The sequence below is a fragment of the Rhipicephalus microplus genome, chromosome 1, assembly GCF_043290135.1.
Source record: "Rhipicephalus microplus isolate Deutch F79 chromosome 1, USDA_Rmic, whole genome shotgun sequence".
Lineage (NCBI taxonomy): Eukaryota > Metazoa > Arthropoda > Arachnida > Ixodida > Ixodidae > Rhipicephalus > Rhipicephalus microplus.
Genome location: NC_134700.1, coordinates 157,263,153 through 157,335,241, shown reverse-complemented (window position 1 = coordinate 157,335,241; position 72,089 = coordinate 157,263,153). Strand labels below are relative to the sequence as shown.

At 44.6% G+C, this 72,089-nt stretch overlaps 1 protein-coding gene and 1 long non-coding RNA gene across 2 annotated transcripts in view; both read right to left on the bottom strand.

Annotated features, from left to right (window-relative positions):
- LOC142768894 (membrane metallo-endopeptidase-like 1) overlaps nucleotides 1-14,473 on the bottom strand; it is a 20,043-nt gene extending 5,570 nt beyond the window's left edge. Inside the window, exons 1-5 of the mRNA XM_075871395.1 lie at nucleotides 14,342-14,473; nucleotides 12,679-12,737; nucleotides 6,003-6,054; nucleotides 1,128-1,192; nucleotides 6-109 (exon numbers count right to left, since the gene is read on the bottom strand). Coding sequence (XP_075727510.1) covers nucleotides 6-109; nucleotides 1,128-1,192; nucleotides 6,003-6,040 — 207 coding nt within the window. The 5' untranslated portion in view covers nucleotides 6,041-6,054; nucleotides 12,679-12,737; nucleotides 14,342-14,473. The remainder of the gene's footprint in view (nucleotides 1-5; nucleotides 110-1,127; nucleotides 1,193-6,002; nucleotides 6,055-12,678; nucleotides 12,738-14,341) is intronic.
- A 26,792-nt stretch (nucleotides 14,474-41,265) lies between these two features.
- Nucleotides 41,266-60,945, bottom strand: LOC142768893 (uncharacterized). The gene is made up of 3 exons (XR_012885524.1): nucleotides 60,791-60,945; nucleotides 57,404-57,541; nucleotides 41,266-41,602 (listed from the first exon to the last, which is right to left on the bottom strand). It is a non-coding gene; the product is annotated as an uncharacterized LOC142768893 (long non-coding RNA).
- Nucleotides 60,946-72,089: the final 11,144 nt, after the last annotated feature.

Sequence of the window (72,089 nt, the reverse complement as noted above, 5' to 3'; positions counted from 1 at the left end):
CGTACCTGGCCTTTATTCTTGTAATGTGGGGTCAGACAATTCAGGGTGTTATTGACGTGCTTCGAGGTATGTTCCATCGGGAATATATCAGTGTGTCTGTAAAAGTTATCTGAAAATAAAGCACAGAACATGTCGATCAATCAAGTGATACCCGCAAGTATTAGTCGATATGGTATTTGTTTATACTGCGTAAATTGTTTCAATATTTTTCCTAATATTAAACTCCTATTTATGGCTGAGCATTTCCACTATATTTGTAGCTGCGTCCTGTGATGAGCTATAGAAGTTAAAAAATAACAGCACGAACAAAGAACATGAAGACTTCAGGACAAACATAAAGCTTTCTCAATTTTATTTTTTTTAAAGTCTGACATTCAAGATTCCTACTGAGCCATTAGTCGAAATGTGTCTGGAAACAAAAAAGGTTGGATGGGAAGTAGTCTTTATTAAAATTTGTTCTGTCGCTTAAAATTCGTTCTTTTTTGCGTTATTGCTTCGTGTCATAGCTTAATCACTATAGAATTATTATTGTATAATTTTCGTCCTTATACTTCTATGATAAATAATTATTTGGTTATTTTTGTTCTTTAGGGAGCTGCTTAAAAACAATATTGTTCTGTCTATACTATACTTCATATCTCCTTCAGGCGCGAACTTTTCCCCTAGGCCGAGGCAATGGCAAGAACAAGTGGCGTTCACACCTGTGGACGCCAGGCCTCAAGGGGATAAGGCATACACGTATTACGGGTGTTGAGTAGAAATTCGCTCGCAAGTGGACTCGTAAAGTCCCACTACTCATTCGGTCTCAAACAGATGCACGAGTCTGAATGAAACCGGCGAGATAAGCTCGATTGAATGCGTGTGACTACTAAACGTGGTTGTTTGACACTTTGGATGAGTTTAAAAGTCCCAGTTTGAAGAGAAAGGCACAGCATGTGAGAGTCTGAGTGAGTGTCGCCTCTTACGCCAGCCGAGGATGTGACACTTTGACGCGTACTTCCCTCTCTTCATCTCCCTCCCTACTGAAGCACGTGCCAATAAATATTCATCCCTCCCCCCACCCCTTGACAGAAAAAAAGAGAAACTAACACGCCCGGTGATTGTCAGCAATACAATGAAGCTCTCACCTGAAAATGTCGCCCTAAAGAGACAGGCGGAAATCCGAGTGCCGATTCTGGGTATCTGAAACATCCTGTAAAATAGTAGCAAAAAATAGTTGCAAAAAATAGTTGCATATGGTACAATGAAAAATAATACAATACCAGTGTTTGTAGATCTCGTAAAAGAAGCATGAAAAACAATGTGCCTGTGTAACGATGACAATGGAGGAGATCACACGAAGACAGGCATAAGATACAAGAAATGAAACCTGACCGCCCAGGTCCACTCTATTGTAAGAGCAAATGTGTAGATCCTCTCGGCGCTTGTCTTGTCATCGCTGCCGTCGCCATCTGGAGGTTGCGGATACTATTTCGGAAGCGTCGTATGCTGTATGTCCGAGCGAAAGTAGTAAGGGCAGCCAAACAGAATGGAAACACGCCTAGCCATCTTTCATCACGCGAAAGGCTCGCAGGTTGAAGCGGTGACTGCGTCGCCTCGGCGTACCCCGAACTTTGCTTGATCGGGCTCGATCGCGCGAGCTCTATCGTTACAGCAATCAGCAGATGGCTCATACCTTCCGACGTTCTGCTTTCTACACTTGGTTTGCGATGAGGTAAAAGAGAGCATGAAGGTCGATTCACTTACTCCAGTGGCCGCGTTTCCATAAGCCAACATTTTGTTGAAAATTGTGTCCAGAAGAAAGCTAAGTTTCATCACGGGAGTGTTATCTGCTAGCCTTGCATCTTATAAAACATCAATTTCGTGCCGTTTTTCTCACTGCAGCGTGCTTTTGACAAAGATTGCTTTTTTGTAAGGAAATGAGACGATCGCCGAATATAATTGGCTTTCTGCGCGGACCCATAATAATTACGCTGTTATCAGGCTCATGACATACGTCAATGAAATACCTTATGTTTATATACAAAATTAACAAGTTTCAGGAGGAGACTCTCGAGAAAATTCTTCTGTGTGGTAGAAAATATTGTGAAAACTTTGTCCACGTGTTTAGTTCCCACGCTAAATTGAAATGAGGCGCGGGGGGGGGGGGGGTTCTTGAACAAATACACTGTTTCTTATAGATCAGTAATAAACATAGGGAGTATGGTGGGTTCTGCTTCTGTTATGAGGCAACGTTATCATGATCATCATCACCCTGACTACGCCCATTGCAGGGCAAACACCTATCACATGTCCCGCCAATCAACCCGGTCACATGCTTCTTGCATCCACCTTAAACCTTCAAACATATCAATATCACATGCCCACCTCATTTTCTGTCGCGCTCTTACGCGCTATGAGTAACAAATACCTAATAAAGGCTGTAGCTCGTTCAGCTGACATGGTTTGGCACTTTGACGTTGCCAGTACGTTATCATCGACATCATGACCATTTTTCTAACATGATCGCTCGTTGGGGACGCATGTTGAGAGTGATGGGTGCCTTGATTCTACGTCCACTCGCCATTCATTCTGTCATTAATGGAGACTGCATTAACCTCTGCATATAGTGCTATACCCAAGTAAACAACATATGAATAGTTACGTTGCTGTTCTAATGATCAATTTGATGATTTCATTGTTTCGGCACCTGGTGAAGTGAACATAACAGTGGCTCCTAAATCCTGCGAAATGAACTCATATCTGCATAGACATTACCATAAGGGACAATGTTGTATATTGACAATGCTGACCATAGTCGTTGAAAAACTCTACAAAGCTTGTGTTACAAGCCATCTATATAGAAGGTAACAAGTAACCTTCAATCATAAGTACTAGCTCTGCACGCAGGTAACTCTGAAGACGAGCATAAGTAGAAGCTGACAGGTACCCCATCTAATTAGGTCCTATTTCCATCTTGATTCTACTTAGGCATTCATTTATAAAGAATGGGAAAGCCCTACGTGTCATAAATACTGCCGTAATGGCATATGACTCTCTCCGTAATTGTCCGCGAAAGACAAATAAGACGCATTGCGTTTACGAGCGTATGGCGAGAATAGATGTCACCGTAAGCGAGAAGGCAAACAGTCATTGCGCAAACGACCATAGATAAAGCCTCAAAAAATATTTACAGAAGAAGCTCACAAGAAAGGTCAGTTTCAGGAAAAGTGAGCACGTGGTATTCTTTTAACAGTTTGAGGCCGATGCCGAAGACTGCGCAACGTGACGAGGGCGATAGCCTGCTGTGTATAAAAGGCGCACTTGAGGTTTCTTTTAGGGCGGTCGGCAAGACCTAAGAATAGTCTTCTGAAAATGTGAAAAAGTGGTACAAATGTTTTTTTCTCTTTGGTTTCAAGAATCAGCCAATCATGGGGTGGGCTGCAAAATTCAACCGTAATCAATTATTTTTGAGGAAGGAACGACAGAGACTGATACGCAAGAAGCCAATCAATGAGCTAGCACTGAGAGGGAAAGTAGAGGAATTCAGAGTCTCGCTTCAGAACAGGTACTCGGCTCTTATTGAGGAAACCAACCTTAGCATAGATACAATGAATGATAATCTGGCGAGTATCATTACGGAGTGTGCAGTGGAAGTTGGAGGCAGGGTAGTTATGCAGAACACTGACAAGCTTTCCCAGGAAACGAAGAATCTCATTAAGAAGCGTCAAATCATGAAAGTCTCAAGTACAACAGACAAAATAGAACTGGCAGAGCTTTCGAAGTTGATTAACAGGCGTAAGGTATCCACTGTAAGAAGGTATAACATGGAGAGAATCGAACACGCTCTGAAAAACGGAGGAAGTGTCAAAGCAGTGAAGAGGAAACTTGGGATAGGCAAAAATAGGATGTATGCACTAAGGGACAAAGAAGGCAAAATAACTACCAATATGGATAGGATAGTTCAAATAGCGGAGGAGTTTTACAGAGATCTGTACAGTAGCCGAGACAACCATGACCTTAATACTATAAGAACTAGCAGTAACCCAGATGACACCCCACCAGTAATGATAGAAGAAGTCAGAAAAGCTTTGGAGAGCATGTAAAGAGCGAAAGCTGCTGGTGAGGATCAGGTAACATCAGATCTGCTGAAATATGGAGGACAGATTGTGTTAGAAAAACTAGCCACTCTGTTTACGAAGTGTCTCCTGACGGGAAGAGTACCAGAGTCTTGGAAGAACGCTAACATCATCTTAATACATAAGAAAGGAGATGACAAGGACTAGAAGAATTGCAGGCCGATTAGCTTGCTCTCTGTAGTATACAAGCTATTTACAAAGGTAATTGCTAGCAGAGTAAAGAAAACATTAGAATTCAATCAACCAAAGGAACAAGCAGGATTTCGAACAGGCTACTCAACAATCGACCTCATTCATACTATCAATCAGGTAATAGAGAAATGCTCAGAGTATAACCAACCACTATACATAGCCTTCATAGATTACGAGAAGGCGTTTGATTCAGTAAAAATATCAGCCGTCATACAGACACTGCGGAATCAGGGCGCCGATAAAGCATATATAAACAACCTGGAAGAAATCTACAGGGGATCAACTGCTACCATAGTGCTTCATAAAGAAAGCAACAGAATACCAATCAAGAAGGGTGTAAGGCAAGGGGACACAATCTCCCCACTGCTATTTACCACGTGCTTACAGGAGGTTTTCAGAAGCCTAGAATGGGAACAGTTGGGGATAAGAGTTAATGGAGAGTACCTTAGTAACCTGCGCTTCGCCGATGACATTGCATTGCTGAGTAACTCAGGGGATGAATAGCAACTCATGATTACGGAGTTAGACAAGGAGAGCAGAAAGGTGGGTCTTAAAATGAATCTGCAGAAAACGAAGTAATGTACAACAACCTCGGAAAAGAGCAGCGCTTTGAGATAGGTAATAGTGCACTTCAAGTTGTAAAAGACTATGTCTACTTAGGGCAGGTAATAACTGTGGAGCCGAACCACGAGATTGAAGTGACTAGAATAATAAGAATGGGGTGGAGCACATTTGCCAAGCACACTCAAATAATGACAGGTAGATTGCCACTATCCCTCAAGAGGAAGGTATATAACAGCTGTATCTTGCCGGTACTTAGCTACGGAGCAGAAACCTGGAGACTTACAAAGAAGGTTCAGCTTAAATTGAGGACGACGCAGCGAGCAATGGAAAGAAAAATGGTAGGTGTAACCTTAAGAGACAAGAAGAGAGCAGAGTGGATTAGGGAACAAACGGGGGTTAAGGATATCATAGCTGAAATCAAGAAGAAGAAATGGACATGGGCCGGGCATGTAGCGCGTAGACAGGATAACCGCTGGTCGTTAAGGGTAACTGACTGGATTCCCAGAGAAGGCAAGCGGGTTAGGGGGAGACAGAAGGTTAGATGGGCCAATGAGATTAAGAAGTTTGCGGGTATAAATTGGCAGCAGCAGGCACAGGACCGGGTTAACTGGCGGAACATGGGAGAGGCCTTTGTCCTGCAGTGGACGTAGTCAGGCTGATGATGATGATGATGATGATGATTTTGATGATGAATTAATTATTTTTATGTGTGGCATGGACATGACAAGGCTGAGAAACCGAAGTGCAGCAAAAATGATGGTGCCACGCCTAAGAAATTCAAAACCGCACTAAATGACGAAAACATCATGGCGCATATATTATCACATCAAATATGCAGCACGAAAAGAACAACCAAGCGCACACACAGAGAGAAAGTGAGCTGTCCTGCGTTAGACTGCTGCTGTTTCTGCGCCATAACAATGTCTATGATTATAATCGAAGCAAATAAGGCAAGAACTGAGTTAAGTAACCAAGTTTAATGAGTGAACGTTATGTAGGGAAGCTTGCAGCTCGATATAAAATGCGCGCTAAAACAGCCACGTCGGTGGGCTTTCGCCCTTCAAATGTCTTAGAAGAATGAGCAATAGCCCCTGTGAGTTTTTCTTCATAGAAGAAATTCCATCTTACCTCTCTCTCGCTGATGTTGGCATGGAGAGGTTGAACATGGCTAGCGGAACCACTGCCCGATCGTTACATGAAAATATTAAGAGTGACAAAGAAATCAGGTACATGGATATGTTCAATTACTGAAGAGTTGCGTTTTTATAATTAATTAACTATGCAAACAGTGAGGAAAGATAGTGCACTAGCAAACGCATGTTTCAGAAGACAGTGTACAACGAAAAAAAAACGGGAGTCGGACAGCTCTAAAAAGGCAGCGCTAAAATTAAAAGCGCTATAAAGAGGAAAGCAAGAAAAAATATCACAGCAGCTCTGTCAGCTCTTACTGAAAGTTTATTTGAAACATGACAGGACTGTACAGTGGTTAAAACATGGAGGTTTGCCTGGTCATTGGAGAAATCATGATTTGCACTTCGTCGTTTTACCAGAAATTGACCTTGTGAAAAACCATAGCGTGGGGCTGCATAAAAACCCCAACTCTTTCTCGGTGGGGGTTCTTATGCAGCCTGCTGAAAAAAAAATGCAGATCCCACGTACAGTGGGAATAAATGATATTCGAAGCACGAATAAGGAAGGTCGGTATGTCACTTTAAAATTAGCACAACGTTACGAGGCGGACGTAAATTATGCCATACATGACTTCCATGCCATGATTATTATGTGTAGACGTGCCATTTACCTTCGTCGTCTATTCACCTCACGTGATACCAAATTTGGTATATGGGGGAGCTAGAAAAACGGCCGTGAGCACGCTATGAGCGTAGCATGTAGTCATGTTTTGCATGACACGCATATCAAGATAATCTTGTTTGGACGTGTCATTTACCTTCGTCATCCATTCACGTCATGTAATTCCGAATTCGGTATATGTGGAGCTAGCGAAATGGCTGCGAGCCTGCTATGAGCGTAGCATGTAGTCATGTTTTACGTGACACGCATATCAAGATAATCTCGTTTGGATGTGTCATTTACCTTCGTCATCCATTCACGTCATGTAATACTGAAGTCGGTATATGTGGAGCTAGCGCAATGGCTCCGAGCACGCTATGAGCATACATATAGTCATCTTTCACATGACACCTGTATCGTTTAGCTCAGAGACAAGACGACGATGAGCACGTGGCTGGGCCTCGCCATAACAAAAGACCCCTGGCCGTTTATTTGCTGGGCTTAAGTAGCCGCGCTCACAGCGGGGAAGGGGGAAAGAAAGAAAAGGAAGGAACATAAAGCGCACGAAACGGTGGAGAGGAGGAGAAGACGATATCGCCTAGGGCGAATGCTGATAGCAGATAGTCTGTTCATGATTACAAATAAGCAGCGCACGACGTTTTACAAAAGAGAGACGATAGGGACACCGCTGCTCCTAACTCAATTCGCAGATAGTCTGGTCTGTTACATCTTCTCTTCACACATTTTCAAAACACTGATTTCTTTTGCACTCATTTACTTGATGGATGGATGGCCCGTAGTGAAGGCGCTTCGGTTCGCTGCGCTGGCGTCCTGACCTGCGCAGGCCAGCCAGTGGGCTTCCTGGAGTGTCTGGAGAAGTGGTGGCGCTATAATCTTCTTCTGGATGAGCTGGTTGCACCTGGTGACACCCCAGTGGGTTGTCCGGCGTGATGTTGCCGCGGTGTCCATCACTGAACTTCGTCGGGGGCCTCGTGTCGGGGTTCGGATTACCCTCGGGGCTGACCTTGTCGTTGAAGTTTTCGTCCGTTCGCAGCAAGTGTTGTCGGTTCCGTCTCAGGAGCCCATGGTCTTCCGTTCTTATCACGTATGATCGTGGTGCAGTCTCTCGTACCACTTTCGCTCGGCGTGACCAGCTTCCATGTTTGATCCGGACCACATTTCCGGCTTCCAAGGGTGGTAGTGGCCTGCCTCGGGAAGACTGTCGCTGTTTCCATACGGGTATGCCTCCGTCGACGTTGTATTCTGGAAGAGTGGCGTGCAGGCGACGACCTTGCAGTAGTTCTCCGGGTGAGTGACCGCTGTCAAGGGGAGAAGATCGATAAGCCAACAGACCAAGCCATACATCACCCCGAGACTCGTGGGTTTTCTTTAGAATACGCTTCACGATCTGTACCCCCTTTTCAGCTAAGCCATTTGATCGTGGGAACTCTGGACTTGAGGTGATATGCTCGAAGTCATATCGGCGCACGAAGGACGCAAACTCTCGCGATGCAAATTGAGGCCCGTTGTCGGTGCAAACTTGGTTGGGAATGCCGTATCGCGAGAAGATAGCAGATATCTTGTCGATTACTTCCGCCGCCGTGGTACCTACGAGTTTCTCGACGTCGGGAAAGTTGGAATGGGCATCAAACACAACTACGTAGTGTTCTCCAGCGAATGTAAATAGGTCTATGCTTACGCGATGCCAAGGTCGGTCGGGCGTTGGCTGAAGCAGGAGGGGTTCACTCGGTTGACTGTATGCGTACTTTCGACATACGCTGCACGTTCGCGCTCGTTGCTCAATGTCACTGCTCATTCCCGGCCAGAAAACCAGTCTACGGGCTCTAGCTTTGCACTTGTTCATACCTAAGTGGCCTTCGTGAATTCGCTCAAGAATTTCCGCACGCATTGATTTAGGCACCACAACTTTGCAACCCTTTAGCACCACTCCATTGACCACGGATAGCTCTTCCGCATACGGTTTCAGTACACCGTCTATTGCAATGCCATCTTCAATTTGTTTCATGGTGGGGCTGAGAAGCGGATCTTCGAGGGTTTCCTTCTGCAGCCGCGACATAGTCGCTTTGCTTATGATGCTGGTGACTACTTGCGTTGTGTGGACCTCCACGTCCTCGACTTGGTCACCTCCACCAGTTGGTAGTGCAGCCCGAGACAGCAGGTCTGCGAGTAACAGGTCCCTACCAGGTACAAACTGTAACAAAAAATTGTATTTCATAAGACGGACGAAAAACCGCTGTATCCTGGGTGGCATATCTGCAATGTTCTTTTCGGCAATCGCAAGTAATGGCCTGTGATCAGTTTCTATCGTAATGCTTCGTCCATACACGAACTGATGAAATTTTTCACAAGCGAAAACAATTGCCAGTGTTTCCTTTTCTATCTGGGCGTATCGCTCTTCACTCGGCGTCAGCGCTCTTGAGGCGTAGGTCACTGGGCGCCAGTCATCCCCGTGTCTTTGCAATAAGGCAGCGCCAATACCTGTTCCTGAGGCGTCCGCAGTTATCTTAGTGTTTCTTTTTTCATAAAAAAGAGCCAGCAATGGAGGATTAGCAAGCGCTGCGCAGATCTGGTCCCATTCGCGCTCATGGGCTGTTGTCCACTCAAACACCGATGCTTCTTTCACCAGGCTACGCAGCAACGCCGTTTTATCACTCAAAGCTGGCAGGTATTTCCGAAAGTAGTTCACAACCCCGAGTAGTCTGCGCACACCCTGTTTATCTTTTGGGGCTGGCATGGCACGGACGCTTTCGATTAGATCGGGGTCCGGACGAATTCCGTCTCTTCCGATAACGTCGCCAAGGAATGCAACCTGCGTGGTGCCGAACACGCATTTAGCTGGATTAAATGTCAGCCCTTCCTCTTGCGCCCGCCTTAGTACTGCGATGACGCGTTCGTCGTGTTCTTCCTTTGAGTCGCCCCATATTAAAACGTCGTCTACGTAGACGCGCACTCCCGGCAGCCCTTCGAACATCTCTGTTAGAGTCTTTTGAAACACCTCGCTGGCTGAGCAAATTCCGAAAGGCAGACGCAAAAAACGGTACCGCCCAAATGGTGTCTCAAAAGTGCATATTCGTGAAGTGGCCTCATCTAAAGGAATCTGATGAAAGCCGGCATTAGCGTCGAGCCGGGAGAAATATTGTGCTCCTGCCAGCTCGCTCTCTATGTCCTCTCTTGTAGAGATAGGATAGTGCTCCCGCTTAATGCTCCTGTTCACTGCTCTAGGGTCCATGCAAATGCGAAGGGTACCATCCTTCTTGTGCACAACTACCAGGGGGCTCACCCATTCAGTTGGTTCATCCACCTTGACGATGATCGAGGCCTTTTCCATTCGTTGCAGTTCTTGTCGCAGGCGTCCTTTCAATGCTATGAGTACTCTGGGGGCAGGCTGCACGACTGGAACGGCATCCTCTCGTAGCACCATTTTGCAGGGTCGCCTGACGCAGCCGGTGCCGCTGAAGAGGTCAGGAAATGCAAGCTGGAATTTCGTTTGCCCATCGCCTACCTTCACGGCGTCCGTCGACACCGGTACCAGACCAAACTGCTGGCATGTCTTTAAGCCAAGGCTGGCTTGGCGCCCCTTTTTCACGATAAAGAACGAGACTGAATGCTGTGCTTTGTTTATCTCGAGATCTTCGGTCGCCACGCCAACGTGTTTGATTGTACTGCCGTTGTAGGCGGAGAGGACAGCGGCGCTCTTTCGCGGAGTGCTTGCGTGGGCGATTCGGTTGAACAGGGTTAGGGGCAGCAAATTTGCCTGAGACCCGGTATCTACCTTGAATTGTATCTCCTGACCGGCTATTTTTCCGTGGACCATCCAATCCGCTCCTATATCTCCGGTGACGCCGCAAATGCTGATGCCCATGATGTCAAAATTTTCATCGCTTTCTTCGGCTTTGTGAACCTCGCTTATCCTGCGCGCATTGTTGCAGCATGCGGCGAAGTGATTTCGTTTTTTGCATGCATAACAAGTTTTTCCATACGCCGGGCACCGCTCGGGGGCATGTACCTTGTTACAATTTCGACACCGAGTTCCATTCGCAAACTTCGTGCGGTGTGTGCGGCGTGTAACGTCAACGTGCAGGCTTTCATTTGACCATGCTGCGCTCTGAATGGCAGCAATCTCAGCAGCTTTGCAAATTTCTTCTGCTTTCTGCAAGTTTAAGTCTTTGTCGCTCAGCAACTTTTCTCGAAGTTTCGCATTATTTGTCCCAAACACCACTTGATCCCTGATCATGGACTCTTCAAGCGTACCGAAGTTGCACAGCTTTGCTTGCTTTTTTAAGTCCCGTAGGAACCGCTCAAAGGGCTCGGCCTCTTCCTGCTTTCGCAATCGAAAAATGTGCCTTTCGTAGACTTCATTACCCTGGTCGACACAATATTCTTCAAATTTCCGCACTAACGTGTCATAATCTTCTTTGCTCTCACCTGCCGCAAACGAGAAGTTGTTGTAGACCTCAAGCGCCTCGTCCCCCGCGGTGCTCAGAAGAATCGCTGCTTTTACGGCCGATGGGCGGGGCTTCTCCGGTTCCGTAGCGGTGATGAACAGCTGCAGCTTCTGCTTGAATACCAGCCAGTTTTTCCTGATGTTGCCGGACAGTTGCAGCAGTTCCGGGGGCTTGACGAGGTCCATTTCGAACGTCAGTACCCCACTTCTGACACCATGTATCGTTTAGCTCAGAGACAAGACGACGATGAGCACGTGGCTGGGCCTCGCCATAACGAAAGACCCCTGGCCGTTTATTTGCTGGGCTTCAGTAGCCGCGCTCACAGCGGGGAAGGGGGAAAGAAAGAAAAGGAAGAAACGTAAAGCGCACGAAACGGTGGAGAGGAGGAGAAGACGATATCGCCTAGGGCGAATGCTGATAGCAGATAGTCCGGTCTGTTACAACACCCATCTCATGATAATCATGTTTGCAACAGTCATGTACCTTCGTCATGCGTTCACGTCCCGTAATACCTAATTTGGCATATGCGAAGCTAGCGAAACGACCGCGAGCGCACCAAGAGTGTGGCGTGAAGTCATGACCTATATGAGATGCACGTCATGATTTCCATGGTAGGGCTTGTCACTTGTGTTTGACAAGAAGTCATGTCATACCATACCAGTTTTACAACATGTCATGTGAGCGAAACTACCGCAACAGAATCGAAAACCATGAAAGGTAAATAATGACATTCATGACATACACGTCCATACACGTCACGATTTTTATGTTATGTCTAATAAGTTATGCTCGTCATACAGTTATGTTATGCCATACCAATTTGGGTATAGATCCGATCATTGAAACGGCCAGGAGACCTAAAGGTCATATGCGGATAGATAGATAGATAGATAGATAGATAGATAGATGGATGGACAGACAGACACGCTCAAAGTCACGGAAGTTCGCTGAGAAATGCTTCACATTTAATAAACCCATGCGCCGCGTAAAGCTGGTGTCTGGAAGACGCGGCTAGCAGGCTCTTTAAAAGTACGCAGGCAGCTCGCGCAGCTTTTGCTAGCGGGTAGTCATGGCTCACCGCTACGCTGACATGTTACTACTATCATCACCATTATCTGTAGTGCTTGCTGATGCGTACACCTGTTGCGCGGGCTGTAGGAAAACAAGGCAAGTCCAGGATGAACGCCCGCGACCAACCATGATAACCGCCTCCACCCAACAAGTTCATGCGAGCATTTCTTTTCTCGTCAGAGCTAGGCGTTTCTAGGCATCAAGCCATCATGAACTAGAGCCGCTATTTCGTACTTCACAATGAACGAAGATTCATGACTTCACTAAATAACCCGCGCGTTTCTAACTTTCTTGCCTAGTGTCATTAATTACGTTTTATTCAGGTAAGCTGCATACATTCTTTAGTAATCCTTTAGCACCTTGTGTCAATGGCAATATGCTAGTGAAGACATCAGTTCTACATCATGATAGATTGATGCTCATGTGATACATTTTAGTGTGTGTGGAGGAGTGTTAGAAGAGATCAGCGACCTTACCTACAACGTTCCTGTGGGGGTTGAATTGGCAGTCGGAATCGAAAAGCGAGAGCCCTCGCCTGGAATTATAATGAAAAAAAATTAAGTGCGTCTTTTGGCACACGTTCTAGGGTTCAAGTAATAACTGAGTGCCCCAAGCTCACATCCACTGATATGTAGATGGAAACAGCAGCAACAACAAAACTAGGTGCAGCAAGAGCAACAATGAAACAGAATCATCGATTTTATCACGAAGAGCAACAATAAAACTAAATCATCGATGCCATCAGGGACTAGTACAGTAAAACAAATTCATCGATGTCGACAACACAAATAAAATCATCATCATCATCATGATGATAAGTAACAGCGATGACGCCGACAGTAAAACAGACAAGACGATTTTCATCTGGACATTGTCCCTATACGTAGCTAACGAGGTGAAAAGAAATGGTGATGCTTAATCTTCGATTTTATGAGTTGAACGCAATAGTGATATCCTATCGCTAGTGCGTACTTCAAACACTTAGTGCACGAAAACTTTCGCACTTGCCATGCAACCGCTAAGTGGCCTTAAGGGAAAAGGTGCAGTGACGTGTGTGCTTTGTGTAGTAGGTTACCAGTTTTGAACCACGAAGTCATCACGATAACCGCGTGTTCTGACGTCCGATGGTAAAGTAAGCTGGTACCTCACATTACTGCTGCATTATTCGACGTTGGATTGTGAAGCATGTATAGAAGACGCATGTGTTTGTAAAGTATGGAAGTTACTTCGCCGGCATTTCGAAGCAGAGGAACTTATTTTTTTGTATTGACAGGCAGACGCGTGGGTGTTTGGTAGAACACTCGCTCGGTAGAATAAGCTACCCTGGTTCTATCCTCCCTTGAACACAATTTTTCGAAGGGCGAAGCTGGTGATTGTTTAGGGCTATCCCACGTACATCCGGCGGCGTAGCCAGCCCAGCATATCCACAGACACAGACGGAGAGACGGACGGCCACATCGCCCCACTCATCATCATTCACTCCATGAATATGCCGTGATTTTTATTATTTATTTTATTTGGATCTTTATTGATTTTTTGGTCGTGAACGAGATTTTCGCTCACAACCAATGACGCCGACGCCGACGTCAACACCGACGCCAACACCGGAGTTTTTGTGGAACGAGCTCTGTAACTCCATCGCGCTAACAGCGGCTTAATCGGGAGCATTTCAAAGAAAAAGCGCGCGTTAAGCATATCTTAAAAGCCTGATTATATCAGCACTTTTATGTCCTGCTGAAGTTATTCGTTTTTGTTGGAGATATGAGGATGACAGCACATTTGTTACCTGTGAAGGTGTCAACAGTAGTAAATATATCAGACATGCGTACGCATTAAAGCAGAAGCTTATCGGTAGTGCTTGTGTCCGCGTCTTCTTTTTGGTATTTGTGAAGGGGTTTACGCTGGTATACAATGAACGTAGCCCTATTCGCGCGAAATCACTAAACTCTTAGAAGTTGAGATTATGTCTTATTGTTTTGTTCAAATTTATTCTATCATTAGCTACAACGACGAAGTTGTCGCAAAGGGAAATGGGTTTAAACTTCGCGAATGAGAAAAACGATGTCTGCAAGTATGCCACCAAAACAAGCCATCAACAAGTGCCACATGCAGGACGTTTTCTCTCTTGCGGTCTCTCACCTTTGCTATATGAGAGGATGGCGTATTGGACTTGCCCAACCCTTCGCCATGAAGGCGCTGACATTGAGGAAGTACTCGAAAAGACTCTCCTTCTTCCACGGTATCTCATCTTGAATCTGGAAGACCCGTGAGGCATTTCTACGTCAGGGCAGCTAAATGCAGGAACATTAATCCTAGCGTTCATGATTATTGAAGCTAACTTTGAGAAGAGGGCCGTCTTTGCAATCACCATCATCATCGTTGTACACCGAGAACGATATGTTTGAAATAGGGAACGCGTTTATTAAGTTGCTTGCAGTTATGCAGACCAGTGCACACTTTTTTGTATAAGCGGACTCCGCCGAAGGAACAACAACAACAACAACAACAACAACAACAACAACAACAAATCTGCGCTACCTTCCTTTCCGTTTACATTACGCGGCAATAGCCGACCGTTCACATGACCAGAGTTCATGGCGACTGCCGGAAAACTTGGGTCAGATTTTCTGAAGATCTGTTTTCCAGATAACTTTATGAAATCGCTTTCGGTGCGCTCTCATTGGTTATTTTAATCCCAGTAATGCGAACGCGTAGGGCATGTAGCGAGAAGGCAGGATTAGCGCTCGTGATTTAAAGCAATAGACTGGATTCCAAGAAAAGGCAAGCGTGCGAGGGAGAGGGAGATTTCATGCTACAATCCATAGCGAGGCACATGCACCATATGTCCTTCTGAGTGCTGTGCTATGTACAGAGACACAGCTACGCAGAGTTATGTATTTTTGATCAGCACGACTTTTCTACCAACTGTAAATTGAGGAAGGGTAATGATAACAACTACAAAACTCTCGTTATGGATGATAGATGATAAGAGAATACACTTTATCATTGCTTTACTAAGCTTACCCGAGTGTATGTCGAAAGGATATGACACTACTTGAATATACTGCTTACCTGTGTCATGGTGTTATTAACAAACACGTTGATTGCGTACTGCGCCATGAAGAACGTGTGCACTATAATACTCTGGGCCTGCAGGTGCGAAAAAATGAAAATTGACGCTTGGATTTTACTATGTGGCCTTTAGTAGATTTTTAATGAACAGTCGTCATGCTGCAGTGATCAATAGCATTCCATCATAGAAACACCTTATTGACACTTAATTGCTTTTGTGTATGAACGCTAGATGAATGAGCACGACGGTAAAACCGATTGTTCAGCACTGGAACGATGTGCAGTAGATGTTCATAGCGTTGATGTGATCTAGAAGGCAAGCTTAGACGCTCACACTTGATATAGACTGTTTACGCTTACTTATCCTGAGGTGAGCTGAGGTGGTAGAGGAGGCCTACAGCGAGTCGAATCCTTCACCTTCTCGCAACGCATTTCCCTTCAGATGGTATAAATAAGGTTGTTTCTTTCTCTCTCTTTCTCGGAGAAGGTTTCACCAATAGCAACAAAGATTGCTTTATAGTAACTCTTACAGTTCGTCAAGCGGCAAACGAGGCATACTGAGAAAACCAGGGCAAGAACGACAGAGACACACACAGTATAGTATTTAAAGACATAGAACGAGCCCAGGCCCTTTTCCTGTATGTGTCCGTCGTTTTACGTATGCTAATTTTACTTACAGGATGAGTGAAGCAACGTAAGACGAGGTAGTGGACAGACAGGCATAATATACCGCCCGTGCGGTTCCTGAACCTAATATTTTTCGGCTCCGCTATGCAGAGCAGGAATACGTAAGAACGAATTTTCACAGGCTTTCAGCTGCCCCTCATGAAAATAATTCTAGGCGTGATAACCGGGCAGCATTGCCATTACGACTTTCTATTAAGACTAGTACGTATGTAAGAGGAATTTTAAGATAGAGGGCTTTTATTTGACTCGGGCTAGGTCACCGCAGTTAGAGAAGTTTTCGTTGAGGATAACTTATTTCATGTTGTGTTTCAATAATACATGCATGTTATTTTATTATTGTGTCATTTGTTGTCTCATAAGTGTCTCACATGCTTTGATATGTATGCATTTTTTAACCCCGTCCTTTTGTAATGGAGCTACAGTTAGGACTAAATTTATAAAAAACTAAATATGCTGCGTGGTGTCGAGGTGTAGGTCTACCGGAAGGTGCCCACATTTAGAATCTCCAGAAACAACAGCTTAATATTTATGATAAAAGAAACGTAATATATAAGGTTGAAATATTCGAAGCTTGAGATGCTGAATGACGTCATTAGATTGTTTTGCAAAATCAAGGTCATAAACTGAAGAAAAAAAAGTCGGGAGTTTATTTCTCACTTCACATTTATTTATTTTTTGTCCTCGAAAGATTTAATGGGACTTGGCTGCACTGAGTTTACATTTCTCTTTGTGCAGTTTTAAAACTAACTGCACTACAGCAGTGTAGAATAGCACGGAGTCCAACGTCATTTTATAGTTTGTAGCGAGATACTTTATCAGATGAAGAAAAAAAAACTACCGGCATAATATATATGGCAATGAACCGCGAGTGGAACTTGCTTTTGGCCTTCGCGTAGTGATCTCTACTCACCTTGACTGTCAGCATATGCTTGGTCCAACTTTCGAGGCGTTCGATTGCCACGACCTCTTCTATAAAAGAAGATCGCACTTCATCGATCATCACCTTGGCCTGCACGGGTAGAGTGGACAAATGAGAGACAGAAAGAAAACAGGAAAGTCCAAATAGCGGAGAAAAATTGCTATCTGCTGTCATTTATCACATTGCAATGAAGCAAAGAAATATTGTGTCTTGTGGCGAATTCATCTGCTCGTTGTCGAGCGCTACAGAGCGCTTTGAAGATGCTCGTCGTATACAGCATGGTCACAATCAAGCTCTCCAACACCAAGGCCGTAACCAGAAATATTTCTCGGAAAGAGGTGTGCTGAAGTTCAGCCACTCTTCATGTATGATCACGCGAAGCCTTTGTATGTCGAAGTGAAAATAGCGTAATCTCGTTCATGTGATTCTGCACAATTCGTTCCTTGGCCGATACGTTGTTGTTTTTTTATTTCCGGCTAACGTCCTTATAAAAAACAAAAAAAAATACACAGAGCTCGTGAAGTCATTACGTGACTTTTTTCTGTGTTCCTGTTATTGGTGCCATCAATAGATGCAAAACAAAGGTAAAGTTCAAGTTCGAAGGGCGCATTTTGATGCGGTAAATATGGTCGCAGTTTTTCCCATAATTGCGTAACGCGACAACGAAAGAGGATCACGACTATTATGAAAAGCTCTGCGCGTATTTTTCGGCACGTTCTCTTGTTTCTCACTCTTCAGAAGCATTTACTCCTAGATGGTGACAAGAAGAAGGTCAAGCGCGAGATCAACAGCTACCTTAATGTTGCTCAATAAAGATGAGATGCTGACAGAGCGCACATTTTACTCCTTTAAAAATATGTTTTGTTAATGAGGTTTCGCATAATACGCGACGTTTCATGGTTCTTGACGAAAATGTCTGAATGCTATTGGACTCGTTGATTAGCGAAATATAAAGTAAAAAAAAATTCGGGGGGAGGGAGGCACCTCTCTTCACGGCACTACGTCAATTCTGAACATTAATTGGTTACATCAAGCCATCTTTCACTAGTTCAGAGCGTTCTAAGACCTTCTGAGTTTCGACATCAGGGTTCCGACAGAGGTATGATAGGGTTGCCGCAGCTTAGGTTGCTGACATGACGCCCTCAGCGGTGATACCTGCGTGGGTTTCTCGGTTCCTATGCAACTTGTTTGTTTGCAAGAGGAGACACTGGAACATGTATCATTTTACGGTCTTCAATTGCTCTGGCGGGTTCGACTCTAACACGCTTACTCTTGATCCGCTGAACAGTGGGCTCCACAATGTCTCCGTCGAGTTGAAGTGCGATAGCAGGCAGCCGAGCATACCATAAGTCGGTCGAATGTACCGATAAATTTCCCTACGTTTTCTTAGTCTGAGACAGCAGTTGCAGCAGCACGAGGTGTTTTGTGATACGTGCCATGATGTCAGCGAAGAATGGCGTGCTGGCATCTACCAGCTCTATAGCAACCACAAGGGGACCGGGTAGGAGCCTGTCGACGAGTCGCAGACAGAGCCGCCACTTGGGCACTGGTTGCGGCCGCTGCGCCTTCGTGAGCATGAACATAGCGAAGCCCCAGAGATCCTCCTTGCCTTGTAGGAAGGGGGCCAGGTAGATGGTCGTGTGGAACGCCATGTACGCTAGCACCTCACGCCTAGCCATACCGAAAGGCCACATGAGAAGAGAGCAAAAGAAATGTAATGGGGCAAAATATGTCACCATCAAGAAAACAACAAGGAATCATTTTAATTTTATATATATATTATTTATATCAGCTTATGGTGTAGATGCCCCGTGTTGCTTGGGTGAAGTGTTGATTTTATGTTCTTCGTCCCATGTCAATACGCCGGAGAAGTTAGGCGACCATACCATCAACAAACAAAAACACACTACCGCATCAGAGAGCTCGGCTCTCTGATGCGGTAGTGTGTTTAATGTTGTCATAGTAGTGTGTCAATGCTGTCATAGTAATACTGTCATAGTATAATGCTGTCATAGTAGTGACGCTATAATAGTGACGATAGCTATAGTGCTGACAGGTCATTCTAATAATTTCTCGCACCACCCAGCCACAATTACAAAAAAATATTTTAAAACATTTCATTGGGGCAAGTAAGCGCGTCTCTCATAAAAAAGAAACTAGTGTGTCGCATTTTCGCACCTGGCTTTTAAGTGAGTAAAAAGTGTTTCACGCACCAGCAATCTGCAACTAGACTTTTCATGCCTTTGAAGGAAATCAAGGGTGTCTTAAGAATACAAATATTTTTAAATCATATCTTCAGATACCCGAATCATTCCATTCAGTTTCTCAGTATGGATTAGTGTGGACTCATACAATGCCACGCAGTGAGTGCGACGTCCGATAAACGCCTTGCCCTGGTTCAAAATACTGACACCACTGAGAAATATACAACGGCCGACAGTTCGCTGCTCACACATTCATATATTTGGTCGTCTCCAGTCGAACTATGTCTCCTTACCTCAGTGTTTGCCTGAAAAAAATCACACGTTCTGGACTACTTATCACTGGGCCGGAATGAGAGAAACACAATAAAAACAATTACTTAAATCACTTAAAAACAATTACATTTAGAGGCGCCACCATTCAGACAGCCTGAGGCTGCTGAGGTATTCTCCCGAAAATATCGCGTGGTTGGTCCTGTGCCAGAAGATAAACCAGGTGCATGTGAAAAACTGAAGGGTAAGTTGAATCAGTCAGCCGATCGAAATTTCCACGGCCGATTGTTTTATAAGCATGGATGCGCAGTAATATTTTCTAGGTCACCTTGCGTAGTTGTTAGTCTTTGCTTGAACAGCTGACACACAAACACACACACACACACACACACACACACACACACACATACGCACACGCACGCACGCACGCACACACACACACACACACACACACATATATATATATATATATATATATATATATATATATATATGCGATATGGCACAATGGGAGCGTTGTCATCAAGGATAAATACATTTATTTCCCAACAGTTTCGCGAGGGCGACAATCTTGCGTGGCCCAACACACGTCGAGAACTGAACAGCACGTGATAAGAACCGTATGTGGACGTACATGGACAGTTGGTTTCGTTCTCATTGTTGACAATGGTTCTTCCTCTTTTTTACTTTCTTTCTTTTCTTTCTTTTTCTTTTTTTCGTCTTTTCTTCCCCCTTTTTTAGTTCCCTCTCACTGTCGCAAACATCTTTCAAGGCGAGAGGGACGCGGCAGCAACGAAGTTTGGAAGTTCATGTCAGTATAACTCATCCCCTGATGAAGGGAGGACCCCTCCCGAAACTGTTGGAAAATAAATTTATTTATCCTTGTTGACAACGCTCCCGTTGTGCCATATCCCATACCTTCACGAAGGCTAACTGGCCCATTGAATTATTACTCCCACTATATATATATATATATATATATATATATATATATATATATATATATATATATATATATATATATATATATATATATATATATATATATATAAGGCACCGCGCGTACTCTGTTGATAGGGGTGTGAATGAGGTAGAGCGCCGAGTTTTCGGAATTACAACTGCTGTCCACCGTATTCCATAGAAGAGGTGGCTCTGAAAAGTTGGGTAAGATGAGCCATGTTCTGCTTGGAAACGTCATATTGTAGCGATGCTGAGGCAGACAGGCTAAAAAACAAGCAACTTTATTAGGGCGAACTTGTGCCCACAAGTCTAATGACTATGGTCGTCGAGTCCGAGTAGACGAGAGGCACAGATTCAACTAACTTCCTCTTCCTCGTTGTTGGAGCGCCCGAACGCGTGACGCATGCCAGCCGGGTCTTGCTGGTGCTCTTGCCATGGTGATTGCGGCGGCTACTTGGACGTGGCTAACCTGTCGCGGCATTATCCCCCTCCTCAGACGCATCGTCCCGATGCTTGAGAGAGTAAAATGATACATGCGCCCTCTCACTCGTTTTCCGACGATCTGTCATGATAGGGCTTCATGCGGACTACGTGTACCACTTCCGTGGTATTGCGGCGTCTTGAGCTCACGTGTCCCGCGGATCTGACTTCATAAGTGACGTCGCTGATACGCTTGAGTACTTCATAAGGGCCGAAGTATCGACAAAGAAGCTTTTCAGAGAGTCCGCGGCGGCGCACTGGGATCCATATCCACACTTTGTCACCGGGATGATAAAGTGCGTCACTGCGTCGCTTGTTGTACCGACTAGAGTCGACGCGCTGTTGACGGCGTATTCGGTATCTTGCCATTTGTTGTGCTTCTTCGGCTCGTTGCAAGAAGTCATCTAAGTCAGGTGGATAGCTGTTTTCGTCCTGTAGTGGTAACATGGCATCCAGTGGGGTGGTCACTCTTCGACCGAATACTAGTTCAAAAGGGGCAACGTGGGTTGTTTCTTGAACGGCGGTATTATATGCGAATGTTACGTAGGGTAATATTTCATCCCACTGTTTATGTTCAACATCGACATACATTGATAGCATGTCGGGCAGAGTTCTGTTGAGGCGTTCGGTTAAGCCATTCAACTGAGGGTAATACGCCGTTGTTCTTCTGTGATCGGTATATGTCATGCGCATCAGACATTTCATAAGGTCTGCAGTAAATGCTGTGCCCCGATCCGTAATAACGACGATGGGCGCACCATGTCTGAGCACTATGTTGTTCATAAAGAACTTGGCGACTTCGGCAGCTGTCGCACTGTACAGAGAGTAGGTCTCAGCATAACGGGTCAGATAGTCCGTAGCTACCACAATCCATTTCTTGCCTGCACATGATGTCGGGAAAGGTCCTAGGAAGTTCATGCCGACTTGTTGGAATGGGGCATCCGGAGGGTCTATTGGATGGAGAAGGCCGGCTGGTTTTACGGCTGGAGTTTTGCGCCGTTGACATTGACGACAAGTTTTCACGTAGCGCTGCACTGATGCGAGCAACTTAGGCCAATAGTACTTCAGGCGAATCCTGGCGAATGTTCGGCTCACACCAATGTGGCCGGATGTTGGCTCGTCGTGGCATGCATGCAGAATTTCCTGTCGCATGGCTGTTTGCACGACTAGTAAAAACGTTTCGCCATTAGGTTCAAAGTTCCTCCTGTAAAGGACACTTCCTCGAAGGCAGAACGTGGAGAGCCCTCTTGAGAATATGCGAGGTACTTGAACGTCGAGACCCTGCAGGTGTTGTATAAGCGCCAGCAAATCCGGGTCATCTCGTTGTTGTTGAGCGATTTCGGATGCGTCGACAACGCCTAGAAACGGGAAGTCTTCCTCTTCAGGTACACTTGGATCGACGGGAGAGCGTGACAGGCAGTCGGCATCACTGTGTTTCCTTCCAGATTTGTATACGACCGTAATGTCATACTCCTGCAGCCTAAGGCTCCATCTGGCTAGTCGACCTGACGGATCCTTGAGATTTGCTAGCCAGCATAGAGCATGGTGGTCACTGACAGCTCTGAACGGCCTACCATGAAGGTAGGGTCGAAACTTATTTATTGCCCAGATGACTGCGAGGCACTCTTTTTCAGTAGCAGAGTAGTTTGCCTCAGCTTTTGAGAGTTTGCGGCTGGCATAGGCTAACACTTTCTCTTGACCATTTTGCCATTGGACCAGGATGGCGCCGAGGCCGACATTGCTGGCATCGGTAGAGACTTCAGTGTCGGCTGTCTCATCAAAATGGGCAAGTATTGGTGAACCCTGTAGCCGTTTTCTTAATTCATCAATAGCTTTCTGTTGTTCGCTTTCCCATGTGAATGGCACGTCGTTTTTCGTTAGTTTTGTAAGAGGTTCCGCAATCGTTGAGAAGTTTTCTACAAATCGCCTATAGTAGGCACATAAACCCAAAAATCGACGCACTGACTATTTGTCTTTGGGTGTAAGGAACCTCTGAACAGCGGCTGTCTTTTCTGGATCAGGACGAACACCGTCAGAACTAATGACATGTCCAAGGAATCTCAGCTCTTCGAAGCAGAAGTGGCATTTTTCGGGTTTGATTGTCAAGTTTGCTGACCGGATGGCTTGTAATACAGTGCGCAGTCACTCTAGATATTTGTCGAACGGTGCAGAGAATACCACCACGTCATCCAAATACACTAGGCATGACTGCCATTTCAATCCCGCGAGGACAGTGTCCATCATTCGCTGGAACGTCGCTGGCGCGGAACAGAGGCCGAATGGAAGCGCTTTGAATTCGTAGAGGCCATCTGGTGTTACGAATGCCGTTTTTTCACGGTCCCGCTCGTCTACCTCTATTTGCCAATATCCGCTTTTCAGATCCAAGGAGGAGAAAAACTTTGCGGATCGCAGCCGATCTAGTGTATCGTCAATACGTGGCAAGGGGTAGACATCTAGTTTAGTTACACTGTTGAGTTTTCGGTAGTCGACACAGAATCTAAGCGTGTTGTCTTCCTTCTTAACGAGCACTACGGGGGACGCCCATGGACTATTTGAAGGCTGGATGACATCATCCGAAAGCATTTCCTCCACTTGCTTCTTAATGATTTCCCGTTCTTTCTGTGACACTCGATATGGATGCTGGCATATAGGCCTCGTGTCGTCTTGCGTTATAATTCTGTGTTTCGTAATTGACGTGCGCTGGACCTTCGAGGCAATTGAAAAGCAATCAGAGAATTCTTTTACTAAGGCGTAAATCTGTTTCTTTTGACTGTCCGGAAGGCTCTGGTTGACGGTCACGGATGTGTCGATGTTGCAGGCCACTGGTCGAGTGGTTTACGTGATTAAGCTGCATAGCTCTGTCGCCATACAGAAGTCGTGTAAATAGGCAATAGCCGTGCCTTGAGCAATGTGTTGAAGTTCATTGGAGAAATTCGTAAGTAGGACATCTGCACGGCCATTCGTCAAGTGAACAAGACCCCGAGCTACGTAGACACCTTTTTTCAAAAACAGCCCTACATTTGTATCCGCTATGCCTTCGCGGTTGTAAGATGCGTCATTCTCTACGAGCACCATTATGCTGCAGCGTGGTGGCACAGTTACGTCATCATGAACAACGCGTAGAGCAGTTAGGCGTCCCTCATATTCCTCTACAGGTATAGCTCGTTCAGTCGAAAACGACACGCTGGACCTACGCAGGTTAATTACGGCGCCATTAGCTCGCAAAAAATCCATTCCTATAATGAGGTCTCTTGAACATTCTGGTAGCACAATGAAATCGGCAACGTAAATAAAGGCCCGTATTTCAAGTCTTGCGGTGCATCTGCCAAGGGGCGTAATAATGTGACCACCTGCCGTGCGTATCTGCGCTCCACTCCACTGTGTCACAACTTTGTTTAGCTTCTTCACCATCTTGTGACTTATCACTGAATAATCAGCACCAGTGTCGACTAAGGCATTTAGCTCCCATCCTTCTATTCTCAACCGCAAATCTGAAGTAACGCTTTTGTGGTTGCACCCATTTACCGGAAATACACCGTCGTCGCCCTCAAGCCATATTGGAGGATCTTCGTAATTGTCGTTATCAGCGGCCTCACCTCCACAGGTCGCTTGCTTCAGTTTTCCGGGAGTGGACTTGGAGAGTGATGACCAGGCTGCCTTGAAGGTGCACGTGGGCTGGATGACCGGTAGCGCATAGGCCATGGTGACCGTGACCGACGTTGGCGTAGAGGTGGCGAGTTCTGGCGCATGGACAAGTACTCCTCAATCTCCGCTGGTCGTTCGCCATTTCGGGGGCACGGTGCATACGAAGGGAAGCCTCTTAATCCAGCCTGACGGTAAGGGCAGAATCTGTACAAATGACCCGCTTCGCCACAATGGAAACAAAGAGGCCTGCGCTCGTGATCACGCCAGACTTCACTTTTCCTGGGCCTAGGCTCCGCATAGCGATGCGTGCTACGTGCTCCTGGGGGCAGATAGGTAGCCGTTGGTTCCCGTGGACGAGGTACGCTGCGTGCTGTAGATGGGAGAGGAGTCGCCGCCATCGCAACTGCTGCATTGTTGTGTACTGTGGGTTGTCGGAGAACTTCAGAGTACGTTCGTATAGGTCGAACTGGCTGCAGCTCACGCTCTGGTTCTCGTATGACCTGCCTCAGTTCGTCACGAACAACGTCTGTAACAGATAGTGCAGTTGAAGTCTGGGGCATTTGCAGTCTGCTCAGTTCTTCCCGAATAACTGATCTAATGAGCTCTCGCAGGGCTTCAACGTCGTTTCGCACGCCTCCAGAGAATAGCTGTGCAGATGCGCAGTTAACATTCCGGTTGTACTGCCGAGCGCGCTGTTCTAGTGTTCTTTCGATGGCCGTCGCTTCCGAATAAAACTCAGCAACAGTGCTTGGAGGGTTGCGGACGAGAACGGCGAACAGCTCTTGCTTCACTCCGCGCATTAGATGGCGCACCTTCTTATCTTCAGCCATGTTGTAATCCGCACGCTTAAACAGACGGACCATGTCCTCAATGTACATGGCAGCACTCTCGTTTGTGAGCTGGTTCCTGGATTGAAGAGCAGCTTCCGCTTTTTCTTTTCGGTCTATGTTCGCGAACGTAGCCACCGCTTGTCGTCGAAATACCTCCCAGGTAGACAACGAGGTTTCATGGTTCTCAAACCATGTCTTTGCGAAGTCTTCCAGGGCGAAGTATACGCGATGGAGCTTCTCTCTTTCGTCCCATCCATTCAAGCGCGCCACTCTCTCGAACAGGTCCAGCCAATCTTCAACATCCTCGTACGAGTCGCCGTGGAATACTGGCGGCTGGTGCGGTTGGCCAATGAACACTTGTGCCGGTGTTACCTGGGTAGTCATAGTGGTGGCATCCATAGTTTGAATTCCCCTTGGTGTGAAGTGAGGAGGACCGAACTCAGGTGAGTCACCTCGAAGACGGCGACTTGCCCTCTGGTGTACAGGAGTCACTTCCACGGGGTTGATACGGTGGTCGTCGGGGCTACGCTGTCTTGAGCTCGCGGGGCTTCGATTCATAACCCAGCACCTCCACCAGAAATGTAGCGATGCTGAGGCAGACAGGCTAAAAACAAGCAACTTTATTAGGGCGAACTTGTGCCCACAAGTCTAATGACTATGGTCGTCGAGTCCGAGTAGACGAGAAGCACAGATTCAACTAACTTCCTCTTCCTCGTTGTTGGAGCGCCCGAACGCGTGACGCATGCCATCCGGGTCTTGCTGGTGCTCTTGCCATGATTATTGCGGCGGCTACTTGGACGTGGCTAACCTGTCGCGGCAATATATTCTCGGATGTAGTCTGCACGAGTAAGATCATGTGCTGCCAGCTTATCTGATATGCAATGCATGCAACATTACGTATTTGCTTACAGCCCAGTGCGCTTTCTAGAAAACGTATCACGCATCCCGCTCGCATGCGTAACTTGTTCGGTTCACTGCGGTGGTTAGTTCTTGAAACATGTGTTTGCTGCGGAAGATCCCAGCTAAACAAGTCTTTACTAGAGTCAGCCGGTTATATAAATAACAGTTCATTATTTCTTTTATGCACATGATGCAATTGTAACTTCCATTTTTGGCTACTGATACAAATGAACATGTTTAACTGCTTGAATTTGTCACGCATAGTTGAACAAACTAACTAAATATTTGTGTTTGGTAATGTTATCTGGCATTTCATCAAATTGCAAAACTGCCTCGCATGCCTACATATGCATGTGTATTCCTCATCGGTATTCAGTTATTCAGTTGTTTTAAATGCAACATATTTGGCTTGGTGACACAGTTTCAACATCAGTGTTAAGTTATTTAGATTATTAGAGAATAGTTATGCTGGCGCGTGTCCAGCAGTAGCGTGCGTGCAGATGATGGCATGACGTGGAAAGGGTCTACACTTACGGCTTCGACGTCAAAAGATCTCTTAAGGCGCCAACTTGCAAGATATTGTTTACGACGTACGTGGCGTCTTCACTTATGTAATCTTCTGCTCCTTTCATCTCGGACAAGAACTGCAAAAGAAAAAGAAAGCGTATAATTTATGCGGTAATGTCTAAAACAACGAATAACTCACTGCTAGAACACACTTGTCGGCTCGTTCTGCGAATCTTATGAAGCATCCGGGAGATATGACGGGTGTTACATCAGTGCAATCAGCGTCGCCTATTACTATCGACCCGAAGCTTGGCGCATGCGCAGTATGTTTGGAGACAATATTATAAAACACTCACCTAAACCACGTCATATGAGTGCACCTTCGTAGATGGCGTTCACGTATCATGTGATGTGGCCCATAGTAAAGAATTAGCGAAACCTTAAGCTTTGCCTTTAAAAGTTGAATGCGACAGCGATATCCTGTCCCTTGTGCAGAGCTACGTTCTGGTGTAGGTAGGCGTCAGTGGCGACACTATGTGACACGCGTTCCTGTGTTACCGATTGCAGCACATGATTCACGGCTATAGAATACACTCCACAGTGGCATCCCCTCCATGACAGCCGAGGGCTTTCATACGAGCAATCTGTGTCTGGCGTGCGCAAGTGCTGTTTGAAACACGGTTCTTTCGCACCTGCATCTTGTAGCACAGGTGCGATGAGCAATCTCGGTAAAAAGAATATTGGTTGATCTGTTGATCACGAAGACAGTGCCGTCTAACAAGGCATCTCCCGAAGTTGGAAAATTTCAAGAAAAATCTTCATTGCATACTACCACACATCGTTTGCGCTGATTTGTGTAGAGTATAGGGTTGTGAAAACGATGGCTAATATTGAATAACACCAAGTAATGCTGACTAAAGACGCCGGATGATTACTCATACAGGACTGTTGTAGGTTATGCGCTGTTGTAGCATCCAGCACTGTCTTCGTACAACCACGGAGCAATGATTGAGCTATATTACCAGTTTCTGGATTCTGAGTTTCCCTCGCATTACTTACATAGACACCACAGTATGTATGTGACCACGTACACTGCGGAACGCGAAGCATTTTAAAGCCTGGTGATGGTTCTAAGTGGTCAGCCTGACGTGGATTTGGATAGCAGTCCTGCATTCTGCAAGAAGCCCTAGGCAGGCCACAGTCCGTGACATGGCGACAGCTCCGTGAGTGTAGCTAAAAGTACTTTTTAGAACTTCTCCTTTAGTCTAGCTGATGACTCCTTGCAGCACAGGTCCTTTGAACAATTTGGTAAACTTAGAAAAACACGCTCACGTTCAACACAACCCACACACAGAGTTGTGTGGGGTGTTTTTCTTGAATGGATGCCTGTGTGAATGTGAGCCTGTTTTTCGAGACATGTCCTCGTTGCGCTAAGTACCGACAACATGAAATGTCTTTGTAGTTGGTACCATAAACAACAATGAGCTTATCTCTCGTTGCTTTTAAAAGTTACATCATCTCCCCTTGGGGTACGTGATGTGGGCCATCGCAGTTGTGCAGCATGAGCAGTCCGTTTTCAGGGGTGAATCTCCTTAAGGCATAGACTTGTCCACCGTAGTTGTCTGTCGTAGCCACCCTTAGTACGTGAAGTGTTCATTAGATGACGTTCGCATCGCTAGTACACGAATTCATCCCTAAAAGACGTGGAGGCGCGGGCTGCGTTTTTTAGATGGTTTGATAAGCAGGCAGGCAGGCAGGCAGGCAGGAAGGCAGGCAGGCGAAGAAAGCTTCTCGATTATCCTTCACTTCGTGGATATGCGGTTCCACTGGGCGAAATTCACGAAGGATTCACGGGTTCCGTATGTATCTCTGGAGCTTCGCCCATTCATTATCATTCACTCCGTGGAGATATGCTGTAATTTTTTCAATAAAAAAACTCGCTAGCAGATGCTGCCTGTATCGGCATTGCGAGACGCAGCATGGAGGAATGCTTAGAAGAGAGGGGAAAGTGAGAGCATAGACTTTCCTAAATATGCGCTAGAGGGAACTCTGGCGCTAGTGTCTATAGGAGCTGCAACGCACGGCACTTCAGCGAGCATGGGAATAATGGGTAGTACATGGATTCGTCTAATCTTCGTACTTCTGGCTCCGTGTGTGTTCGTGTGGCTTAGAGATGTTTTTTCACGAAACCAACATCAGCAAATGTTCAGCCGTTGGGCTTTACAACCTTATTCTTCTAGGCTTACCTCTTCCAGTCGAGTCACGAAGTTCCAAAGCGTTTGTTGTTTCTTTCGAAACGAAACCGAAGCACAGCAATAAATGAAGCCACAAGTACAATGCACAGCCAGAAAGTACGAAGACTAGGCAAATGTGTACTACCCATCAGTCCCATGATCGCTGAACAATCATAGCGGTAGTGTTCTCTCTGGTTAATTTTAGGAAGCTCTAGCAGTGAGCATAGGTTGGCAGACACTCCCTGCGTGGGCATTACGAGGCAGGAGAGGAAGAGCGTAGGAGTGAAGAGGGAGGCGAGGGGACGCACATGCGCAATGGGGGAGCGAGTGCTAGCGGGTGGTGGAGAAAGTAATGGGCAGCTGTTGGAGAGAGGGAAGGAGGAGAGTGACGCATGCGTAGTGTTAGTGCGGACGCCGGACCCACGAGCAAGAGATGCTCCACCTCTAGAATAATTATAGCCATGTCTTTTGTCATAAACAGCCGGTTTATATGAGCGAGGACTGCTGAAAATCTTTGGATAGTGTATGCGGCAGACAGTGGGCCGTGTATATCTTTGCGCTTATCACGTTACGCATTCTGCGATAATTCCTGACATTGCCTAAGTCACATTTTCATATGGTAAAAGTATGGAGTTGTCGGTAGCAAAGTTTGAAATGGTGGCCATGCTCAGTAGTTTAGATATTTAGCACACTAGCCAATTTCCAGATATATAACATTCACGAAACGTCCAACGATTCCAGGTATGTACTATAGTCACATTTCGACGAGATGATTGGCTTGTTCAGTTCATGATTTGTTCACGAAATGCAACTCCGTGCTCTTGTGTCTCATAATCGTTAAAAGATGACGAAATGGCTAGAAAAGAAAGATTAAGAATAGCTTGCATTCCAGTGATGCTAGTGTTGCGACTACAGTTAGATAAATTGAAACGAGCAGATGACTTTTGTATTGTCATGATAATTTGTACAGGAGCAGTGTTATGTACATGCTACTCAAGCAAGGCGTATTAGAGGTGTGTGTAACCGTAGGTAGCACAATCGAAGAGATTTAGCGACTGCGGAGCGAGAGAAAAGTACCTATCAAGAAATCGCTGTGTTGTTTTCAAAGCCATTATATCTATAGACACAAAGGTAATGATAAGAAGTTGGAGTTGGGCAGGAGATTCAGTTTTAGTCGGATGTGAAAATTGAAGTCACGCGTATTGAAGTGCATGTGTTTGCACACAATAACATTTAGTTCGACGCCCTACGAGTTGCACCATTCTGTCGCGTTATGTAGGCCACTTTGAAAGAATGTCAAGTCGGAATCGCAATTTCTTGTGGCAATTACGCAGTCGCCTGCGAAAAAAAAACACGTTCTGAGGTATACAAACAGAAGTTTCGGATTATCGTGAATGGTGAAGGCTTTCCTTACCGGTATGAACATACGGATGTAAGCATGCGAGGCGACCCAGTGCAAGTTCATTTGCTGGCTAACATGCTGGTCGAGGCGTGACAACTGTAAGAGGAAAAGAGAGGCAAACAAATGCAGGGGACAGTCTTTACATGTGGAGACAGCTCAGCTAGTGGCCACGCTCAGCTTTCTTCTGCCCGAATTCTGTATAATTGGCGGCAAAAGGGAAACGTGGGCTTAGATAACCTCGTACATAAAATACGATGGCGTAAATACACAGAGATAAAAAAGGAGAGATACGTACGGTTGTCATTGTCTCCTTGTGTTTATTTAACCTTACGCACTCGTATTGTAAGTCATCATGAATCACTAACTCGCCCAGTCTACCAAATTGATAATATATACTAAGCCAGAGTGTTTTAGGTGGAGCAAGAGAAATGAATTATGTGACAGTCGAAGCCGTGTTCGCATGAATGCGGCCCAAATGGCGCTTTCACTAGTGCATAACAGTGAAGCAATAGTCATGCCAGGCGACAAAGTTTACGTGTACGGTGCATTATATTTCATCTGAAACGAGATGCAACATGTGTCTGGGGAGTGTGTTCCGCTGGTGAGTGGTGGTGGTGGTGGTGGTAGTGGTTAGAAGAGGAGAGAGGCACCTGATTTCTGCAGCCCGGTCAGGAGCACGGTGCAGTGCCATGGTGAGTGCCGCAGCACAGGCACAGGCAGCCCGTCTCACTATTCCTCTCTCCTATTCTCTCTCGCTGTGGTGTGCCAGGTTTTAAATTTAATTGCGAAAGTCGAACTACCCATTTCGATCTACGTTTTCGTAGTCGCATTCATGTGAATCTTAGTGCTAGCGTGCTGCCATGCCATACATCCCCGTAATGTGTCGCTTCTCACAAGCATAACTTTAGCTTTCAGAGATGAGCCCATGTATCAACCTTAGGTAACCGTTATTCAGTATTACAACCGAAATTTATTGACAAGGTATGCGTCGTGAATAGTCTTACAGGGTCGGGAAGCAGCGTCAACATACGATGCCAAATTTCTTCACGAAGATTGAGCTTCGACGATAAAATGCCTCACCTCGCCAAGCAACCAAGGCCTTTTCCACTGTCTTTGTGGCTAAGGGTTGAGGCTGAGACGAGTTGTTAATTGATAATTAGAATGATATGCAGTACAAACAATGAGGACATGAAGGGGTGACACACATTGTTTATATTCTTTCAAAATCCTGGACCTATGCGCTGCACGTAGACCATGGAGCTGCCTCGATCCCCTGGTGACAGACCCCGTTCCGAGTACATTTCATTTTGAGAGGCCGTTCTTCCAGTCACTAGCTCGGATGACCAACTCTAGCTTGTGGACCGTACGCTTACGGGCCGTACACGGAGATGTCGACTGAGGGGCTTCCAGATAGCTCGCAGAAAACCATTTAACGTTTGATCCGTCTATCCTGGGAGTTCCGCCGAGTTCTCTCCTCATGCTAACTTTCTGCTTCCTCCTCCCCCATCTCTTTCTCGTTTTAAGTGCACACTGTGAAACAGGTAGCGGCGTTTTTATATCGATGTATCGAGAACACAGCCAGTGACAGCGCTAGGATGGCCACTGTTTGCACATTTGAGCGTCCTTGGTCTGAAAGAAATCGGCACACCACACGCACAATATCACGCACACATGCTATACGACGTGGACACAGGGCACCGATAATATCAAAGACCTCTATTTAGCGCCGGCACGATGAACGCACGCACATGTGTTTGTAGTGGTAATCATTACCTGCCAACCACATTACATGCATATTGCTACGTGCTCACTCTGCCGGTGAGAAAGAGGCAGACGAAGACGCAGTAGTTCAAACGCAAGTTCCTTTGTTTTGACTGCGCTGTGCCGACCCCCCTAGAAAGATGGTCTGCGTAAAGCCGCCTTGTGAACGTCGCCTTTGCTTACAACGCGACAATATAATGTTATAAAACCTGCACTATTCCATAAGACAGCACGGCTGTCAAGAAAGCCCGGAAGTGTTAGTGATGGAAGCTCTCATTCGATAAACGTTTGTATTATTGCGAATAAAAAGAGTTCAAATATAAATAAGAAAGTCTCGCAGCGTGTATAGCTGTTGTAACGTGCGTCGGAGGCGACGCGCGAAGAACCAAGCGGCACACCGCCCGAAGCGCAGGCCGAAAGAGAAGTGACACAGCTGATACCCGGGCGCAAACTCTCTTTACTACTTACAGGATAGTATATACAATGGGGGTGCGCTACCTGGGGGCCGTTGAACCGGTTCAGAAACTGGTAGCGAAACCACAATATTAGATATGCCCCCCCCCTGAATTTATTAGCATACCAGGATAACACGTAACACAATGCATAATGAAGGACGAAAATGCACAGTGGGCACACCAAACACACAAAAGCAAGGCACACTGACAAATGCACCACCCCACCATCACCTACCCCGAGAAAGGATGTCCGCAGTCAGTGTCACCTTTGAGTCTAAGGCGCCGACGCCTGCACCAGTGCCGTTTCCACAAAAGGCGTCCGATCTGTTGCCGCCCACAGCAGTTAGGTGGAGCGAGAGAATTGACCCACGAACTCTTCGTCCAGTGTGTTGTAACGTGCCTCGGACGTGACACATGGACAATCAAGAGGCCCGGCGCTTGAAGCGCCAGCCGAGGAGGAGGTCAAGCGACACAGCAGAGAGGCGGGCGGCAACTACGTGCGCAAGCAGCTCTCTAAATAAAATTGTACAACGTCCTCCGAAACCAGAACCATAATTGAAACCCCGACCCCACGTCTCCCCCCTCTTGAAATGAAAAGCCTGCTAGTTCCTAACACGCAATTAATGCGAACTAAGAACGAGAACTTGTAGTATGCACAAAAAAGTAAAGAAATGCACAGCAACGACACCAAAAGGAAGAGTAATGTACACTTGGACGAGTTCACCACCACATCATCCCCTACCTAGAAAGAGGATGTCCACAGAGTCACTGATGCACTTCAGTCTACGGCGTCCACGCCTGTACTGATACCATTTCTGCGCAACCTGACGGAACTGTGGCAGCCCACAATGTGCTGAAAGAGTAAAAGAACAAACGGCAGGTGAATCCTCCGCCTTTGCGAGAGGAGGCTTTCTCTCCTGGCCTCAGTGGTAGACTTGACGCACGCAGACAGGCACAGTCGAGGGTAGCGCGGCATGTGAATGTGCCTCCGAGGCCCGAAGATCAATGGCAGCCTCAATCGCATCAGGAGTATGCCCAACGGTAGGTATCATGGTCGTAGCCAGAACAGCAGGAGAACGTGCCGTCAGAACATGAGTAGGTGCAGCGTCGGCCATCGCAACAGACCCCACCTGAGCAGGCACCATCAGAGCAGCAGCAGTCACATTCTGTCCCGTAATGTTTGGCATGACTCTCGAAGAAGCAGGCATGTTGATGTGTGACACAACAGGAGCACGGGCAGTTGGGACGTGAAAGGATGGAACGTGGGACATGCCCAGTCGAAGCAGGTACCGTCACAGTACGAGAAATTGCGATGTATCTCGATCTGTCAGTATATGAATCCCTTGTGGATCGGCAGGTGGTTCAGTAAGGTCCTCTCCTTCCGCATAGCACACAGGAGCGGATCCTTGCAGGCTAAGCGGCAGTGTTGACCTAGTGCTGCTGTGAACGGCAGCGGAAGCACGCTTCCACGCGAGTCGATGGCGACGCTGGAGAAACAGAGTCGGACGCGCCGGTAGGCGAGAATACACTTGCTGTCAACGAACATCCTCTAGAGAAAGAGTCACCGAGCAACCAGCGCCAAAAGCAGCCGGGGAAGGAGGAACGTTCCGAAGGGCGAAAGGAAGGTCACCTAGGTGTGTGTGTGATGGGAAGAAACATTGTCGCTTGAAAGGGCAGCTAGTTATTGTAATGCGCGGTCGACAGGCTCCTCATCCTTGGCAAGATCAAGTGCCTTTTGTTCCACAATGTGGAACATCAAAATTGGGATGAGATACTGCCTTATGTCACTTTCGCATACAATACGGCAGAGCAATAGATGACACGAATGATATCACTCCGTCTTTTCCATGGCTCTGAAGGCACAACCATCCTCGATGTTACTGCATAAAAACGATGGCGCCTAAAGAAGTGCCGGCTGCATAACTTAGCTTGCTAAAAGATCTACAACTTGTGTACAAACGCATTTGTCAACAGCAAGACCACGACACGATTGGCGCTATAGCCTGCGTCCCCAATCAGTTTCCTTTGAGCCGGGAAAGAGCGTGTGGGTCTGGACCCCAGTTTGTCGTCATCGTCTCTAACAGAAGTTCTTACGGCGGTAAATCGGGCCGTAAAGTCCGCCGAAGGCTCAGTGATGTTCAACTATGAGGTTATTCCCGACAGTCTACATCGTTCAAGGCGTCAGCCATGCACCAGAAGTTGTGCGCGTGATGTGGATGAAGCCCTGTGTGTGCGAATGGACACGTAGGCTGCCAATGACTAAAACCTCTGCCGCCATGACAATGAAGTATCGGGACGATGCTTTTTTGGAAGGGAGGCTAGTGTCGCGGTTAATAGCCGGCAGCACAACAGAGGAGATCAAAGCAAGCAGCACAGGCAGCAGCTTCTGGCATTCCAAAAAAGGCGACGTTGGGGCGTCTGCTCTTGTGTTGTGTTTTTGTGTGGAAATACAGCCTCGCTATTCTCGTCTAAACGAATTCTTGTGTCCTGTTCTTTCCATGTTGTGACAATATAGTATAGACGGCTCACACTTACGTCCTTGTAACAGCCATATAACAGAACCAACATACGTGGTGTGAACTTTGAGATGTCGCGTTGGTGTTATCAGTATACCTCATGCTGGTTGCTTCGCACAGAGGACCAATTATGTTCTTAAGTGACGTGGTTATTTCACTGAAGTGGGTTACTTGCCGCGCGATCATATTGCCATGACGTCTTCTATGTCTTATGTTTGAGCTATGTTACGCGTCATTGACCGTACGTGCAAGCTATGAACAGTAAAAACAGCTAGTTGTGAGAACACATGTTTACGAGCTAACCCGTGAGCAAGCGGCAAGAAAATCACAAACATCATCCGAAAGGTGAAATTAGCAGCATATACAGCATTTGCGCCACAATTGAATGTATGCTGAGTGCTCGCTTAGAAAATAAATAAGGGAGTGAATAAATAACGGAGCAGTGAACATAGGAAAACTTAATCATACAGGTAAATTCGAACAAATGCTTCGTACCAGGAAATGAGAATTGATTGCAAAAACAAGGACGCCCAAAATAGAATGCACTAGACGTTTCAAGAAACAGCTGCTTTTGAATAATGTTAATAGTAGGCGTATATTAAGCTCTATAACAAAAAGGTAATCCTACCCGTTTCATTGCAGTAGTTAGGACAATACGTTTAAGCTGTATGATTGGAACAGCTTAATTCAGAAACCTTGGTAATTTCTGCAAGATTTTTACTTCGATAACTTAAATATGTAGGTGTTTATATTTTAGGACAGTACAACAGCGTAGAAAGTTCTTACTTTATAAAACAAATTTTAATTTAATCAATTAATCAATCACCCAATCACCCAGTCAATCAACGAATCAATATCTGTCAGAAGCCCACGAAGGTATTGTGGAGACCACTTATGATAAGAAGAGCAAGAAAAGTGAACAACCTTAGCCAGTGCGAACGCGATGTCCGCCACAGCTTCGCAGAGGGTGTCGTTTAGTTCACCCAAATATGCCCACGCATTGAAACATTTGCAGGCCAGAGCCGAGAGTTGCTTTTTGCTGGCTTCCACCTGGACGTCGACGCGGCTCACGAAGATGTCCGGCTCTCCCAGCTGCGGAAAAGCATAAGGGGACACGTAGAAAGTGAAGATAGTCACATAGTGATTTTAAAGTCTGAAAACTATTGGAATGGGAGCACAGGTATTAGCTTGCACAGACAAGTTTTCCGTGACAAATATATACAACAAAGCTTTCGCAGGGGAATATCAACAATGCAGATGTACTTAACTTGAGACGCTTACAGCCATAGTTTTCAAGGTATGCACAGCGGCACTTATAAAATCATTGTTCAGTTTTCCGTGCTCATCACACAACAAGAAGAAAACCTGCAGGCGAGCGAGCTCGTTCAAAGAAAGGACTAGAAGCCATCATTTTCTTTACGCTCAGAGCTCATTACCACATGAGACAGACTCGCCTTGGTTACGAGCCTACTCTAGGAAGAAGTGAGAGAACCTCCTCGCTCGGCCAGGGTTGGAGGTCCAAAGAGGCCTCTCGGACCGGGCGGAGCGTTTTTCGAGGATCAATGGAGTCCTGGAATAGTGACCCACCTACTCGCTCTTTCCCATTCTTCCCCTGCTACTGAATAACCAATAAAGTTTTTCCACCACAACCGAACGCTAATGAACGTCTGGCTGAGTTCTCGAGTCCATGTCGACTGTCCAGCTTGCCACATATTTTACAGCATTGTACCTCTATGGCATCCACAAAAAAATGTTCATCATTTCCAGCATGCCTCATATTCTGCTTACACGCCACGCGCACCACATGACTAATTGGTAAACTAACAAATCTGCGGGTGGTGAACGAGGAGGAACAGTGGCACCAAATCAGTATGTAAAAGAAAAAAACATCGTTGTTCCCTACGTCATAGGAATCACACAAAAGTATAACTCATCGTTACAAAGTACATTGATATTAGAGTGCTTCAAAAATATATCTTTGCTTATTGACAGTAAAAGCACCGTTTTTCGTAAATACATCCACGTTGGCGCTTATAGTGATAGCTCTGCATCCCGACAGCTAACATCTATGAATAATGAGTGATTAATGATCAAAAATGCACTTGTAGTCACGGATGCCTGTGGTAGCTGTTGTAGTTATTGGGTGAGAGCAGAACCAAAGAGACAGGTGGGACAGCCAAAAGAGCACGACTAATTGTTCGCCAAACTTGGAATAAGGTCACCTACTGGTGGTATTGAATGCCGCTGCTCGATTACACTGAAACGTTACGCGCGTTGTCATCGGTGTTGACCAGCCACTACTTATTTTTTTTGCGTGGCAAGCGTAAGCGGGGAACGTGGAGTTACATCCGGGTGAAGCAGGTGCGTTGCTCTATGCGTTGCAGTACTATTTTTGCTATGGATGGATGCTATGAGTCACTCCGACACTTTGGGTAAGGTCGCCACCTGGCAGTGTATTGAAGCATTGAGAAAATTCACTAATCCTATTGAAAACACGGCAAATACGACGGACACGTAGAAACGACATGTTAAAGGAAGTAATCGTGCATTCCACGGTCATGATGCATCATTACACTTTACCAACAGTACTGTGAGAGGGCAGCGGTAGATATAAAAGGCGCATCTATATAGCGTACAAAGCATGTCACCGTGGTGCAGTGGATAGCTTGGCCAGCAGCTATATTCGCTGACAGAGATGTTGTGGGTTCGGCACCCATTGACGGAACTTTTCTGTCTTATGAACATGTGTGATATTTTTAGACGTGAATTCTCTGACGGAAGTACGTCACTGAAATCTTTGTGGACCCCGGCATAAAACACTTTCGGGTTAAAAAGACATTTTACGTGCGAGGAGCACAATACGCATCCGAGGCATGCTGTATTGGCGTACTCCGGGTTAAATTTGACCCCCTGTTCAAAACCATTTAAAAATGTACACGGGCACTTATTCCACCCAAACTTGTCTGAAATCATGCCGCTGTAGCAGGAAATCAAACTCGCATCGTGATGTTCAGCAGGGCAGCACCTTTACTGCGATACCACGGCGGCGTTGGCGGCATATAGCAGATATCGCATGTGTGATTGCTGCAGGACGACCACTTCCTGTAATACCAAGTGGCCCGATCATAGATCTTACTACGAGAGCATTAATAGCGTGCGCGAAGAGGCCAACTAGAATTGCTTATGATAATGCGTCTTGCGTGCGTGCGTGCAAGCCTTGTTGCGTGTGAGCTCTATTGTCTAACGTTTACGCACACCACTATTATACGGTAGCTGCTGCCACCATAAGCTGCCCACTCTTTCATTAACTTTCTGTGGGATTGGGCTTTGTTCCTATAACCACTTACACCAATAAGAAACTGTCTATTGCCGAAAATTCCTGAAATTCAGTTCAGTAGTATCTCATGACAAATCTTCGCACGCGAGTGTCGCGATATAAACAAATTTCTCTTGCAGATGCGAGAAAAGCTCTGAATATTGTTACAGATAAGCTCTTGGTATGTTACAGTGCTTCTTGCAGATGAGAAAAGATGGTGGATATGACGAGAGGACACAAGAAAACAAAAGAGATACCTCATCTTCTTCTGTGTGCCCGTCTGCACTATATACATACGCATATATTTGTTAAAATTTTAGAATCATGCACAACAGGCTGACCCTAAGTACTGGGCACGCTTACACCCGCTGAACGATGGAAGCCATTTTTGTGGACTATGCACTAAAGAACAACTATCTGGCTGAACCATAAAATTAGAATTGGCTGTTGCATCTACCTTCGGAGCTCCTTCTTGAAGCTTTAGCTTCAGCTGAAGGATTTGCCTCACTTTCTTATCTGCTTCCTTGCTCACCTCTCACTCAGCCGCACTTTCATTCCCTTGCCTCACCTGTTCTGTCTCAACCCACTTACGCAATTTTGCGCCAGAGAAAACTAGCTGCAACTTAGGAGCCAATATCTTATCGGTGACAATGCGCCCACTGCAATGGCGCTAGCGTGTCCGGCAAGCGCAATTCCCGGGCAATACGGGCCATGCCGAGATGGTGCAATTGTTTCCGTGGGTGGCGCCACCTGACGGTGAGTACATGCGGGGCCGTGAGGAAAAAGCCCTTTTCACTCGGACTGGGAGGGGGTGAGCACGAAAGACTGCTGCGCAACCAGGTATAACCGCAGGAACGATATGGCGGACACCTTTCGGTTCACCGGTATACGTTGTCGAGACCTCAGCCGTAGACCAAAAACTCCACCTTATCATTCACTGCTCACGCCTAACTTCCTTCTATTTCTCCTCTCTGCTCCTTTTTATCGCTGCATGTCCGCAATCATGATCAACATAAGCCTAAGGTCGCGAGAACGTAGGTTTTGGTTTACTTAACCGTAGGCTAAGCTGTGGGCCGCGATACTGATGAAGCAGCGCAGATAAGACGCAGTCGTCCTCAGGGTACCTTTGGCCGATATAGGCACGGGTTGCTGGCCAGAGTATGAACTTCCGTAGGTAATGTCCGAAAGCCATATTATGATTATCAGAAACGCCTTAGCGGAGGGTTACGGAAATATAGACCACATGGAGTTGTCTAAACGGTGCAGGTAAATATAAATACAAGGGCATCAGGACTTGCACCCGGGTGAACTTAGTCACTCATTCTCTATAGGTATAGTGATTGCACATTGTGTTACATTGGCATACTATTATTGCATATTTCGGCCAGTGGGCTAAACATCTTAAAAGCGCAAATAAATGCCTCTCTAGTATGCTCCACAATTCACTGTGTCCTATGTTCCTAGAGCGCAAGAGGGACTACAACGTGTGATGCATTTTGTTGTGTTTTTGGCTCTTTAGAACGGCCGCTATAGCTCGTTAGTGTTCGTTGCACAGTGCATTAGACACTCAATGCCTACGCTGATATACGACAGAGTGGTGCTAAGGCTATAAGTCGCCGGCAGGTCCAGTGCACTAGCAGTGAATGTAGCGAGGATAAGAACCGAACGCATACTTTAAAACGTGAAAATGAGCTCGGAGGAGTATGCGCAAGGCCAAGACGCCCACCGCTATTAACTTCGGTGTTGCGTTCCAAGGATTCGAGACGAGCTCCACGGAGAGAATGGGCGCGTTGTCCAGCTTGTACAGCAGGTTGCCGGCCGCGTGTAATACGTCACTCGCGGTGACAGTAGCGGCTTTGCTGACGTTGAGTCCGAGGGAAGCTAAGGCGTTCCTCAGATCGCTATCCGTCACGACACCTGCAAACAATGATGCGTGATATTTCCGCCGTACTGAGTCTTTGAAGCAGTAAAAAAGGACGATCAGTCAAAGAAGTTAATGGACGTAACTTGATATATTCGTTTAAAATATTATGTCTTGTTAGTGTCATAGGACGTTATCAAATGCTGGAGACACCCAAGAAAACTAAAAGGGGCAACCGATTCGGGTATAAGGATTCTGTGAATGGCGAGTTCGCATTTGCAAGACTTCCCCGCAAGCAAGCAAGCGAGGCTTAAGAAGCATCTAGGAAACGTGATACGTGTCAATTTCAAAAATCCCCTGCTCTATAGATAAATGGTGCCTAGGGGTATTAAAGACGGCCTTGGAAACAAGTGATCGCATCGTAACAGAGTGTACGGGTATATACGCTCAATGCACAGAATTGTAAGTGCGGATCATTTTAGTTGCCCAGGCTGTCGTACCTGACGTGGTTACTTGGCTCAGTGCAGGGAAAGACACGTACAAAAATAGAAGGAAAAGGAAACAATCAAGTAATAGAAAACAATAAACGTTGGTAGAAAAATAGACATTGATGCAAATTAATATTAAAAATGGCAAAACTGTAAAATAAAAAAAGTTACAAACAGAGGTAGAAAGACAGAAACAACGAGAATTCAAGATGGCTGGCCCATTCCGCACTTTTTGAGGCTTAGCTCTACTAGTGAGATACTGCATCAACTTTTGTTGGGTACGTTTGGGCTTAGAACTCGAATGTTGGCACACATTTTCTGCCTCCTCACAATTGTGCTTCGACGGCCAAACTGAGTAACAAACCTGTATGTTTGCAGGCGTTCCAGACGTTGAATAAGGGCTTCAGCTCGGCCGGTCTACCCCCTGCGATAAATGGAAGGGTGAAGCGCGCTTACGCGTTAGAGGCGTGCCTCCAAGAGACCTACAAAGGTTGTCGCTGATAAACTGCGCAACTGATGCGTCCACATACGGACGCACTAAATTTGAGAGTGAGAATCATGAGAAGTGATGGAAATTTATTGGGATGCCATGTATAGAAAAATGTGCCTTGTTTCATTTGCCATTGTTGAGAATGCGTCCGCGTCAGTTATCTATTGAGCCTCGAACATCTAGTTCATAAATTAAAGATGATATACCGCCTAAAATAGCACGTTTACGGCATTACCGTCGAGCACCGTCCTGGCCATTTCTTTCACGAATCCCGTAACGGCGTCGTCGGCGTTGTCGTACTGCTGGAGGTCACTGGAGGTGGCGTGCCAGTCAGCGCAGGTGAACTCGTAGAAGTTGTCGCAGGGGTCTCGACGGCTGTTGAATATGGCGGACAGGTGGCTGGCTGCGCGAAGAAAGCGATAAACACAAATGGTGGCCTTGATGCACTACGAATGTTTATTTCCGAAGAATTAACACGTACACATACCTCTCACCCGGCTGTAATAATCTTTTAAAAAATAGCTGAAGTTTATTTCTTAGAAATATAGTGATAATGAGTGATATCTATGTCCGGCTTGGTGGTCAGAGTAGCTTCATACTTGACACGCTTCTGGCTTGCCAAGCTTCTTTTTTTAAGTGCTAATCTGGCCTTCCTTCTCAGCGGTCTTTCAACAGGCATCTTTGCCCCCGAGATTTCGTGGCCTGCCGCCTATCTATATCCACCACACCACTGGATTCTGCCTCTCTCTAGCTGAAGCACTCGCACAGGTGGCCCAGTCATCCGCTGTCCACGGCAAGAATTGAACAGTTGGTGACCAGACGCTGGAGAGGCATCCTATAAACTTTTGGTTAGTCAGGTAGTAACGCAGTGGTAGAGTGTACTATACTCGTGGACGACATTCTGTGGCAATGAAAGGAAAGCTACGGGGGTGGAGCTACAGCGCATGTGCTCTTCCGCCAAGCAGTCCCGCTCTACTTGCTTTTCGAATGCTAGCCGTGTTCGAATATTACAACTGCATAGAGCCGGCTGCGTCTATTTACACAGCTATTAGTAAATGAAATTCAAAACAAGCTTCTTCAGGGAGTAGTCGGAATAGCTGGAAGGTGACGAGCACTCACCTGAAGACAGAGACGCCATTTTGAATGTGAGGGGCACCCAAAATGTGCGACGCTTTCAGACGTGCAAGAACGTCAAATGACACTTCATGAAATAAAACAAATATCAATATCTCCTTTGTTTTGTCAGCTTCTCTTTATAACCAGCATCCCGTAGGAAATGAAGAAATGTTGTCCTTTGTTATCTTCACGCGGAAAACACAGACGTATTTGTGAGACTATATTCTTCAGCGGAGGGACACACCTCCTTTGGTTTCGTAGCCTTCCCTTCATTGCCACAGAATGTTGTCCCCTAGTATAGAACTGTAGCAGCGGTGAGGCTGATAGCGAACGCAGCTGCCACACTTCTCCGCAGCCGTTCACGTGGCGTGATGTCTCGCCTGCCACCCGTTCAATCCCATCGCTCGTGCTCACGTGGCACAAGGTCTTGCGACGCGATGCATGACGCAGTGTAGCAGAACGTGTGCTCTGAAAATTTTTAGAGTGCTGATATGGCTACGTAGCTATATCAACAAAAGATGGTGATTTGAATAAACGTAGCTCTTCGCACAGGAAGTCGGGTTTTCTAATAGATGTGCTCTCGTACACGAAAGAAAAGGCATTGGTCACGCCTGCGGAATACCATAGAAAAAAAAGAAGCGCTTAAAAGAGACAGTTCAGCGCCCTTGCATTCAGTGAGACCTGTATATAAGCGGATTAAATTTTTGGCTCATGTCAATTGAGATGTGTGATTCGGTTCGTAATGATCAGACAATTTTGCTTCGGAATTGGTCGAGAAAAACGTAACGCTGGTTCATAACGGGAAACAGTAGTTTTACGAGCGTAAATATAGAAAGTTGCTAGTTCTGAGTGTTGTAGATAATTCGGCTAGAAAAAAAAACGTTCGTAAGAATGTTCCCTATTGAAGTAAAGTTTCTTCATTTATCAAGTTGACTTCAACAGAAATGTTGTTTATTTGCATAAATGGTGGTTTTGGGACGTTAAACCCCACATATCATGTTTATTTGCATAGCCAACGTGGAAGTGCATAGTGTTTACTTTGACATCCGAAATTTTCAAAGAGTGCGCTCATTCCATTCAGTTAAAAAATTTCATGGTTAAACCACAGGCAAACGATGACCACAACAACAGCGACAACAACATCAATGACATCGACGACGATGAAATATAAAGTGCCACTCGGTAGTAGGTTATACGCATTATACAGGAAACATTGCCGCCTTCATCAAATATAGCACTATAGACCATCGAACAGTTTTCCTAAAGTGAAAATATGATATAAGGTAAATTAAAAGATAATTTACCGACTTTGCTGAATATAATCATCGTATTTCATTTCATTAGCTCTTAAATACGTTGAAGTTCATGGTCTCTGCAAACGAAAAAAACAGCATTTGAAGAGCTCGTTATTTTTCTATAGACACAAATTTTTGTGAAAACCAACAGACAATAAAGCCAAGAAAGGGGGCGTTATTTGTAGCTTTTTAACTGGATTATATTTGGTATGATCTATATGTGAAGGAATTAAAGTGGGCGAAAATGGAACATGTCATACTTATGTGCTAAAAACGAGGTCGAGATAAAACAAACTCGCTTTCTGCCCAAGATAATTTTCAGGTGGCCAAGGAGTACTAATTACTGCTCCTTCTCAGACCCGTGCGAAATTGTTGTGACACAGGTGCAATTAAAACACATTTTTTATATGTGTACACATATCATATAATACCAGTAAAAAATTGTGAGTGTATGACAAACAGCTTTAGCACAACAGTGTGTGCTATAAATGCACACTGGGCCTCAAAGCGTAAAAAATAAACAATGCTCACCTTGAAGCAAGATTTAGCCTTTGCTCTGAAAGCACTTTTACGTGTTGTGAAACTTTTTAGCAGTATCAGGCAGATTTTATGCAAAGGAAGATGCCACACGTAGTGCAGTGGAACTTTCTTTGTAGAGAACATCCTGGATTTTAGTTTAAGAGCTGTAGCACGCGGATTACTTGCGCAGTTTTTGGCATCTTTGCTGTCAGCAGCTTCAACGGTAGCTCAATATCAAATTCTGCACCTCACCTGCCTTCCGACTCTAGGAACTGGTGATGGCATGGCCTCATCGTCCGACAATTCCAGCTCCGGTTTTTGTCTCAAGAACACAATATCCCGCTTTTTTATCCCACACTCTTAGATAAAAGAAATGCCAAAGCCTAACAGTGAAGAGCTTAACACAAACCACATGAGATTGGCATACGTAAGAAGGCAAATGCACCTATTGAGACCGAGTGTACATTTTAATGCACATTCGGAGGAAACATCTCCTGATAACAAGCATATTCGCTGTTAGGGTAAACAAACAAGCGGAGATTACTCCCAAACTCTTTCTAGGTAGATTGAAACAACATTTAAAACGTAACTAGGAGATAATTGAGTTATTTCGGACTTACCGGAACGCTGTCACTAGAATGTGGAAGTCAAAAATTTTGTTCGAAAGTGGGAAAGCATGGTTTCCACTGCAGAGTTCTTTTTGTATTGCTGACCAGATGACACCACATAATAGAGGATGCGATTGTACTAAGAATGGTGGCTATATTAACACTAAGAGCTTTGAAAACTAAAAAAACCCCAAATGTGCGTTTTTATGCACGTGGGGTCTGAAGAGGATATTCGTTCTGAATGTAACTGTCGGACTACATTCTATCTGATGACGATATATGGTGTTTTTTGGCGCAAGGGCCATTTGATGGCCAAAGAGCGCCAGTTCATGGGACATGGAATGTCGACGATGATTGTGATTAGCGGCTGTATAAGGGCCATAAAATTCCTCGCGGTAAGGCGGGTAAAAACATACAAGTAATAAAATCATTACCATGCCGTGAAAGGTGTGTGTGGTGTGAATAGATGACAAAAGTTGGTGATAATAAAAGACAATGGTGGATATGTATGGCATTAGCACAAGTGCCTCCAACGTTCATACCCTTGCGTACAAGGGCCGTGAGGCACGTGCTTTCTTGTGTAATCACCGCAGCAAAAACCTCTCTGGAGAGGTCATGCTACGGGATGCCCGGGTATATGATATGAAAACTATGAATTTCTTTAAAAAACGCTAACAATGATTTGTGACTAAAAAGCGGTTTCCTACCGACGAACATTGCAGGGTGTAAAGGTATATGTTGTCGGTAGGGTAATGGGAAGTGTTGTTTTCTTACAGTGTCCAATTGTTTGCACTGAATTAAAATGTGAAGGACTGTTAATGCTTCACCACATCTGTCACACAATGGGGGATCGCCACCGGACAAAAGGTGTGTGTGTGTCGTTTATGTGTGTCCTATCCTGAGTCTCGTTAGTAATACCTCTGTATGACGCGATTTCGATACGGGCAGCCAATGACCAAGGTGTGGCTTAATAACGTGTAGTTTGTTTTGTGTGTGTGTATCCCATTTGCTCTGCCAGTAGTCCCTGAGGTTTCGTTTGAGAGACGGCTTAAGATCAAGGGCCGGGATTGATATGGATGTAATGGCGGTGCTCTCATGGACGGATGCAGCGAGCTGATCCGCCCTCACGTTGCCTTGGATCTCACGGTGCCCTGGCACCCAGCACACTACAACATGTTGTTTGAGTGTGTAGAGTGTGCACAAAATGGAGTAAAGTGAGACAAAGACCGTTTTTTTGTTTTTTAAGACTGTGCAGAGCCGTTACCACACTGAGGGAGTCTGTATAAATTACTGCTTTTTGTATTTGTAATTGTTTGATGTGTTTAGCTGCCACAAGTATCGCGTAAGCTTCCGCTGTGAAGATACTTGTGCGTGGATGCAGAGGGCCAGCACCCGAAAAGGATGGGCCGACAGCAGCGTAGGACACAGAGGAGTTAGTCTTGAGGCATCTGTTAAGAACTCAGGATGTGTGTATTTGTGTTGAAGTTCCAAAAAGTATGTTCGGATGTGGGCAAGAGGTGCATGTTTTGTAACTTCTAGGAAAGACACATCGCAGTCGATAGTCTGCCACTGCCACGGTGGCGGGTATGCTACAGGAGCCATTAAACTGTGTTCAAGTGACACTGCAGTTTCTTCAGCTAGACACTTCAGGCGAACTGAGAAGGGCTGCCTCATCGAAGGCCTGTTTTGAAACAGAGTTGAGCTCGACAAATCATTAATTGTAGAGTATGAGGGGTGCTCCTTGTCTGCTTTCACCTTAAGGAAATAAACGAAGGACATGTAAGTTCTTTGCAGATGAAGCGACCACTCATTTGACTCAATGTAAAGGCTTTCTACGGGGCTGGTGCGAAAAGCACCCGTAGAAACGCGGATGCCCAAATGGTGCACGGGGTCCAGCATCTTCAAGGCACTTTGAGTAGCAGACTGCTGGACAACGGCCCCATAATCTAAGCGGGTGCGAATGAGGCTTCTATAGAGGTTCATGAGGCATTGCCTATCACTACCCCACGTAGTACGTGATAACACTTTTATAAAATTCATGGCTTTTAAACATTTTGTTTTTAAATACTTGATGTACGGACCGAATGTCAACTTGTTGTCCAAGATTAGGCCTAAGAATTTATGCTCGACTTTAACGGATAGACGTTGCCCGTTCAGTCGAATGTCAGGTTCCGAGTGCATGCCTCTCTTTCGAGAGAACAAAACACACGTGCTTTTTTGCTGGTTAAGTCGAAATCCGTTTTCTTCTCCCATTTGGAGACCTTATTTAAACCCAGCTGAACCTGCCACTCACGCATTACCAAGTTGCATGACTTGAAGCCAAGCTGAACGTCGTCGACATATGTACAATAAAACATATTGCGAGGAATGGACAAGTGCAAGGAATTAATTTTGATAATAAAAAGTGTGCAGCTAAGTACACCACCTTGTGGCACGCCTGTTTCCTGGACAAATGTTTGTGAGAGAACACTGCCCACACGGACAGGGAATGTCCGATTGGACAAGTAACTCTCAATTATGGAAAGCATTCTACCGCGCACACCCAGGTGAGACAAGTCTCTTAATATGCCAAAACGCCATGTTGTGTCGTAAGCCTTTTCGATAACGAGAAACACAGAAAGAAAGTATTGTTTGTGGACGAAAGCGTCTCGGATCTGTGCCTCGATACGCAGCAGATGGTCGGTGGTAGATCTACCCTCTCGAAACCCACATTGGTATTGGTCAAGCAGATTGCGTGTTTCAAGGAAATATAAAAGTCGGCGGTTTATCATTTTTTCAAAAAGTTTACAAAAGCAGCTGGTTAGTGCAATTGGCCTATAACTTGAAACAGAGGAAGGATCCTTGCCCTGTTTCAAAATAGGGATAACAATGGCTTCTTTCCAGGAAGTAGGTATGGTGCCAGAAAGCCACATAGCATTGTATAGGGAGAGTAAAGTTTTTCGCGTTTCAAGCGGCAGGATTTTCAACATTTCATACATGACATGGTCGTGGCCTGGGGCAGAATTACAGCAGGAATTAAGTGATGTTTGTAGCTCAGCTAAGTTGAAAGGTTGGTTGTAAGCCTCGTATTTTGTACACTTGTATTCCAGTTTCTGCTTTTCGATTTTTGCTTTGTATCTTAGAAAAGCTTCAGTATAGTGTGACGAGCTAGAGACCTGCTCGAAGTGTGCACCGAGGAAGTTCGCCTGATCTTCCAGGCTGTCACCCTGTGTGTTCACGAGTGGGAGTGAATGCACTTGTCTTCCTGCTACTCTACCAACCATGTTCCAGACTTTAGCCTCTTGGGTATAAGAATTAATCCCCGATAAAAACTTGTGCCAGCTTTCTTTTCTGGCCTGCCGACGCGTTCTCCTGGCCTGAGACTTCATTTTCCTAAATGTGGCAATATTTTTGGCTGTTGGTGAGTTCCGAAGCACCCTCCATGCTTTGTTTTGCTGCCTGCGTGCATTTTGGCACTCTGAGTTCCACCATGGCACACGTCGTTTTCGATGGTGTCCATTTGTTTGTGGTATGCTTTTTGTTGCTGCATCGATCAAAGATGCTGTGAAGTTGTCGACAGCCGCTTCAATGTCTAAAGTGCATATGTCGCGCCAATTTATATGTGTGATGGTATAAAACTGTTCCCAGTTGGCTTTGCTTAATAGCCATTTTGGAACCTGGGGAGGGAATCAGTTGATGTAGGTGTGCTCAAAACTATGGGAAAATGGTCACTTCCGTAGGGATTAGTGATGACTTTCCAGTGAAGTAGAGGCACAAGCGATGGCGATACTATGCTCAGGTCTATTGAGAAATAGGTATTGTTAGCGAGGCTATAATAGGTTGGTTCTTTCCGATTCAGGAGACAAGCGCTTGAAGAGAGAAGAAACTGTTCAATCAGTCGACCTCGGGCGTCACAACGAGAGTTGCCCCATAGCCTGTTATGTGCATTAAAGTCCCCTAGAACAAGATAGGGTTCGGGAAGTTCATCCATCAAAGACTGGAATTCATTTTTGCGTAGTTGAATATGTGGAGGTATGTATATAGAGCAAACGGTGACAAGTCTGCCTAGAAGCACCACTCGAACAGCCACTGCCTCAAGAGACGTTTGGAGTTTCAAGTGTGTACATGCTAAACCTTGCTTAACTATAACAGCTACACCTCCAGATGATGCCACGGCATCATCACGGTGCTTTCGGAAAATATTGTAACTGCGTAGAAAGTTGGTGTGTTTAGATTTTAAGTGTGTCTCTTGTACACACAGCACTCTTGGATTGTGTTCATGAAGGAGTTCTTGTAAGTCATCGAGGTTTCGAAGAAGGCCTCGGATGTTCCACTATAATATTTCTGTCTGCATATTTAAACAAGAGAGATGCTGCTGTGTGTACAAAGAGTATCCTTTGTTAGAGTGAGCTTGTTATTTCAGGTGGCAGGACGGTTGTCCGGCCCCGTTATTGGTTTTTTATTTTTCTTGGCGCGCTCCAAGGAGGCGCACCGCTCTTTCGATACCAAGGGTACCGTTGTATCCATTGCCTCCTCAGAGGCACTGGATGCTCGCACATGCGAGCTGGTGGTTCGGATTTTAGGCCTCGCCTGGTGAGGAGAGGCCTTGAGACTAGAGGACCCTGGAGTCTCCGGCCTCGATTTGCTTGAAGGCGGAGTAGATTGAACTACTGCCGCCTTGGGGGCAGGCGCCACAGCCGATGGCTCGCTCTGCGCTGGCCGAAGGGGCGGCGAGGGCTGGTGCGGCGTTGCCCCCTGACGCGCCGCATCAGCATATGTTGCGCCGTAAAATGGCGACACTCTTCGTCTTGCTTCTTTGAATGTGATGTTTTCTTGGACTTTAAGAGTGATTATTTCTTTTTCTTTCTTCCAGTTAGGACAAGAACGCGAATACGGGGCGTGTTCCCCATCTCAATTCACGCAGTGAGGCGTAGTAACACAGTTATCAGATGGGCGGCCGTGGCTACCACATCTTGCACAAGTTTCCTGGCCCCGGCAGTTCTGCGAGCCATGACCAAATTGTTGACATTTATAACACCGTCTTGGATTGGGAATGTAGGGACGGACAGATAGTTTGATGTAGCCTGTGTCTATAGATAAAGGCAGTGTGCTAGATGCGAAGGTGAGTATTAAATGTTTAGTAGGTATTTCTTTGTTGTCTCGTCTGATGACGATTCGTTTCACATCTGTGACATTTTGCTCTTTCCACCCTTCAAGCAGTTCCTGTTCAGACATTTCAAGAAGGTCTGCTTCTGAAACAACTCCTCGTGTGGTGTTCAATAATCTATGAGGTGAAACAGATACTGGGATATTACCAAATGCTACGAGACCGCCAAGTTTTTCATAGTGGTGTTTTTCAGGCAGCTCAAGGAGAAGGTCTCCGCTAGCCATCTTTGTAACTTTGTATCCTGGGCCAAAGACCTCAGTCAGAGATTTAGCAACAAGAAATGGAGATATGGCTCTGGCTTGTTTTGTTGGGTTTTCGCTGTGCACAACATGGAACTTGGAAAAGCATTGTCTGGGTTGGCTGAAAATTGATATGTCATCGATGCGTCCCCTCTTAGGCGGAAGACGATCTAGGAGACGGGGAAATGCGGGTGTTCCCATAGTAGTTTACTTTTTGTTCGGCAGCAATGGCGACCACCCACCATGGAGTCCAACCAGGGGACGCTGAAGCACTTAATAGCATAAGGCTGCAGACGCCAGCCGTACATTGCCACTATAACCAAATATAACTACTCAAGGTTGAGTAATTACACAAGGTTAATTCTTGCCGCCAGGAAAAATCGGAATAAATGGAAGAGAGAAGAAGACAGGACAGATTTATAGACGAGAAAAGACTAAGATGTAGGAAGAGAGGGATAGGAAAAGGCGACTGCCGATTTCCCCTGGGTGGGTCAGCCCAGGGGTGCCGTCTACGTGAAGCCGGGGCCGAAGAGGTGTGTTGCCTCTGCCGGGGGGCCTTAAAGGTCCAATCACCCAGTTTTGGCTCAACCCCCAGGATCCCCTTTTCCCGGACACGGCAAAGCCACGCACCGCTAGGCGTGGGAGGGAGCCGAAACTCCCCCGTTAGCTCGGGTCCGTGGTGTCGCTACACACCAAATGCCTACCTGCGCAGGCGCCCCTGCGGGCGACTACATTCTATCTGCCTCTACGCTTCTTTCTGAGCGCTTCAACGTATGAATTTGATGAGCTTGAGACTTGTATAATTTTGCGTACCCTTGGCAGCACTACAATGTAAATAAAATTCGACTAGAATCAGCGCCTTTAAACAGGCGAGAAATCCTTCATGGCCAGCGTTTTAAAGCTGGTATACAATTCAATATAGGTAGACAGAAATGAACAGTTTTTTCTTCACCGTGCTTATATCAATCCACGCTTTCGCCAATGAACCAGTGACGCATGGAGGTGTTGCACGGAGCACGCATGACAGGGTGTACTCAATCCTAATCAAGAAGATAGTTTGTAGCTGCGGCCAAGTCTATATCAACAAGACGGAATAATGCTGCAGCAACAAGGAACATGAATGTAGGAGAAATAATAGAAATTGTTTTTGTAGCCACGTGGCTTGACGTTTGTAGTTGCTATCAATTGGTTTTCCAATAGAGTTCATTAAAACATCTAGGTATATAAATTGGTTGAGTTATCAAAGCCTTTCGCCTTGTGAAACAATAAGAGTTGATCAGAACATTTTCATTGTCTTCTCTAGAGAGTGTGTTAATATTTGTAGACGATTGAATTTATGATCGAGCTTGCACCATTCACAATGCCGGGAATCAACGAAATAATGTGACAAATATTTTGAAGTACGTGAAGGACGTGGGGCTACTATAATGTTTCCTGCAGAATTATTTCATTCAATCATTTATTTTACTTAGATGTACCAATGTGTTACTGTGTAACGATGCAAACAGTTTTCTACACAGTGAAAAAAATATAAAGCGTCTCATTTTCTAGGCTTGCCTTCCGCTGCGCAGAACGTGGTGTTGCACACTATATCTTCGTGTGGACGAGTGCCTGACAAGAAAAAAGTAAGAAGAAAATAAAATACAGGTTAAAGAAAATTTCCTCGTCAGCCTCTTGTGTTTTTCATGAAGAGCCGTTTTAAAGTGCCAGGCAGCGCCCACTTTTTGCCACGCCAGTACATTGAAAACAATGTGTTCGTTTGAAACTGCTGCTTTCGAAAAAAATTGTGCTAGCATAGTTATCACGAGCGAGGTGAATAAAGTCGAAGTTTCCTTTTTACAATATTCTACAGGAAGAACAGCATCGAGAATCAGGCTGACGTGGGTACCACCGTACCAGTAGCCCTCGTTTATTGTCTGTTGAAACGCAAAAGTTGTCAAAACGTAGCCAGTTATTTCTGCTTAGAACAGAATATGGTGTCTTTTATTATAATATTTCCCGTATATATTTAAATATATATAAGTACACACCATAAGTACAAATCACGTTGCGACTAAGTGGTGCAGCAATTTCATCGTGGCGTCGCCACCTGCCTGTCATTTTTTGTTATGTTCACCGTCGCCTTCGGCAACCCAGCGAATCCATGTTAATACCTCTTTAAATTTGCTGCCTTTTCTTTTTGCGTGCGTTGATTCACAGACGTATTAACCAGTAAACGTGTGCTTATAACATTTCGTATGACTGACGAAGCTACGACCATTTCTTAGTATGGTTTTCGACTGCACTGCCGACGCTATCGAAGCTACAACTCATTTTATACGAAACTAACTTTGTTTGTCTGGCTTTCCAAGCCACTTCACGTTAGATAAGATGTTGCTTATAGTTCATGAAACTCAAATTAGGTTCGAGTAACTGCTTTATCGTTCAGGTACTGCGCATTGATTCACAGAGCGTTTGCGTTACTCCTCAGTGCCGCAATACGGCATCTAAGGCCAGAAAACGAACCTTGGACCACGGTATCAGCGTGTTTCTGTGCCCGCCCAGACATAAACAATGCAATAGTAAAATGGTGACAATGAATAAAAAGACCTACAGCAGGTCGAAGTCATCACTTACTGGAATGCTTTTCTTCGTCACTTTTTGTCCAAGTCGCAGTCTTTAAGAAGTTGGATAAAGTAAACGAAACGAAATCGACATAGGATTAGTGTTAACTGAATGAAAAGTTGTCGCTATGAAATTGCAATAAGCCCACGAAACGTGATACATATTACCGAAACTAAAAATGAGCGTGCAATATAAGACATAGTATGACATATTATATAATTTCAATGGGCTACTAGTTTATTTTGCAGTAATTCATTTTTAGTGGAGCACCATAACCACCAGACCATCAGGGCATCTGGTGTAACAGTCCTATTTCGCAACCGACACACGTCAAACTTAAAGGTAGCCCAATGGTAGCTGCAGCTGACGTATAATACTTGTATCACGCGACGGACTTGCATCTGTCCGTACAGTAGAAATGCATAATTAAATAGGGCATCTCTGAAAGTGTGCGTGACTACATGTAGGAAGAATGGGATACTTTACATGACCAAATTCGAAGCAAGATTCAATGGACAACAAACTGATGTCTGGTTAACAAACGCCCCCTTAGATGAACAGCAAGATAGTTAAAGGATACCCCGTGATTGTATGTTCAACAACGTACGTTGGCCTGATTATTTTGACATTAAATGATAAAGAAAGCAGGACTTTTGTAAACATTGATTACCTGGCACTGGTTACGACGCGTACGCATCACATGTTTTTCTGTTTATATAAATATTTTTTAATTATACAAAAACAAGCTTTCTGGAAAAAAAGAAGAAAAAAACAATAACTCTCTTCTCTTTGTTTCTCGCCTGTCATCTGCGTCACGATGCTCATTTATACTAAAGGATAATGCATTAACAATTAGTCCAGATTGACATCTTGATGCAGTAATTAAAAGATTCCCGGAGGCCGCACTCTATTACATCTGTCTGGTTTCTCGTAAAAAGCTAAAGATTGCACTGAGCTGCGACATTACACAACTGCCGCACAACCCCATTGGCCAGAAAAGGGATGCATAGTATGAAGGTTTGACAGTGCAAATTTTCACTCGTGATGGCACAACCTCCAGCCAAACTTCACAACTTCAAACGGCAAGCATTCATTGGTTTTCTGCGTTAAATGACTATGCATCCTAATTACCTAAACACTCAAGGCAACGTTTACCAAAGCAAAATAAATAACTAAGAATGTCAAACAGGGACTTGGGATATCGTGCAAGCATGCGCTGGCCGTTATTTCCCTGTTAGAGGTCAAGCAGTGATGATTATTATTATAATGATTTATGAATACTTCGTTCTCTAGGAAAAACAGGGAAATGATGGTTGATGTAGAGATTTATGAATACTTGCATTATAGGCACAGAACAAACTTAGTCATTGGTCGCGAGAGAAAAAAGAATGTGTGGTTATTAAGCCAGACATCTCTTACAAAAAAAATAAGGGAAAACCTGACTGAGGTCATAGACACTTTAATGGATGAATGAATGAAAGATTTTCATGTCACGACTACCACTTTCATGCTATACTTTAGATTATGCAAACTGCCTTAGGGGTTAGGAGTGAGCGAAGCAACTTCATTGAGGATACATCATAAAGGGGGGAAGGTGTAGGGAAATCAAAGCTATAGCGTGCTCGGACGTCCCGGAGCAGCAACCTACTCGCGTCAAACCTGTGGGGGTGCCGCTTTTGGCCGTTGGCGTTACAGAATGCTAAGCACGTCCTGGACCACGTCTCATTGGTTGCCTGGCTCTCGGCTGATGGTCTTGCTGCTGACGACAGTTGGAATTGCTTCTTGGTTATCCGGTGGTTGTGCACAGTGCCATAGGAGTTGTCTATGGGGGGGGGAGGGGGGCAGCTCAGGCCTTCTTGCAGTGTTGGCATATATATTTGTGGTGCCTTAACTCCCATCTGGGCCGACATTCTTTGCCCAGATGGTAGTTCATATGGCTTGTACTTGCAACTGCCGTAGTGTGGTTGTTTCGCTGCGTTGTAGGTCTGCGTGAGGTGGTGGGTAGATGCGTCTGCTCATTCTTTACCACTGTAGAACGTCGTCCGCCGTAGTTTGTGATTGAGTACTCTTCCTGTTTGGCATCGGACTGTTGAGGCTGCGAGAAATGTGTTGACGGATATCCGTGGCTATATTTCATGCGTGCGCCTCTGTATCTGCATTCTAGTTGTGTTTGCGCCCACGTCCAGCTTTCCGGCGTGATATTGCTTATTAAAGGCATGTACTACGTGGGCAAAGTTCAGCTATGGTGCCATAGCATCGAAAGTACAATACACGTTTCTCTACCCAATATGATATCTTTAAAACATCCCTAGCAATTTGTTATGCCACAACTCTCTGTTACGAGACAGAGAAACACAAGTATTTACCCGACCAGCAATCGTGACATTGTAAGGGTCGGTCGGCTAGGAGACGTTATAAGGAGTGGTAGTAATTTCATCGGACGTATCAGTGGGGTGGGTCGCTTTCGTCTTGTTCGTACCGGTAGACTTCATCTCCTGTATCACGACGATGACACAATGTTGTACATTCAACAGGTGTCACGTATCAAAAACAAAAGGAAAAGACAAGTTCTCTCAGGCAAGACAGATTTGCTGTACCGCATATCTCAGGTGGATTTATCATTGGGGCACATCGTACAACGCATCAGTGGTCGCTTTAGCAAAACATTACATAGGAATTATTTGCGTGAACGTGTCGAAGCACTGACGCTAATACAAAACTGAGTGCAGCGTCGAGGTGGGGCACAAATACTAGCTTACAAAAAGTATGTCAAAATTGCAGGTGATTGTCAAGAGAAAGAGAGAGAGAGAGATTTTTGCACAAAGGGAGATAAGTTGGCCCTTTAGCTACAGCTTGCTCTGGCCTGCTACTTCCCACCGGAGAAAAGCAGCGGGTGAGCAAAAGAGTAATAAATGGCGGTGGTAAGGTAGGGAGATGAGATTAAAGTTGTGTTACACTGAAGCAAATCTCAAGACTTGCATCCAGTCCAGTGGCTCGTAAAACTATAGGCTAAGCAAACGGTAACTGTAGAAATTCACGCGGTTGAGGACTCTGCATAGGCGACTTTGGTAACTCAGTGTTTTATGTAAGTGCTTATGCGTTGCATACATTGTTACATCTTATATTGTCGCATGTGTGGAAAACAAGGTGAAAAAAAGTGCCCCGTGTGTTGTACTTAAAATTGACGAGCACAAAAGTTTCGGTCAGACATCTCTGCGGTATGGCGGGTAGACGGTCAAAAATTCGTCTAGGAGTGGTTGTACATATTTCTTCAGTCGATGTATAAGCTGCTGCCGGTGATGTCAAATTCGTATCTCTATAGCTAGTTGGGAGCCTTAAGAAAACTCGCATTATTTTGCCTCAGCATTACTGGGCACCATGTTTCGATCGAAAAGTGCAATGTAAAAAAATGTAACGAAACATTAAAATTTTTAAAATATAACTGTAACAAGTTCCTTTGGCATCAAAGGAACCAGTAGCGAGAATTCACAATTGATTGATTGATTGATTTATATGTGTGATTTACCATCCCAAAACCACCATATGATTAATAGAGACGCCGTATTTGAGGGCTCCGGAAGCTTTGACCACCTGGGGATCATTAACGTGCACCTAAATCTGGGCACACGGGCCTTCAGTATTTTCACCTCCACAGAAAATGCAGCCACCACAGCCGGGATATGATCCCGCGATTTTCGGGCCAGCAGCCGAGTACCTTAAGCTACCAGACCACCACAGCGGGGCTCCAATATTGGGCAGAAACGAGGAATGAGCATTTGTTAGTAATCTGGAGGAACGTGTATAACATATAAATGGCCATAGTTCCAATAGACGTCTATATTGCAGCCGTCATGAGAGATACACAAGATATATATCATCAAGTCAATAATGCAAGCGTTGGCAGATGTGTTGATGCAGGGTTGCTGAAAGGTAATTTTATAGTAAGTGCAGCAAATGTATTTATTTGTAGCAATGAAATTTGGCGTTTCTCTACAACAGTCCGTTCATTAAAGTGCAATAAACGTGGAAATAGACCACACCAAATTACGACGTAGGCATAGTAAGCCGGCGCAGAATAAACAAGGTACAGTGATTTACTTTTACGTGTATAAAAGTAGCTCAGAGTTTTACTGGAGCTTCCTAGCTTCAAAGTTGTGACACGGCTCAAAGAGTGGCAGCGACCGTTGTAGTGAAAACTTGAAACACTTCGAGCGCGTCACCGGCCCAGGTAGCTATAGACCTTTTTAAAAACGACTACCTGGGGGCCACCGTAGTTCCTCCTGGGCTTCGCGAATTGGCGTGACCCCTCGAAAATCCACTGTGGAGGCTATGCCACTATAGCCTTTGCACTCCAACGCGAGGCCCATCATGGCGGCGTTTTTTTGCATCCCGTGAAAAGCTGTATACTAGAAATAAGTGACCCTGTAATATCTTTAGCATGCTGAACTACTTCACTCATCCAAATTATATTTTCAAGCTTAAGCTTGCTTTGAAGCCGAGGGCGAATAGATGTTAGGATGATTTAAAGTACACAATCTTGACATCGGATTACGCGAGCTACGCGTACTAAATATAGAATAAGAGACTCTTGCGGCCACGCACCCAAAAAATGCGATAAACGTTTGAGAAAAAGTAATGTCACAAATATATGTGAACGAACTATAAGCAGCATCTTACCGGGATAACGCCAGTTACACTCGATGATCCCGTAGATGCTGTGATTCCATTCCAGCTCGCTGTAGCGCCATGTGACTGCGACGTAGTTACCACACCGTGATGTGAAGTTGTCTGTCCTGCCGTATTTGTTGAATGTGTCTGATAAAATTCGAAGCAGGAATTCAGGCTACATACCCCTCTGCAAGTCAGGTATATTATCACTGTGTGCTGTTACGTCCCAAGAGACATATTCTAACAAGGTTCAGGACTGATAGGATCTTCGCGAATGGCGGAAAACTATAGCATATTGCAATAATATAACCTCAAGATGGCAGAAACATTCCTTACCCATTCGTGAAGTTCGATAACAGTGAGACAATATATTAGGCGTCATCGTTTTACTTCCCCCTAAACTGTCGATTCTAATAAAAGTTCAACCTATAAAAACGTGGTTTTGACCACAGGTGGGAAAAAAGTATGTAGCTCACTCAGATTCCCTCATAACACATACCGTGCCCTTAGAACTCACGCACTAGATGTTTCATGAATTGGGCCCACTCGGACTCAAATTCACCAAAATATTGCTCTCCCGGACTCGCTCAGACTCCGACTCATGGCTCGACCTGAGCCTCAGTGAGCCTATTAGAGTCGACTTATGAGTGATCTTGCCAGCCTATTGTTCTTACCCATCTAAAACACTGCTTAATAATAAAAGAAGAGCTGCAGCTTTTTGCTGTATGACAACAAAGAAATGCCTTCTTACCGAGGTGAGGCCAGTATCAGTAGCAGTTTCTCTGGTGCCCGTGTGCTCAGATTTGGGTGCACGTTAAAGAACCCCAGGTGGTCAAAATTTCCGGAGCCCTCCACTACGGCGTCTCTCATAATCAAATGGTGGTTTTGGGACGTTAAACCCCACAAATCACTCAATCAATCAGTTTCTCTGGTGACCACTTTTTGTTCGGAGCTCATTTTGGTGATTGTTGATCGTGACATCTTTGTATCGCTATAATTTGAGGCGATTTTTACGGTTGCCTGAACTGAAGAAGCCTGGTAAAAGCAGAAGGTGATCACTGTTTGTTTACGTCACAAAAACGTTGTCACGCATTTCATATACTATAAGCTAAAGCTTTTACATACATCAGATACACAAGTGAAGCAGAAACCAGTTGTGCTGAAAAGTTACCGGCGAGATGGTTGCCTGTTAAACTTGATGGTACCATTAGCAAAATTACTAAACGGATGTTTTAAGCATATACGGAAACATCCAATGGAGGAGCTTTCTGCCACATCGTAGCATGTCCTTAAAAAACGCCAGTTTTTAATTAAGCGTAACCCACTCATCCCTCAGAGTTGGTAAAAGCAGAGCTAGTGACAGAGCTGGTGATTGTCACATTTGTACTAATAAAATCCTATGTGTGGCTAAATTAACTCCGAAACCTTCCTTTTTTTCGCGGGAGTTTTATTTCTTCACCAATCTCTGACATTCGCCAGTGTGCCTTTTAACATGCGGACATTTACGTGTCCGATAAAGGCGTCTTTCGTGGAAGTGGCTACCACTGTGGTGAATAAAGAAAACAAGAGAACTTGTAAATGAAAGCACAATTTTCAATGTACCGTCCAGTACACTGGTAGAAATAGTGGTGTAAGGACTGGCGAACGTAATTAAAATGGAAGTTGGAGTGGGTTGGTATGCGTTCATCTTCGTTGATGCAGCGCATACGTGACGACGACGACGACGATGGAGTCGTCTTCTTGAGCACGCTGCATGAACCAAGATAAACTTCAGTTAATGTTCGTGCAGTGCTACTCGTATATATTTACCACCACCCGCTATCGGGGGCAGCGTGTGGTACGCAAATCAGCTGACTGCAAAATCCACTTCTTGGTAGTATTAAATGCGAAGGATTTCTTAGCGAACTTAGGCGACTTTGAGCGTATCTATCTATCTATCTATCTATCTATCTATCTATCTATCTATCTATCTATCTATCTATCTATCTATCTATCTATCTATCTATCTATCTATCTATCTATCTATCTATCTATCTATCTATCTATCTATCTATCTATCTATCTATCTATCTATCTATCTATCTATCTATCTATCGGCTTACGTTTGGGTGCTCTCGTAGTCACCCCCTTAACTTGGCGAGAACCAAAATTAGCATGGCTGGGTAAGATGGTTTGATGATTATGACGCGCTGGTCAAGACAGGAAATGTCACAATCCCATCGCTTACGCCATCAAACACTTCCCGCCAGACAGTGGCACATACCCACGGGTGGGTACGTGCCGCTGGTATGCGGGTATGTGCGGTAGGTGAATGACAGTATCTATCCAGGAACGACGAGAACACACATGGGTAATTTTAATGCACGAGCATTAAGAAGTACCCGACATTGGTAGCATTGACCCGAAAAATGAAAAGAATAAATGACAGGGTCCCAGCTGGAATCAAACCCAAACATTCTGCGTGGCAATGAAGCATTTTACTACAGAGCTACGCCAGGTCTCCGAACTACTTTTCAAATCGACGCCGATCTTCGTGAAACGTCAATAGTGGTTGCAGTGCTGCCTACCCAACTTTGTAAGCATTACATATGTACTCCTTCGATACGGCCGTCCCGTCAGTTTACCGTCAATTGTGGTTAATTTCTATGCGCTGAAGCTGATTTGTGCAGCAGTGTCCAGGGCTGGCACCCTCGCGAGCACCAGCGCTTCCTATCAGCTTCTGGTGTTGCTAATACGTATGTTCCAGTTGGCATCGTTGCGCAAGTGCAAACAACTGGTTATATAAATATCTGCAACTCTTCGGAATATGTCTGGCTTGCAACATTTGTACACATATTTAGCGTCATTTCATAACGTATCGCTTAATGAAAAAAATGCAACACGGTCACCTTCCCTCCGCATTTTCACGTAATGTCAATATACAGGTACGCGTGGTCTGCCGATTTTTCGTAACTATGATCGAACGTGAATCCCGACGTTACGTCGGACTATAAGCCACCTTTAAGCATCAGAGTGTAGCTGACATGCCTCTTAAGCCGATGAGTGGCACACAACAAGACAGTTGGCCCAAACACACTCATAGGTCTCGCAGTGCTTGTACGATTACGTAAAATTCCCATTGTGCGTAGGATGTGCCTCCATTCTTAGAGATAGACATTGAAAACGTTTTTCTCTGCGCCTAAGAATAGCCCGCTGTGTCATGTATGAAAGGACTGCACTGTATATCACATTTATTTATACGCTAATACAGACTTGTATAAAAAAGTCACAGCTTTGCCGCAAAGGCGAAGCAATGAACGTGATAACAAAAAATTCGAAGGTCACACGCAGAATGACAATCAGATCGAAACGTGCCCCACGTTTCTCACGCAAAAATAACGCACGAAACGTACTCACAGGTAAAGATGAACGCGAATAAGCGTCGCAGTTGTTACTTCGCTGCGCCTGAAAAGCACGCCCTTTTCGCAAATGGAGGCTGTGCAACTATTGCAGCGATTTTTGTTCGCCCGGCAATCACAGAGTCGTTCCTGCAAAACTCAAAAGCTAGCCAAGATGTACGATCCTCCCCATTGCAAGATAAGGCCACGCGATTGAGCGTACACCCCCTTATTCTCTACGAAGGCCAAAGTACGCGTGAGAGATGAGAGCCGCCGTAGGCTCACAGTGCCATCTTGCTGATAATGCTGAAAACATGATAGTCCCCCCTCCCCCCCACCCGAAATGCCAGTTAACAGCGGGAAGTGGTAGATATAAATAGCTTGTCGTTTGAACGTTGAAGGAAGTACTCTTCAGTGGCTTAGTAATTAACGCCTCGCATTCACGACATGGAAGTCCAATGTGCGATTTTACGCACCAGAGTCTTTTTTCTTGATTTTTTTGTTTTTTGCGTTAAGAAACACACACACACACACACACACACACACACACATATATATATATATATATATATAGAGAGAGAGAGAGAGAGAGCATCGAACGCGTTATTCGAAGGTCGTAGGTTCAAATCCTGCTCACGGTTGGTTATTTTTTCACCCACTTTTCCTTCTTCTTATTTACATTCCATTGGTTCTAATAGCTTCTCCTGTACATTCCTTGGCATTACTGTCTGTTAGATCTCATTAATATTGTGTCAAAATACGGCAAAACGAGCCCTTAGGTATACACTTTTTTCCCTTATATATATATATATATATATATATATATATATATATATATATATATATATATATATATATATATATATATATATATATAGAGAGAGAGAGAGAGAGAGAGAGAGAGAGAGATGGATAGATAGATACGTATACATATACGGTGCATGACATCGACGCTGACGCCGGCGGTGAAATCCAACTGATAGTGTCCATATAGTTGCTGTCGCAATAATAGCCGCATCAAGCATATACGCATCGTCATTGGGCCTGTTCGCCTCGACAAAACACGCTTAGTGTACAGTCACACACGCACATAAAAACAACTTAAAGCTGTGTTCTGCGCAATATTACTCTTAGTGACGCAAGGTAAACTTCGAAGCTGCTTTAAATTTTGGGGAAAATTGCTTAAAGATAGGAAGCTTTCCTCTCGTCATGGATTATGACGGTGCGTTTTCTTTCAGAACTGTTACATCCCAACTTGCCGAGTAGGAGCTGACAGGGAGTTGTCGAATTGGGGTCCCAATAGTTTCGGGGCACCAAAGAAATAGCGTCGAGGCCACTGAGTATGCGCGACAGCCATTCAGTGTCTAGGTTTTGAGTAGGGTACACTATTTCTAAAACTTAGCAAGAGTTTCAAAGCCTACCACCAAAAGCTTAGCGTCAGTCAAACGTGACGGCAACCACGGAAGTGACAGCTCTCGGCCCATACTAGAGTGTCTAAGAACAGGAGTGTCCAATGCATCAGACGACCTATTTCAAACCTACCTAAACACACTTTTTCTCGTGTGAACACTGGGATATAGCTGCGTGAGTCAGGTAACTCATTAGTAAACTGTTTCACTAATGAAAAAAATGCAAATTAAAGTTACCACAGGTTTCAGAATAACTTAATGTGTTTCTGTGAATGATACGTAATCTTACCGAAGGCACTTACGAGAGATGTTTCACCGGATGGCAGCGTTTCTTTTCCACTTGATTCAATTGGTGATGACCTTGAAGTTCTCAGTGTAGTGTGATATGAGGCCGTCCTTTGCGTTACCTTAGCCGAAGACGCCTGGCAGAAGGAAAACGTCTGCCCAACTTTGTTTTGGAAAGTATAAGTTAGGTATTGATGTGTCCACTATTACACAACATCAGCGGCATCAGTTCGCTTTCTAGATTAGCTTTTTAACCCAACGCTAATTCAGTCATTGAAAGATTTACTAAGACCACATGGCAGACCTTTGCTTAACTGCACGTAAACAAAGATAGATAGACAATACCTACTGGATCTCTCTCTCTCTCTCTCTCTCACACACACACACACACACACGCACACACACACACACACACACACACACACTCACACACACACACACACACATGCGGGAATAAATTTGTAGCGTTTCACATTGGCGTTATATTTGGCCTCACAAATGAAGTGATTGATTTGATTGATATATGGGGTTTAACTTCCCAAAACCACCATATAATTATGAGAGACACCGTAGTGGAGGGCTCCGGTAATTTCGACCACCTGGGCTTCTTTAACGTGTACCTAAATCTGAGCACACGGGCCTACAACATTTCGCCTTCATCGAAAATGCAGCTGCCGCAGCAGGGATTCGATCCCATGACCTGTGGGTCAGCAGCCGAGTATCTTAGCTACTAGACCACCGTGGTAGGGCTCACAAATAAGTTGAATAAAAAAAGAACTGGCCAATGTACACAACGCGATATATCCAAATGACCCCCCTGCGTCGCCTAATATCCCAGTTGGTTGCAGAATATGATCAGCAAGTACAGAAACGCGGATTTCTCGGGCATTTTCGTGTAGAAAAATGCTTCTTACCGAATTTATTATGGGAATAGAATAGAGTTCTAGTGACGACGATGACCATTGTTTGGCGCTCGCTTTGACGGGTGGAGACTCTGAGGTGTCGATATGGCTAGAACTCGAGGCCTTTAGCTCAGTCATCAAAACTGAAGAAGTCTGGCGAGAGAAAGAATGAACTTTATGTTTATGGGGACAGCTTGTATCTCAGCTGGACCACTTGCTCGAATATAATCACCACCATTTGTGGCAATGTCGACGGTATGACCACGTGAGACGTGCAAGGACAAAAAACCAACGAGAAATAACGCTGCCTTTCAGCTGAAACCACAGATGCAGCGATCACAGATGTCGACCATCGGTAATCTGATATTCGGCAGAACGTGCTGTCTATTACAAATCGGTGATCAAATATTCAGACATTATCGTTTGATGCTCCTGTAAGGTTTCGAATAAATTTGAATAGTCACGTCCTGCACGTGATAATTACGGTACTACTTGCAGCAATCGTGAAGCTCCCCAAACAAACTGACGAAAACTCCTAGCGCAAAGCAGTTGAGTACCCAGTGCGCACTAGATAGGACAGGTGCGCTTCGCGTCCTCGTATGCGTGGCACTTACAAGTTTAGATGAATATTCAGGACCAATGTGTTCAAACGAAGAAAGTTTATTCTCATGCAGTGCTGTGCGGCCTGTGCCTAGCGGTGATAGCTTTTAGGGTTAAACCAGATCACATCGCAACTAAAAATGAGGGAACGGAGCAATAAGCGCACACATGGTTTTACACAAAGCATAGTTGAAGCCCTGCCTTATACCGCACCGAAAAGAAAAACGCTGGCTGCCTCTCCGCTTGCCATGCTGTTCAGTAAACGCTGCATGCTAGACTCACACGTTAGGGTTTCCTCATTAACAATCATTGTTGAGGTTTAAGGTCCCGGAACCACCATATGATTATGAGAGACGCCGTAGTGAAGTGCTCCGGTAATTTCGACCCCTGAGCTTCTTTAATGCGCTCCTAAATTCAGGCACATGGGCCTCAAGCATTTCGTCACCATCGAAAATACCACCGCCACGGCCAGGATTCGACACCGCGATCTTAGGGTCAGCAGCCGAGTACCTTAACCACCAGACCACCGCCGCGGGGCCGCAGGAATAGTTAAAAAGACAGGCAGTGTCGTAGGCAGCAGAAATTTGTTTCGAGAGTGCGAATTGGCACGTTTTTGATCTCTAGCGAAGGCCGGGAACAGAAAGTCGTGGAGTGGCATTTTGTGTCATGTTTTTAATGACAGAAGAAAAAAAAACTTTCGGGGAGGGGTGGAAGCACAAGCACGGTTCTTGATGTGTCCCCTCCTAGCTGCGCAATAGCAGACAGGCAGTACTAAAAAACACAAAAAAGACAGCCTTGCCGTCAGATTGTATGAATACGCAGATACCAAGCACCTAATCACTTTTTACCTAAATATATAGGAAGAAGAGAACACAGCGTTTACCGCGTTGGTGCTGATGTGAACATAAGTAGAGGTGGGCTTCTTTGTTGGCAATACCACGTCGACTTTTATCATGATCGTTGGCCAAGACTTTGTTTGCTGCAACGAAAAAAAACGTGAACTTTCAAACGACAATATGAAAGTGACAGACATAAAGGCATGCGTAAAAACGTTAGGGCTTTTGTTTGCGAACATAGAGCCAATTGAAAGGAATAATAAAAAGCCAGTATAAAATCGATTCGGATTGAAATGACTTTACTCACTGAAATTTTTCCTACCGACTGGATAAGTGGTGGCTACGATTATAACCCGTATTATAGAGCTCTCTATCATTTATAGCTGGCATAAATGCATACTTTTTGACTTTCGTGTAATAAATTATGAAAAAAATTAGACAGATTTGCACAAGTGGTGCTAAGGCTGAAGGAACACAGGATCCCAGTGCTCCTCTTAACCCTTACGGAAACGCCATATATGGCCCATATATAGGTTATATGTGGCGACATATAAGCATATATGGCAGCCTATGTGGCCACATATAAGCATATATGGCAGCATATGTGGCCACATGTAAGCATATATGTCAGGATATGTGGCTTCTATTTACCATATATGGATGTATATCTGGTGGAGTCGGTTCATGTATGGGGTTATATACAGCCATATATGACGCGGTTGGCCCGTATAAGGAGTCATATCCGGCCTTAATAAGGCACGGCCACACCATATATAACATATCAAGTGGATCCTTGTATGTGGAAGTGCTCCCTTATTTGGGATGGACCACGTATATATTTAGCACCGTTATCACACTTTTTTGCGGATTGTAATATATAATAATTTGTACACAAAGCAGACCTGCTTATTTGTTACAACACTAGGAGTATTAATTATATATGTTTTCTGCCATGCAAAAAAACTGAAATTTCAGGTCCGCTTTGTGTACGTGATATTTGCAACTCAGTTGAATGCATATATGCATGCATTCGTGTAATTTAACTCGTACATTTTTCATGGCATTTAGGTTTGAAACAATAAGTTGCAATTAATACGACGTAAATAATGTATACGACAGCAGATATGTTTTACGAGGAAGGAATCGTGTCAAGACACAAAACGTATTGAGGCATCCGAACCTCGCTATTATTATCGAGCAATCCTATATAGTATTATGTAAAGACAAAATGCATGCAACTTATATTGTTCACATTAATGCATTTTTAAAGTGGAAGCAAGAAATAGTAATTTCATTGCACTTTTAGCTTCCACATCAGTGAACAAAATTTCTGATTATTTGAAGGTTTTGATGGCTATATGCTACCTTCATATAACAGGATTTCAATTAATCCAGTTGACCCCTCATCTGCGATTGCTTTCAGCAGCCATTTACTATAATTGCATGCACAGTGCAGTGTGTAAGGGAGTATTTTCAAAAACAAAAAAGAAGTTACGTGATTGCAACTTGCAGGCACTATTATGATTACATTCAAGATGGAAGTTGTACTAATTTATTGCAAAAATACATCTTGCGTTTCCTTTGGCTATGTATACTGTTCCTGGCTGTGCATATAGTAACTTTATCGAGAATTTTATTACTGCACTACAGAACAAATAATTTAGTGTAATGTTTGCAAGCGTCAAATAAATCTCACGTCGTAGACATGTACGTTAAGAAAGGTGCAACTGACTCACACGTGATACACATCTAATGGACCATGTAATGAAATGCTGAAGTTTTATAGCAACATTTAACGTAGGCTGTCGAATTCACAAATTTATTTTGTGTGGGTGTATCATTACTTGGTCGAGGTCACTAATGCGCACGTGCCATCATCAAGATTAGCCTAAACATTGCCTTGCGAATACAATTAATATGACACATTTTTGCGGGCTGGCGTGATGCCTAAGCCAAACTATACATTATGTAAACAGCCCCTTGTTGTGCAGGCGCGTAACGATTAAAACTGCTTGCGAACATATCCTTTCAACACCAACACGATAGTGCACTTACCTATAAGATATGTATGCAGGTACATACCCACCAAACTGCGCAATTGCACACTCACGTATAGAGATTCATGGGCACCCGGACACTAGCACTTTATTCAATTTGGCCAGATAATTTCGGCCATGTCAGAATGATATGAGTGTATTATTATTATTATTATGATTATTATTATTATTGTTGTTGTTGTTGTTGTTGTTGTATCTCGCAAAGCGTCCAACGTTTCAATTCCATATGCTGTCATTACTGTGTTTTTCAGTAAGTTTTATGAGATCAGTTATCTTGGTGTTCTTTTTGATAGCATGCTGAATTTTTTCTACTTGCATTAAATGTGCTGCCATTTGAGGCCTTCATTCTCTCCCTGTTGGCTCAACATCTCTCGAGAATTCGGTTCTCCTACAGCCTTCTACAAACTGTACACCGTGATATGTCGTGCTCAACTTGAGTACATATGCATATCTGATTTGGAATAGCCTTGCAAAATCCAGCAGTAGCGCCGCTGAGTGAGTCCAGAAAAAATTTAACAGCATTTACCCCCATCGTTTCACTAGAATCTTTTCAACACTGCTAGAATATTATATTTGCCATCAGTTAACGGCCGGCAAAATTGCGCTGAGCTGTTATTTCTTTACAAGCTAGTTCAGGGTGAGATATTCTGCCCTTCTCGGTTGTAATAATTTTCAAACGCCGCGTAAGTTATCGAGAGAGGATCGACCGTTGCATGTACCTGCCAGCTTCTTTCTAAACTCTATCCGTTACAGAATACGGAGCCTCTCTAACGTCAACTTTCTTGATTCGTTATGTTTTTCATAGTCTACAGTCATTTTTTTGTCAGTGAGGGCTGCCCTGTCCTAACGTAGATTTGCACAAGCCCAGATTCTTCGCTTTTCCGTCTTTCAAGAAGCCTTCGGCACGGTTGTGTATATTCCACATTATTTTTCAGTCCCATTTCATGAGTATCTACTCTTTTATTTGTTGTTCCCATTGTGCATTGATTTATTTTCGACTGCTCGTTTTTGCTCTTTTTTATTTGATTTTCTGTGGACAGTCTGTAATGTATTGTTTATTTTTGTTTTATTTTCGCGCGTGCCAGCACGAAAGACCCCATGGTTGTTCTTGGATACGTTAAAAATGATTGATTGAATATTGGTTGATTGATTATTATTATTATCATTATAAATGCTTGCGAAATAAGATGAAAGCTTGGCAGAAACGCGTCTTGGTAGCCAGCGTACATGAAGCAGTGATTTCAGCTCCACGGAATGCCTGTCTCAAAGGTCCTGCACGTGCAGCTTTCTGGGCCCGCGGGACTAAGTTGAAGTTTATTCTCCGAAAAAACTCACCTGACTGCAAGGTTGCAAGGGGTGCGCGCAGTAAAAAAATACAAAAAGGGCACCCGTCGTATGGGTGGAAAATTCGGAGAACGTTGTTCCAAGAAGGGCGCGTAGGCACCATGCAGCCCTGCCGTGACCTACACCAGCCTGTCGACACAGCAGGAAAGAGAGTGCCGCGGCCCATTTCAAGTAACGACGAAGAAAATAGTTTGCTCAAACATTCAGTCGTATGGTAATAATATTGCGTCAATAATTGTTAAAAATAAAACGTCGTTCGCCAATAATCTCAGGAAAATTTAGTTTTAGTGAAAAGCGCGTAAATCATTGATCTCAAGGAGTAATGTGATGTTCGTTGCAATGTTCATTGTCAAGCCTGCATGCACTGTATCCATCCGCGCCATTGTTGCTTTTCTTCTCGCCGGAGTCATGGGTGCAGTGTTGATAGTGTTGGTTCATTTTCATTTCTCTTGCTCTTATTTCGTGTTCAACTACTGCTCCAATTTACACAAGATAATCGCGCAGCACTCAGGAATCTAATGCGCTGTACGTGGTGAAATTGTGGACGGACGTGGAAGTGTTTTCGTGTGCGTGTGAGTGTGTACGCCGCTAAATTGGCGATCGTCCACTTTTCGTGGGAAAAAAATGAACACCCATGCTTGCGGGCAAGCGTTCCTTCAAAACTTCTTTCTAAGGCAGTAGGAATGGACGTGGTGGCTTTAAGGTGTGAATAGGTTATCAGGATTAACAGGCTCTCTGAAAGACAAGTCTCGGTTAAATGTTAAGGTAAGTTCATCATTTTCACTACCTTCGCACGTTGTTCATAAATATTATGATAACTCGAAAAGATAGCGTATTGCATGCTTGCTGAGTAAATAACTTCATGCTAATCGTGGTTACGTCATTAAGCTGTTTTGTTTAAGCGATACGACAACACTTTCTTTTTTTCCACTTGATCCAGACAGTGCTCGATTTAATCAAAAAATCTTCGCCAGGAAAATATGGTTTTCGTGCCATTGCACTTTTATAAATATATTGATATAAATATACTTGTGTTGTACTTTTCTCATTTTAACACTTGAGGAATTACCAAGAATAAATTACAACTTGCGCAATCACAAATAAAAAAGAGTTGCATATCTCCAACTCCAATGGTGTCATGAGATTTATGAGCCCACGTTTGAATTTGTCTTGCATTTGAATTTATCTTTCTTCGTCTACGTTCCATTTGTTTTTATATTTACGTGTGTTTTGATAAGGACACGCAGTTAAAATTTTGTTGCTAGTTTGATTCTTCAAAGCAGGGTGCAATGTCATGGATCCAAACGGAAAAACTTAAGAATAGCCCGTAATTTTCTTTCCACCATCTACAATCAGGGTGATATAATGTAAATTTGACTGGAATGCGTACATCATAGGCAACATTATTGTTACTGATGTCGCAACATCGCGTGGTTATCCTGAGGAACTGCGCATACCCGCATACATAGTTACACAAAATAATGTGATGTCACGTTTTAATCTGTGAGCACTGTAGATAGTTTTACGCTAGCTGACAAATAAACTGGTCTGGTGCATTAGGACTTGCTAATGTGTGAAAAAACTGGGGGACCTTTAAGCTCCGTTTTCCATAGTTGAACGTGATAGCTGTATCGATCCTGTTTCTTGTGCGTAATTCAATCACTCAGTGTGTACTCTTTATTGCATGATGCTGCTTGAACAATTTTAATTGTGGAATAGTACTGTGTAATTCAGAATGTTGAAAGTGTCTCAATGAAGGTTTCGCACATGGCTGCAATTTGTGCAAAAAAGGGGTAGTATAGATTAAAGAACGAGAAATATTATGTAAAACTGAGTTGCGCGAAAATGAAATACAAAAGGAAGACACCTAGACACAGTACACATGGAAAACTGAAACTTTATTGGAGAAGCAGACATATATATATGCGGTTACGAGAACACGTGCGGTGAAAGAAATTGATTAGATGAGCAGACAGATTGTATAAATGATGCGCTTCCAGAAAAGCTACCTCAGTAGCAAGTAACATAAGCGAGAGTTACGTGACACATGAATCCGCAGCTTGGTTTATGAAATACGCCTCTTCGATTTCCCGCGCTACCGTGCCACTCAATCTAGCTTTACCTACCGTATCATCAAACAAGGGCGCGCAGCCACACTCTGTACAATGTGATGATTGGTTAGAGAATGGTTGTCCCTTTAGAGAAGCCTTGTGATCAACAATTATATTATTGAATCCTAAATAATACTTCCCACACGACAGCGCAGTGTCGTACACCACACGATGTCCCCACGGTGAAAGGAAATGATTAGATGTCTGCTCATCTAATCATTTTTTCCACCTCACGTGTTCTCGTAACCACATACATATGTCTGTTTTCTCCAATAAAGTTTCTGTTGTCAGTGTGCGCTGTGTCCAGGTGTCTTCCTTCCGCACTTCAAATTTTTTCACGCAACCAAGTTAAGATGAAGTATCAACTCACCCAGCAGAACGTGCTTCAAAATATTATGCGTGTGAAATGTTTTAGAACCTTATGCGCCCACTACGCAGTCCTGAGGGAATACGCGCAGTAACGTGTGTGCCTTTTGTAATAGTTGGCTGTCTTTAGACTGTGAAGTCTCGTTGGTAATAACGTGTTGTGATGCGCGATGACAATGCACGGCAATATCATGCAATATTGCTGGGATAATAAATGTTGTGCAGCGAAACCTGTATGCAGGATACGTGTATTTGTTAAGCATGGCAGTTATTTTCCTTGCATTTCCAACAAGAGGAAGTTATTCATGCTTTATATCCAAGCAGATGCGTAGCTATGTGGTAGAGCACTTGCTTGCCATGCAAATGGCCTGCATGATTTCGATCATCACTCAAACCCAAAATTTTATAATATTTGTTTTATTTGCATTCTCTCAATTTTTGATCATGGACAAGACGATCTTTCACTGAGAGCCACCGATGCCTACGCCGGAATTTCTGCTGAACGAGCTCTTTACCGCTGTTACATTAATGATGCAGTATTGACAGAAGGGAAAGTGGGTTACGTTTACAAAGTACATTTTTTAGTGTCCCGTTGGCAAGAAATATTGCTAAAAGCCTCCATTCCCACGCGCACAGAGACCTATAGACACCAGTTTTAGCAGTCGTTCTATAGGCCATTAGTCACAATACTTGTACATGACAAGCTTTCATACCAATCACTTTTGACCGAACTCCTTAAAAGATGATTATCAACTCATTTAAGTTATTCAATGCACGCGCAGTTCATACGGTCAACAGCAAGTCAATATTTCGTTTTGACTCATTATGGACGCTTCATTAACACGCGAGAAAAGTTTTAAATAAACACACTGTGAAAAATATCTTTACGAAAGTCAAATTGGGTTCTTTTATGCTATTTATTTTTGTCAAGTCGAAATCGTTAAAGCGGAATATTTACTTGCACCGCACTATGTCTCAGACCGTGTTGACCATAGGTTCAAGATAAGAAAAATCGCATGCAAGACTGACGTATTTCAAAATAATTTTTTACCAAAAAAATTACAAGATAGAACCAACTGCCTTCTAGAATTGCCTCTACACTCTCAAATATTTTTTTTATTCCATGTTAGAATTAGTGCATTGCATTTTTGGGGTGTGCCATATTTTCCAACTTCTATATGAATTTCTCTTGCAGATTGTGATTCAGGTGACTTTGATTATTTGTTTGGCTGACTATGTATTTTTTTATTCTACTTTTCGTAAACGCTCCCCACTGTAATGCCAATTGGTGCTGTGGATAATGAAATAAATGGATAAATAAAAAAGGGTCGATAAGTAAGCAATAAATTTAAGCACAAAGAGTGTATCTCTTCAAGAAAATTGGACTAATAGTGACATGTGCCCACCA